This window comes from Lactuca saligna, chromosome 6, assembly GCF_052625555.1.
Source record: "Lactuca saligna cultivar CGN05327 chromosome 6, ASM5262555v1, whole genome shotgun sequence".
NCBI lineage: Eukaryota > Viridiplantae > Streptophyta > Magnoliopsida > Asterales > Asteraceae > Lactuca > Lactuca saligna.
In genome coordinates, this window is record NC_136422.1 from 128672711 (window position 1) to 128734963 (window position 62253).

At 40.4% G+C, this 62253-nt stretch overlaps 2 protein-coding genes across 3 annotated transcripts; one reads left to right on the forward strand and one right to left on the reverse strand.

Moving 5' to 3' along the window:
• Nucleotides 1-39618: 39618 nt before the first annotated feature.
• LOC144999666 (short-chain dehydrogenase reductase 3b-like) lies at nucleotides 39619-41024 on the forward strand. Of its 2 annotated transcripts, none has more exons than XM_078958793.1 (2): nucleotides 39619-39798; nucleotides 39866-41024. In XM_078958793.1, the coding sequence occupies exon 2, from the start codon at nucleotides 40023-40025 to the stop codon at nucleotides 40653-40655; it is 633 nt and encodes a 210-aa protein (XP_078814919.1). In that variant the 5' UTR covers nucleotides 39619-39798; nucleotides 39866-40022; the 3' UTR covers nucleotides 40656-41024. The 2 variants fall into 2 exon arrangements, with proteins under 2 accessions (XP_078814919.1, XP_078814918.1); XM_078958792.1 differs by having other exon boundaries at nucleotides 39881-41024.
• Nucleotides 41025-41951: 927 nt separating this feature from the next.
• Nucleotides 41952-42707, reverse strand: LOC145002888 (uncharacterized). Its single transcript, XM_078962072.1, has one exon. The coding sequence runs from the start codon at nucleotides 42705-42707 to the stop codon at nucleotides 41952-41954; it is 756 nt and encodes a 251-aa protein (XP_078818198.1).
• Between the last annotated feature and the right edge of the window lie 19546 nt (nucleotides 42708-62253).

Sequence of the window (62253 nt, forward strand, 5' to 3'; positions counted from 1 at the left end):
ATACAGTCGTTGTATATTGTGGTTTAATCATTAATATATTGATCATATGTTATATAGGGGGATGTCGAAAATATTTAATTAAATATTTTAAATATGTTTTTTTTTTTTTTTTTTTTTTTTTTTTTTTTTTTTTTGGTAGTTGTACCGTTTCAAAAAGATAATTAATTAAAACTCATACATATATTATACTTTCCATCTCTTTTTTTTTCTCTCTCTCTCTCTCTCTATATATATATATATATATATATATATATATATATATATATATATATATATATATATATATATATATATATATATATATATATATAATAGAGGTCAAAACACTTCAACTAAAATTCATTTAAAACTTAATATGTCAAATGTTTTTTTACTAATGATTGTAAAAATTTCAATATGTTTTACTTAATTGATTGATTAATAAAATATTAATGTTTTGAAACTCCTAACTCTTAAACTTATATTATTTAATTTTGTTAGTTAACTAAAACATTTTTCCTACATAAAGATAAGATTTTTATGTTTGGTCACTCATATTTGTTTATGTAATTAGAAAACAAGGTGTACATAAAATGACTACTTCAATTTCACATAGGAATCGATACCACTAGAGAGGTATGTTATCTTTAACCGGTGGTAGGAGATCCACATATCCTTTTTAATTATTTATATTAATGCTTAGTAATATCTATTTTATATTCCTATTCACCTTAATTTTTTAGGTACAAATTAAGGAAGAGGATTCTCCGCGCACCAACATAAAGTCAAACGTACGCCTTACAAAATATGTAATTAAAATTAAATATCATATTTACTAATCGACTTATTTTAAATATCTTGATGACATTTATGTATAATGATATATTTTGTATGACTTCATTTTTAATTTCAGTGTTTAATATTTGAATGTTCATATATGAAACCTTTGATGTTTTGGTGTAATATAAATAGTGTAATACAAAGTTTATTTGTTCAATATTGTTTATTAATAGCTCATTCAACACAACTTATTTCTTATTTTATTCAAAAAAATATTATCGAACATAAGAAAAGTGTATTATATTAATGTTATACAAAAACTTATAATATATATTGGATATTATAAAAGTAAAAGTAAAGTTTAGAAGATATGGTCTATATTAGATAGTATCAAAATATAAGTTGATGTATTTATATGTTATTTGATAATTCGGTTAATGCCCAAAACATGACTAAAGATGTAAATTTCAACATATTTCTATTTTTTCCTATAATTATTTTAACCACTTAGATGCATTCTTGCGCAACTCGTGAGGTTACGCCCAGTATACTTATAAAAGATGTTTTTTTTACTTGCACCACATTTATTTGAAACCTCCATGACTTTTCAATTTTTTCGAAAATTATTATAAATTGGTTAATAATGTTAAACTAATAACTAAAACTAAATTTTAATCATAAATTAACTAAACTACAATACTAAAATATAATATTTTACATTTATTTATTAAATTATGAATTTAAAATTTTAAAGTGTTATGGTTAACTTATTAATTTTGATATGTTGTCATATGCAAAAAAAAAAAGACATTTTAAAGTCCGAACTTTTGTATAATTATGATTTTATGCAAAATACTTAAACTATTAATTTCGATATCATGTTAACATTTAACTTAAATCAAAATTTCAGTTAAACTTGAAAAAATTGAGAAACTAATTTATAAACAATTACAAGTTATAAATTATAGTGTTAAACCTTAATTGTAATCCTAAATTAACAAAAAACACCATGAAACTATTTTTTATATCATTAAGAATTTTCAAATAAGTAGCTTAAAAATAACTTACAATAAGCAAGTTAAAAGTAATATTATATAAAAAATTATAATGTTATTTTTAAAAACAAAATCAATGTTTGTTGTTTTAAATAATTACAATCAAAGAAACTATCAATATTCATCAATTAAATTTTAAAAAAGTTAATTTTCTGAATCAAATTAAAATAATTAAGAGTTTTTAAATATATTATTTTAAATAACTAATTAGAACAACAATAGTAAAAAGTAACATTATCTACAAAAATTATATTGTTACATTTAAAAACAAAAACAACGTTTGTTGTTTTAAATAATTACAATGATAGAAATTAAAATCTTAAACAAATAAACTTTTAAAAATTAATTAATCATAACAACAACAACTATAAGTATAATTAAACCATATAATTTATTTAATTTTATTCATAATGTTCAATCCAAGGAAAAAGTTAATTGCACCCATGAAGCTCATCTCAAATTTTGTTTCCATTAACTTTCAGAATTTAGCTGTTAAGCTTGGATTAGTTGAGCCGAAGATAATATCATCAACGTAGATTCGGAAAATCATTAAGTGGTCACCCTCTTTCTTATGAAAGAAGGTTGGGGCAACCGAACCTTTTTTAAATTTAGACATTTTTAAGAATCGAGTGAGAGTTTCGAACCATGCTTTTGGAGCTTGCTTCAAGCTATAAACTGCTTTATCCAGGATGTAACAATGATTATGATACTTCTCATTTAGGACACCAGGTGGTTGCTCCACATACACTGTCTCTTCAAGTTATCCGTTCAAGAATTCACATTTTACTTCAATTTGAAATACTTTGAAGTTCTTGTGCACTACATATACCAAGAAGATACGAACGGATTCCAACCTTGCAACTAGTGTGAAGGTTTCTTCGTATTCGATGCCTTCTTCTTGATAATATCCCTTGACAATAAGTCTCGCTTTTTTTTTCTGATCACATTGCCTTCTTTATCCAACTTATTGCGAAACACTCATTTTAAACCTTCAACAGATGCATCCGGTGGAGTGAGAATCAACCTCTAAACCTTGTTTTGTTCGAACTCATTGAGATCGTCTTGCATTGGTTGCACCCAATCAAAATGATCGAGAAAAACATTAACGATTTTCGGTTCAATCTTGGATACAAAGAAATTAAACATGCAAAATTCCACTTTAGAGAATAATGCAGTTTTTTCGCTTTTTCCTGGGATCTTGTAAGAACTCCTGTAGATGATTCTCCAATGACTTGGGTTTTCGGATGATCTCTGGTCCATTTGGTCAGTCGAGGGTAATTTAGATAATAGGATGGGTCTGATTTAACATTTACCTCCTTGAATTATGATTGTAATCCGAATCATCATTTGTATATTTATTCTCCCCCTCGAATGATGATAGATCCTCCATTTCAGGAATTGAATTCTCCCCCTCGAATGGACTTTCATTGGTTATTCTAGGAGAACAATTTTCCCTTTGGATAGGTGAGTCAGGTGTTGAAGTTGATAATGAACCCCCCCCCCCCCTACAATGGAGTATTTGCTGCTTGTGGTGCTTTCGGACTCTGGGGTTCACTCTCTAGATCTTTTGTAGCTTCATCAATTATTTTCTTTAATTTACCCTCTTTATTGTCTGCTGCTTTGGATTCTGATGAAATGGACTTCATTGGCTCGTTGAATAAAAGAATGAATTTTTCGTAGAGATTAGCTAGTGGAGTAGTTGCTTGATTCGCTTGTGAGAAAATCTCCTTTGATTGATTCGCAGTCAGCTGATACCTTTTCAGATAATTATCATTGAATGTGATATAATAGGTTTCTTCTATCTTTTTGGACTTCTTATTAAGAACCCTATAGGTCAGCAAATATCCCAAGAAAATACCTTCATCAACCTTCACATCGGAAAACTTGAAAATGAAGCAACGAGACCCAAAAACATGGAAAAACTTAAAGTTGGATCTGCGTTTATTCAAGATTTCATAAGGTGTAACTGAAAATTGCTTGTTGAAAATTGAGCATTTTGGGTGAAACAAGTTGTCCCAATTGCATCAGCCCAAAAGTAGAGTGACAGATTCGCAAATGAGAGCATCGTTCTCACAGCCTCACACAAAGATCTGTTTCGCCTTTTAATGACCCCATTATGTTGTGGAGTATAAGCAGCTAAAAAGTTGTGCGAAAATCCTTTCGTACTTAGAAATTCTTCAAATGCTTGGTTTCTGAATTCCAACTCATTGTCACTACGAACGTTGTGATCCAGCATTCACAGTTGAAGCTCTATCTAGTTTATAAAATCTTTGAGCTTGGGAGTGGCTTTAAAATTTTTTTCTTAAGAAAATAAACCCAAGTGAATCTAGAAAATCATCTACAATAACAAGAATGTATTTATTTCCACCAACGCTTTCGATTGTAGAAGGACCACACAGTTCAATATGAAAAAGTTATAGTGGTTCAATAACTTTCGTATTTACAATGGTTAGATGACTCTTCGTACTCTGCTTCCCCATTTCATAGGCCGCACAAAGATGTTCCTTATCGTACTTCAAGAGTGGTAGTCCTCGCACATGATCACCAAGAACTAACTTGTTGATGTCTTTGAAGTTTAGGTGTGAAAGTCTACGATGCCATAACCAACTATCGTCAGATAAAGCTTTCGCAAGTAGAAAGATAGCTGGCTTCCAGTTGATTGGTTTCATATTGAGAGGTAACATTTCTCCTTTTCATTTGGACTTTAGGAGGACATTCTTTGTTTTCTTTTCGATGATTTTAGAGCCATCATCTTCAAACAAAACTTTCAGTCCTATGCCAACCACTAGCTGCGAAAAACTGATTAGATTGTTTTGCAAGCCTTCCACATAAGCCACTTTGCGAATAAAGAATTCGCCTTTTGTGATCATCCTATAGCGTTTAACTTCTCTAAGTGAGTTATTGCCAAACTTCACTCTTCCACCATCTTTTAGCCCCATGTACTCTCGCAGCTCTTCCTTCCTTCCTGTCATGTGATGTGAGCAGTCACTATCGATATACCATTCGGAGTGAAACTGCGCATCATGTATTACCTGCAAAAGTTAAGCAGATTTAGGAACCCAAAGTTGTTTGAGCCCTCATGAGTTTTTAACGAGAAAAGAAATAGAAGGATCAACCAGATATGTTAATTTTATTAAATTTGTTTTGTCTTTCTTAGTGATTTTAAAAACAGTAATCCTGTTATTTTTTAAGCTAGTATCCTTGGTGGATGATTTCTTTTGATTATTATGGATTTGCTATTTAACAGCCTTTTTCGCAGCTTGCTTAAGGTCTGCTTCAGATCTTTTCAGGGGAACTTCAGACTGCGAAACCATCTTTCCTTTGCCTTTCATGTCTTGCGAAACCTTAGATGCATGATTTTGAAAAGATGATTTTTGAGAAGCTTTATGATGCAAAACCATAGGTTTTGTAGATGATGAGACTTTCACATTTGGTTGGACTTTTTCCTTATGAATGAAGTTTGGATTCCTTGACTGCCAGAACTGCTTTCTTTCCTTAAGATTCTTGTTATATCTAGCATTACTTTGTCGCTTTTGAGCTGCGAACTGCTATGAGGATTTGTGAACATTAACCCTAGGTTTTGACTTTCTGGTAGGGGTTTCTGTCCGAATTGATGATGTATCACTTAGAACACTCTTAGTTCCACTTGGACTTCCCTTTTCGTAGATTGAATTGACTTTGTTTAGGGGCTCTGCTACGTACCTAATCTTTGTTCTCATGAGGTCATTTTAGATAGACCTTTGGTTTCGTTTGCATTGTCAATTAGAGCATACTAGAAGTTCTCATCACATCCGTCTTTATTGTCATCATTGACCATGGGCATTAATTCAGTTGTTTGGTTTTTGTCTAGTCCTTTTGTTGCAAAAATTTGGTTAGTAACAGTTTAGATTTTAGGAAAAACAGTCGCTTTCGCTTTTAAAACTTAAGGTTTATCTTTTGAAATACGTGCAGACTTAATTGAATCCTCCGAAATCAAGACTTTCGCAGGGACATATTCATTTTTAATAAATTTAGAACAATCAACCTCATCCTCCACATATATTTCACTCATATCACTCTCATCATCAAATTCAGAAATGTTTTCTACATTAAGCTTGTTTTTTGAATTTAACATGGTGCTTAAAGAGTCAAATTTCTGCACGGTTTCAAATTTAATTTGCTCTTTGTCTTTTTCATCCAAAAGTTGTTTGAGCATGTCTTTGTGATCTTTGGACTTAATGAATGATTCGATATTGTCTAGTCTAATACGGTATGCATATGAAGTTTCGTCAGATGAGACAATGGATTCACATCTGTAACAGTCAACATCAATTTCGTCTTCTTTGAATTCGAGGAAAGGTAAAACCGTTTTGTGAATTTTCTCATCAATCCCACAATTAAGATGCAACTAAGTGATATTGAAATATAGCCTTTTGGCAATCAAACAAAAAATATCATGCGGTTTTAAAAGACTCAAATTATCCCTTTGTAAATAAATTGATTCATCCCTAGATTTAGATAAATCAGACTCAATCTTCTCTATCCATATGCGTCTCTCCTCACTCGTCGACGAAACCCTGCTGATTTGATCAGTTAGGTTAGAGTTTGTTAAATGATTTCTTTTTAAACTGTCACTAAAACTAGAAAAAGTTTATCTTAAGTCATTTAGTTCAAGTTCATATCTAGACAAAGGTATATTAAGAGACTCAAGAATAGAATTTACCTTGTTGATCATTTGTTTGCATTCGTTGATTTGCTAAAGAACTGGCCTCGCAACGAAGCAACTATCATCCTCACGTCCTGACACATCATTTGTCACCATCAAGCATCTTCCTACAGAATATGAATTGTCATCCTTCACAACAAAACTTCTTCCATGAGTAGGCATGCGAACCTCCTCGTCTTCGGAATCTGTGGACCATACTTCTACCCTGCCAAATTCATCATCAACTTCATTTTCATGCACAATCAAAGTAAGCATAGAGTTTTCAGTATTCTTTTTCTTCTTTATTTCTTCAAGCTTTCACATATAGTATGTATCATGGTCTTCTCCTTCCTTATTCTCATTTAGCCTCGCAACATGCACTCCTTGGCTAAGTAGTTTTTGTTGTGGTAATAGTTGCAATCATAGCCGGAGTCACCCATGAGCTTCTTCTCCTTTTTGTTTTCTTCTTTCTGAGAACCGTTTGCATTTTCTTCTTTTGTCTTTTCAAAGCTATGACTGCCCTGCCGGTTTTGGTTCTTGTTCCTGTTGAAGTTCTTATTTGTGAACCTCTTTGAATTGGATACCATCATTGCAAACTCTTCTTTAGAAAGTTCACAGTCAGAAAGCTCAAGCTCTAAATCATCATCGTCAGTAACCTTCTTACCCTTTGTAATAAGGGCCAACGATCCCATCCCAGATACTACCTTTGCTTCTTTCATCACTTCATCTTCATGTGACTTCAAGATGCCAAGAAGCTTAGCGAAGTTCTGGATCTTGAATTGCTCATGTGTCTTAACTGTAGACACCACTGCCTTCTATTCTGATCTAATCCCATTCATGAACGTGACCTTTTGTACAATAACTTCACGTTTAATATTGTGTTTCATCATCCCGCTGAGAAGATGATTGTAATGATTGAAAGTTTGAATTAAGCTCTCTTCAAGATTTTATGCAAAGGCTCCAAATTATGAAAGTGGGAGTGTTTGAGTAGAGTGCTCAAGGTCTGCATCTATAGACTAAAGTTCCTTGAGCCTATCCCAGATAGCTTTTGCAATGTCATAAGAACTAACCAGACGAAAGGTATCAGCAGGAAAAGCATATCGAATGATTCTCATTGCCTTAACATTGCTGATCAGCTTGTCCTTCTCATCTTAAGGAACATCCTTTACTTCAAGAAGAAGTTTGTTATAGTTTGTTTGAGTTTTGATAACTCTTCTGGTTCCAGTGTGAACAAATGCCCCTAGAGTGATGGCTTCCCATATCAGATACCATTGTCTTCAAGACCAAGAATGTAATCTTTGAAGTGAAGCGCCAATACTTCATATTCATTAGGAAAAAGAATTGGGATCCTAGTCATCGTTCCAATGCTGCTAGAAAGGTTTATGGAGTTAATGTGAGAATCATCGTGCTACATGATGATATACTTTTAGAAACCTGTTTAAGAATTAGAAGTGTAAACTGAAGCAGTTTTAGGGTAATATCAAGATCACTAAATAACTTAAAGAAAATTATGATGAAGGCTAAACCAGATCCAATATTAACGGAAACCCTAATGAGTCTATTAATAGAAGAGATGCGTATGGAGTACACAGTCTCCTGCTCTGATACCAATTTCTAGGATATAAATCCTTGAAAGATCGATTAGATTCAAAACAGATTGAATACAAGAACACAATAATGGATCAAAATATGTTGAATGATTATAAGTCACAGCCTCAGAAGAACTCTATAAAGATATACTACTATAGAGGCCATGGCTGAAATATCTTCTAAACTAGCATTGGAAGAAGCCATGGCTCAAAATAAGTAATAATAAACAAAAACAAGTTTTAATTAAATTATAGTTTTTTAACTTACTTCTTCAACAAAACGAGCATTGGAAGAAGCCATGGATGAAATATCTTCTAAACTTCCATTAGCACTTTCTGTGACAACCCGAAATTTCTGTCTTGTTAAGTTATACAAATCAATCAAGTTCAGACTTGTGTTTACTATCTTCTATCATTGTTTAGAGTCAATTAGAGTGTTATAAGCCTTGTACCTTCAAAGTCAGGGCTTAGAAATGAGTTCCACAAGTTCACCACTTCACAAAATGGCCAAGCACTCCAACTTGAGGAGTGTACGGTCGTACACCCCCTTCTAGCCGTACACTCTCATGTATAAATGAGAGTCTTAGCCTTCATTCAACTCTTTTCACACTCCTAAGCCAAGAAATCGACTCTCAAGTATCATCCGATCTTCCTTCTAGATCTTCAAGTTGTAAGTGTTTCTTCTTTTGATTTGATGATTCTTTACCCTATATACTAAGGATCTATCATTCATCCATGAAATTACTCCTTTTGTTTAGATCTTCAAGGGTTCACCAAGAACACCACAAACACTTATTAAGTTTTTGAACCTCAAACACCCATAAAGGCTTCTATATTGTATGTACCACTCCTCATACTTGTTACTTACTAGATTTACTCTATAGAAAACGTCCAAACCATGATAATTAAGGAGTGTACGGCCGTACACACCCCATGTGGCCGTACACCCCTATATTTACTGCCTAATGGCCTCAAAACTCATGTTTTATGCTAGCACTTGATCAAGAACACTTAGGCGATGCAATATAGAGCTTTGGAATACACTTTTGACCATTTTTACATGATCATCAAGGGTGTACGGCCGTACACTCCTTATGTGGCTGTACACACCCTTTTTAAGGCCAAATTGGCATTAAACTCCCATTAAGGTAAAGTATTCGTCAAGACACCCCTCCTAGATGCATAATAGGACTTTAAATCACTCAATGGCATGTTTCACCATGAGTGTGCAGTTGTACACCCACTAGGGCCGTACACTCTGGCGGTACACACACATGAAACATACCATTTTGGCCGTATACTCACTAGTGTGGCCATACACCCATTATATGCAACCCTTGGTACTTCTAGCACTTGAATCTAAGTGTTTTCTATGTGCTAGGGTGTCTTTCCTTGTATAATTAGTTGTTTAAACACTAATTATATACATATATGTGTCATTATATGCTTATTAGGATCCATTGTGCTCAAGTCTTCACTTGGCACTTAGCATCCTACAAACCGATCTTTCATTCGTATCACTCACTACAGGTGAGTTCATACCCCTTAACTTATCTTTTAAATGCTTTTATGGCGGGGGGGGGGGGGGGGGGAACAAGTTGAAAAATTATAGTTATATCAATCACATGTGATTAATAACTATCAAACAGATGGATTAACTATACTTTTAACTGTTTTATCAAACAAACTACTTCAAATCGTTTTACAAGCTCTTTTATATGAAAAACTCCTTACTTAAACTCTTTCAAACTATTATATTGTCAAAATCATATATATATATTAATATATTTATATAATTAGGATTGAAAGGACTTAGGACTGATAACTCGCCTTACTTCCTGTTCCTTGTTTGGTTGTGGACTTAGGGTATTCAGTTGTTTGTCCGACGGTCGTTTGAACCTTAGTTATATATTATGTATATGAATATGGATATTAAAGTTCTACATTCAGTTCAATACCTTTGGGTAGAAAAGGTGTACAAACATCTTCATTTATACAAACAACTCTACTAGTAAACTATAATAGGTATAGTTTAGGAAGTCAATACTCACTCTTTCTAGTACAATGAAACATACATGAGTCAGTTCATTCAAGAGTCAATACAAACTTACTATGATGTGAAACTAAGAGAATATACTATTATTAGAAACAGAAGGAACATACTATGATGAGAAACTAAGAGAACATATAATACACTACACTATACAAGAGAACATACTATGATGAGAAAATAAGAGAACATACACTACACTAGTACAAAGAGAACATACAAAACACTAGAACATAATATACAAACACTAGAACACTATAAAATTAATGTGAGCCACTACTTCATGACATGGCAAGCAATTGTTGCGTCACGTTTTGCAACCAGAGTCTCATGGAGGGAGAGCGTGAGTTGGTGTATAAATCTATACGGGATTGACTATCCTACACCTTGCTGCTAGCTACAGTGGGACGTGCAGGTCTACGGGTGACTAATGTCATACCATTTCGATGCCTTAGAGCGTTGTGTTTTACCTAGTCGATCAAGCATGGTTACAACTATATCAAATTTTGCCTTAATTAAAACAATGGTTTTAAGGTAGTTTGTACAACAGTAGTAGCTATATACTAATACTACAAGTACATCATTATCATTTTCCCATTACATTCATATTGTGAGCTTATCACAAAAACGGTAATGTAAACTTTATTTCTGGTAAATGATAGTCTATCTTTGGGGAAAATTACACACTTTTACAAACAAACAACATACAAAACATTCAGGCCTTGGTAGAAGGCTCCTTTTAGTAGAAAATATAGGATTTTCTAGGAGATACAAACATTTACAAATAGTTACAAACATTTACATACAAACACATTCATACAAACAATGACACTAAAATACTTATGAACTCACCAGCTTTAGTGTTGATCTATGCTTTCAAAATAACTTGTATTCTCAGGTCATCTGTAGACAGGTATTGATGCCAAGTTTTTGAGAGGATGGAGCATGTTCAAGACTCATCTCTTATTTTGATTCATATTTTTGGTGTCTTATAAACTATACAGAACACACTTGTATTAAAATTAAATTCTTAATGCAATGGATGATGTATTTGCTTGTTTACTATTCTACATTGTTGTGATACTGTACATAACGTCCTCCACCCCGAAACGTTTCTATCATTCAGGTTTTGGGGTGTGACACTTTCCTTATGTAACCTTACAATGTTTTTCAACAGTTCAATATGAGATATATACAAATTCTTTTATGTAAAAACTCTTTTCTATATCTCAGCCATGGCCTAAATCATAGAATCATACAAACAATCAAAAAGATAAACAAAACAAAAAACAAGTAACTTAATTTGATGAAAGTAGAACCTGATCATTAATGTTGATGAAAGTGTGACAAAATTTTCAATGCATTGAAGTTGTTCATTTTATTGAGATACAGAAGTAGCCACCATGTTGGAAAGAGAACCAACATCTTGTGCCAGCTCAGACTCGAATTTATTTACAACTTATCTATTACCCACATTTAGTTTATCCTCTCTTGATGCAAAAATTTGAGTAGATAGTTATAAATTGAAATAAATAGTTTATATATTTTATAAAAGAATGCATACCAATTTTCATAAAGAATGAAACATTGTCTTGAAGAGATTTCTCTAAGTCAAACTGGAGTACACAAGCATGATGAGTCAGTGCATTTTCTAGATGCAATATTCAAAAAATTAATAAAAGATACAAATAAAAATTAGATAAAAAATATTGACATATTTATAAAATAAGCACATCTGCTTTTTTCTGTTCTTCTATGATAAAATCTCACTGCTTGAGAGCATATGGACATTCCTTGAGTGTTTCTTCGGTGTACGCTAACACATTATTGGTTTAGTTTAGCTTGTTCTGCGTTAAAAAAATAAGAAAAAAGAAAAGACATTTATTAGTAATGGTTTAAGAGAATCCTTTTAAAAAAGAAGTGAATCAAAAGCTATGAATTATAATATACATGTGTTGACTCAAGTTTTTTGCTCAAGTTGGAACACTCTTCTACTCAGGCATTAAATTGAGTTTTCAATTCCTCAAAATCCTTTTGTTATGTTTCTATTTTAATTCCTAATTGTTCAATTTGATCCACCATTGACTAAACAAATAAAAAGTTTCATAAGAACATGTATATTTGGTTTCAAACATTATATATCCAATAGACAATGTAAGTATGTAGTCCTCACCTTGGATCTTGTGGTTTGATTAGCATTAAGCATCACAAGCATCAATTCCTATTCTACTTGTGGTTCCTTGGAAACATCTTCCTTCCACCCGATGCATCAAAATTCAAGACAGAATTGAAAAACTCAGACAAGACTTTTAATTCAGGTTGATTGTAAAACAAAGCCAGTTACGGGAAAATGATGCAACCTCCTTTAAGACATTCTCTACAACTTGTTTCAAAACCTTCTCAGTTCCAGAGATAACTATTATGGTCAACAAAGATTTGTCCTTTATCCTAATTAAGACAGTTAAGACAAAAATTAAGCTAACTGAAAAGAGAAAACATGTCCAATTGATCTAATAGAAGCACGTGTACCTGATGATGGGTCAAACGATTAAAAAAAGAAAAAAGAAACAAAAATTACCTCCTATTCTTGTTGACTTGTTTAATGGATCCTCATTAGCTCTAATTTGCTTGATCAGACTTGTTTTCAACACCTCTGGAACTCATGGGATAAAAATAGCCTTTGCCTCACCTATCAGTTTCTTCGTGTAAACTCATCCATCGTATATACTACAGAAGAATGGCCTAGAAAAGCAATCAAGAAGATAAAGATTCCTCTTTATGAACCTTTTTTCTTGTCCAAAACCCCGAATTATGCCTGGTGCAACAATCAATTCTCCAAAAGATTAATAATTAGAGATTTATGTATGCTAACAATCCCCACTAACTCCCTAGAAGAATCCTTGTAATACTTCTACCCAACAACCGTCAAAAGATTACAAATCTTCTAAAAGAGAAACCGAAGATTGAGAATTCTAAATCTCAATCTAAGATCAAAATCATATGGAAGAAATCTGAAATCATAAAATCAGATGGGATGAAATCTGTGAAAAGGAAATTTGAAGAAAGAGAAACCGAATATAAACATTACCAAAATCAAAAGAGAAACCGGAGGAATCGACAAATTCTCTCAATCCCTCCTCCGATTTCTTAATCCCCTGCTTCACTGTTATGCCACCGGGGATAGAGACATGGAGGATGGATGATGTAAAAGAGGTGTTGTTGTCTACCTACCAATTTATTCCAAATTATAAGTACCCTGGACCGACCATGAATGCGATGTTGCAGTGGTCTGTTAGACATAGATAGAAATGAGGGACATGCATGGCGGAAAAGGGTGGCCTGGTGGTTCTAGGGTTTTTATACAAATGGTGGTGTTAGTAACCAACAATGGTTGTGTGAAAGACGGGTGGTGATCTTGTGGTATGTTGTGCCAGTGGTATAATGGGGCTTTATTGGTGGCGGTGGTGAACTAGAGAGAGGATGAAGGGTGGTACGTGGTTGAAAATCAGAAGAAGTGGAAAGCTTAAAATAAAATAAAACCCTAGTTCATCCTAGAGACAAGGAAGATGGTGATGGGTTAGGGTTTGTATAGAGAATGGAGGGAGATCAAGAGGATAGAGTGCATAAGCGGGCACTTAAAATTTTTAGAATTTTAGAGATTTCATTTTCCCCCTACAAACGCGCGTCTAATTAAAAAATTATAAAGCGAGATTTCTAGATGACACACATTTAACATAAGCGCTCTCTGTGTTTGTAATATTTTTTTTGGACATTAATTTTAGGGCACGCACAAATATTTGTCCTTTATCCTTTAAATTTTGGAAAGCCGACAATATGTGACATCCCCATTTCCACGGCCAAAAAATACCGATTTTGTTTATGCTTTATAAAAAGCAGAGTACCTCTTTTAACAAAAAATATTGCGGAATTTGTTCCCAGTAAAACATGATAAATACGTTATCAAGGCATTTTCGAAGAAAAGTATTTTTATTCATTTTAAAACATTTGGGATGTCATCGTCAATACAGAAACATAAGCATAAACAGAACTTACGTTCATTGTCACTAGTGATTTATATCTCGTTAATCTCTCAGTGTAATGTGACTTCATATCAATACCTGTGATATAAATAAACTGAGTGGGTCAGGTTGGGAAACTTGGTGAGTACATAGGGTTTTCAACCCACAATAATATAATTATTATGTTTAATCTTCAAATAATTAATCAACCTAATTACCTATCCCCATTATCGTCTTTACTCTTAAGGATCCACCCTAAAAATCAGCTATTCCTCGTTCATTTATTCCTAAGGATTATCCTTAGGAATTGGCACGAAGTCCATCGTCACTGAGTTTAGGCACTAAGTCTGCATAGTCGCCAGGGTTTATACAACAAGCACTAAGTCTACATAGTCGTCAGGGTTTAGGTACCAAGTCTTCATACTCACCAGGGTTTAGGCATCAAGTCTGCATGATCGCCAAGGTTTAGGCACTAAGTCTGCATAGTCGCCAAGGTTTAGAGTACACCGGGTGAACATATCATTCACATCACCTACAGGTTGCGAACCTGCTAGTGTTCGATTGGATTGTCTAGAATAGTCCGTGGCTGTCATCCATACTCTGCTAGATGACGGGTCCATCATTTGGGTAAAAGGCTTCTCTTATTGTTCACCTCTCACCCTTATCTCATGGTCTATATCACCTCTCATCTCATCATCCGACTCATATTTCATCTACCCATGTTTTACCCAACATATTTTGTAGATATAAAATACATATACAGTTTAATTCATTTCAAGCATGTATAAAATCGTTCATCCAGCATAGACAACAAGTATTCAGATAATACACACACATAGCACGTAATTTATATAAAATATTTCATATCTATGTGTAAGATGAAAGTAATTATGCACTCACCCAATAAGGCGGTGACGCGGTTCTCAGACAACATTTCGTTTACTTTAAAACAATTTCCTTCGACAAAACCTAGTACCATTACCACTAGAGTTTAGTCTAACGTTTTATCGAGACTAATTAATAGTCTTGCTATTATTACTATTTGTAACATCCAGATTTCCAGGTATTATTTTTGATCATTTATTCTTTTGAGTAAAAGAGAGGGACTCGACGAGTTGAGGCGTAGACTCGTTGAGTAGGATCGCGTGTGCTGACTGGATTAATGAACAAACTCGACAAGTCGGAAAGGGTGGAATCGATGAGTCCACGCTGTGGACTCGCCGAGTCGCCCATGTGTACTCGACGAGTTGGATCAAAGTTTGACCATTGACTTTCGTTGACCTTAGGGTTCTGGTCAAGACTGATTCAAGAGAGTTCAGGAAGGGGTAGAATGGCCTTCTACCCAATCTTTAGAGATGAGACTATGAGAGAATATTGACCGGGAATGTTATTTGAATGATAGGAGAAGGCTAGGTCGGGACTTTGAGCACGAGAGTTTATCCGACTTCATTGAGGTGAGTCTTCTCACTATACTGTACCTGGAAGGATACCTATGTGTGACCGGAAGGTCTTGTATGCTATGAGATGTATGTGCTATATGTTGTTATGTGATATGTATGTTATGTATGATAAGGACCGGAGGTCAAGATGGTATGGATCGGAAGGCCAAGATGACATGGACCGGAAGATCAGGAGGTTACAAACCGGAAGGTCGATGCGGGTAGGACCGGAAGGTCTACCGGGATTCGGGATGGAAGTCCCCTGAGACACTTGGATTAAAAGATCCTACATAGTTATGGCCTGGAAAGGCTTATGTGTTGTATGTGGTATATTGAGGAACTCACTAAGAATCTATGCTTACAGTTCTTGTGTTATGTGTTTCAGGTACTAGCGAGGATCGCAGGAAGGCACCGGCATGATCCATACACACTCATAGAGATTATGTTTTGAGATTATGGGATTTGATTGTTATGATGACATTGGTATTAGAGCCTTGGTTTGAGGGATTCGGGTGCATCTTCGGGTGTATCTGAACTCAAACTGAGGATTTGAGAAAGTTTTTCATAAAATAAACAATTTTTCTAAGAGAATAAAAGATTTTAAGAAAGACAGAACGGAGCAGTGTGTACGATCGGCCAGCGCCCGAACGGTGATTTCCCAAAATACCCTTACATTATGTGTTATGAGATATTATGTGATATGTTATGCAGATCTATTTGATGCTTGAGAGTGAGTAGGAAGCAGTGAGGAGCAATGAGAGGTTTATCGAGGGGTAGCCTATGCTAGCAAGATTTAGAGCACTTACGATCTGGGATCCAAGGAGGAGGACTTAGGGTGAATACTGATGCGGTGTGGATGGTAGTATATGGCCCGTACTACTGAAGACACTGGAGCATTGCGCACTCTATGTAAGAATCCTTAGGGTGCTAGGGAACAAGTAGGGTTGAGTTATCGAGTGCGAGTATACTTGAGCGAGTCTCTGATATTATTATGTTGTATTTCAGAGACATCAGGGTTGGGACATGCTACAGACCTGAGACGAGCGGTGTGAGTGACGAGGAGCTTCATCAGATGATCCACGATGAGGTGGCAGCGGCGATTCGCGCCGAGATTCTAGAGATGTTTGGGTCTATCAAGACCACATTGATTGACACTTTTGATGAGCAGTACGCAACGGTGACTGAGGCTGTAGCTACTGCAGTTGTGGCTGCAGCTACTGCAGCTGTGGCTGCTGCCAGGCCTTAGGGAGGTGACTCGTTGTTGTTTCGAGAGTTCAGCAACACGAAGCCACCAGAGTTTGATGGGATGCAGGATCTGATCGCTGCGATGAGATGGATTTCTGATATTGAGGGATGCTTCTACACATGGTCATGTCCGAAGCATCTGAGGGTACAGTTCGCGCTGAACTAGCTTCGCTTGGGAGCGAATGACTGGTGGAAGTTCGTGACAACGAGCTTCACTCTTGCAGAGATTTTAGAGGTGACCTGGGAGAGGTTCACCACAATGTTCAGAGATGTGTATGTTCCCCCAGTGGAGAGGGAACGACTGGATCAAGAGTTCTTGTCCCTCAAGCAGGGCACTGATCCTATTACTGTGGTTACCAGGAAGTTTCATGAGAGGGCGATGTTCTGCCCTGAGCAGGTGTCTACCGAGAAGGCACGCATGAGCCGGTATTTGGGCATTTTGAGGAGGGATATTCGGGATTTCGTGTTGAACTCGACTTACTGAACATTTGCTGAGCTCCAGGAAAATGCCCGGAAGAGGGAGATTAATTTGGAGACTCAGGCCAAGGAAGAGGCCGAGTCTCAGGGGATGGATCGGCGGCCAACACAGTCTCAGCCGGCAGACAAGTGGGCAAAGCCCACCGATTCGAGATCTGGAGGTCAGAAGAGCTGCACTTGTGGGAAGTGCGGCAAGGGACATGATGGGGCTTGTCGATCAGGTGCTTGCTACAAATGTGGCAAGGAGGGGAATATAGCCAAGGATTGCCCCAAGGGGTTCATGGTTTGCTTTCATTGCAACCAGATGGGTCATCGGAAGGCCGAGTATCTGTAGCTGCGGGGGACAGCACAGGGAGCACCTCAGGGATCTGCCCCTGCCACCGTGCGAGCTACTTAGGTTCGGCTGGTGAAGGCCAAGGCACCAAAGGCTCGGGGGAGAGCCTTCCAATTGACAGCGGAGGAGGTCTGTGCAGCTCCTGATGTTGTGGCTGGTATGTATTCTTTCACTTATTTATGATGAGTTTGAGGTTTTGTGCTTATATTATGATATGCGTAGGTACTTTTCTTGTGAATTATGTACCTGCTTTGGTGTTATTTGACTCGGGTGCGAGTTGGTCATTTGTTTCCTTAGCATTTAGTTAGCACGTCAGTATCCGACGAGAGGCGTTGAGTCGACCTCTGCGAGTTTCTATAGCTGATGAGCGAGCGGTGTATGCTACGGATGTGATTCGAGGATATGTACTCGAGCTCGTCGGTGTTGAGTTCCCATAGATTTGGTCCCAATTGCAATGGGGGACGTGTGTGTCATAGTGGGCATGGATTGGTTGAGCCGATTTGGGGCTGTTATAGACTGCGAGCGACAGTTGGTGATGATATGAGACCCTAGTGGGGGAGTACTTACGGTGTACGGTGAGGGTACCTGATGTGGGTCAGCGTTTTGTTCGGCTTCCAGAGCGAGACAGAGTTTACAGCAGGCCTGCAACGGATTTGTAGCCTATGTGATGGACACACGAGTGGCCGCTGGGAGGCCAAGTTCAATTGATGATGTTCCGATAGTGCGCGAGTTCCCGGATGTTTTTCCCAAGGAGTTGCCGGGTGTGCCTCGCGAGAGGTAGGTAGAGTTCCACATCAATTTGGTTCTAGGGGCAGCGCCTATTGCCAAGGCGCCTTATCGCCTTGCGCCGCCAGAGATGCAGGAGTTATCCTTGTAGCTTCAGGAGCTGTTGGGGAAGGGGTTTATTAGACTGAGTAGTTCTCTTTGTGGAGCACTGATCCTTTTTGTCAAGAAAAAGTAAGGTTCACACCGGATGTGCATTGATTACTGGGAGTTGAACAAGTTGACGGTCAAGAACCGTTATCCATTACCGAGGATCGACGATTTGTTCGATCAGTTGCAGGGAGTGTCTTGGTTCTCCAAGATAGACTTGAGGTCTGGGTATCATCAGAAGAGAGTGCGAGATGAAGATATCCAGAAGGCGACATTCAGAACTCGTTATGGGCATTACGAGTTCGTGGTAATGCCTTTCGGGCTCACCAATGCACCGACGGTGTTCATGGATCTCATGAACAGGGTGTGCAGGATGATGTTGGATCGTTCGGTGATCGTGTTCATTGATGATCTTGTGGTGTATTCGAGATGTAGAGAGCAGCATGAGGAGCATTTGAGAGAGATTCTCAGGGTATTGAGGTCGGAGAGGATTTATGCGAAATTCTCCAAGTGCGATTTCTGGTTACGTGAGGTCCAGTTCTTGGGGCATCTCATCAACTAGAATGGGATTTTGGTCGATACAGACAAGATTGAGGCGGTTATGAGGTCGGAGATGCCGAGATCAAGAGTTTTATAGGATTGGTCGGCTACTATCAGAGATTTATCAAGGATTTCCCCAAGATCGCTGTGCCTCTCACCAGGTTGACCCGAAAGGGTGTTACTTTTTTATGGGGTTCGGAGTAGTAGTTCTCATTTGAAACACTTCGCCAGAGACTATGCGAGGCTCCGATGTTAGCCCTCCCTGAAGGGATGGAGGATTTTGTGGTGTATTGTGACGCATCGATATCAGGGTTGGGTGCAGCACTTATGCAGAGGGGGCATGTGATAGCGTATGCATCGAGGAAGCTGAAGCCTCATGAGACGAGGTATCCCACCCACGATCTAGAGTTGGGGATAGTAGCATTCGCCCTCAAGATCTAGCATCACTACTTGTATGGGGTTCGGTGTACCATATACACGGACCACAAGAGCTTGAAGTATTTGATGGATCAGCCCAACCTGAATATGCGCCAAAGGAGATGGTTGGACGTGGTAAAGAATTATGATTATGAGATCCTGTACCACCCGGGCAGGGCTAATGTTGTACCTGATGCTCTGAGCCGTAAGGTGGAGAGTGCCCCGATTCGAGACATTTGTATGCGGTTGACAGTGATGTCTCTGGTGTTGGACACCATTCTGGAGGCCCATGCAGAGGCTGTGAGACCAGAGAACCGCAAGAGAGAGCGGGTGTTGGTCAGGTACCTGAGTTTGTTACCGATAGTCGCGGGCTTATGACCTTTCAGGGTCGGATTTGGGTGTCGTATGCAGGTGGGGCACGTACCACTTTGATGGAGGAGGCCCACCGATCGAGGTTCTCGATCCATCCCGGGGCTACTAAGATGTATTTGGATTCGAAAAAAGATTATTGGTGGCCTTGTATGAAGAGGGATGTTGCATGGTTGGTTGAGAGGTGCTTGAGCTGTTGCAGGGTTAAGGTTGAGCACCAGCGTCCACACGGCAAGTTGCAGCCACTTGAGGTTCCCCAGTGGAAGTGGGAACAAATTTCCATGGATTTTATCACCAAATTACCAAGGACCATGAAGGGTGTCGATGCAATTTGGGTGATAGTTGACTGGCTGACGAAGAGCGCTCATTTCCTTGCTATCAGTGAGAGCTCTTCTGCTGAGAGGCTAGCAGAGTTGTATGTGAGAGAGGTGGGATCGCGACATGGAGTACCAATCTCGATCGTCTTGGATCGAGATGTGCATTTCACTTCCAAGTTCTGGAAGAAATTCCAAGAAGAGTAAGGAATGAGGCTGCATTTCAGTACCGCATACCACCCACAGACGGACAGACATAGTGAACGGACGATTCAGACGCTCGAGGACCTGCTTAGGGCATGTGTGTTGGACTTCGGAGGAAGTTGGGAAACGTATTTGTAACGACCCAATTTTCACGCCCGAAAATTTCGTTTTAAAATATTACTTTAGAAAACATTAATAAATAAAAACATTGTTTGATCACACCATAACACATCGTAAACCATATTTTAAAAAGTCAAACCATATATCCCATCAAAATATCAGAGTACAATCCCAGTGAATCTCGTAAATGCGGAAACCAGTGTGTGTGTGTATGATGTGCCGCTACCGCGCCGGCTCCTTCCCCTTCGGTGAAGAGGTACCTGAAAACAAAACTGTAAACGTAAGCACAAAGCTTAGTGAGTTCCCCCAACGTACCACATACCATACAAACACATAACATACGTACTGCCAGGCTATTCTGGGGTGCCTGACTACCCGGTACGGCCATTCTGGGGTGCCGACCTACCCATACGGCCATTCTGGGGTGCCGTCCTACCCGTGTCAAGCCATTCTGGGGTGCTGACTACCCATGTCAAGCCATTCTGGGGTGCTGACTACCCATCGGTCCTAACAACCGATCCTCGGGGACTGGTCCCCTCCCGCTACCTTTATCGCATAACATAACAGGCCAACATACAAACATATCATCACATACTGTCAGACGTTTCTGGGGTGTCTGACTACCCTGCGATCCTAACAACCGAACTCTACTACTATCGCATATAACGTATCATGATAGCATATAACATATCAGGTAATAGCAAACCTAGATGATATCACAAAGACAATCATCTATCATACGTCTCCTACTGGTGGGCCGACATTGTGGCCTTAGACCCACCACTACTGGAAGGTAGCTCACCTCAAAGTAGCTGCTGAACTGATCGGGAACTAACTGACTGCTGCTGCTCCAGAAATCCACCGGCTGAAATTCCCACAACATACTCAATCAAACACTGCTAACTGTCCTTTGGGTAAAATGACCATTTTACCCCTGGTCTAGCTCTAAGTCAAAGTCAGAGTCAACTTTTCAGTTGACCCGACTCGCCGAGTTGGCTCTCCAACTCGTCGAGTCCCTATCAGACGATTGTCCTGAGTCCCTGTTTCTACTCATCGAGTTAGGCTATGACTCGACGAGTTCATCTTCTAGACTGACGTTCAACCTCTTCATCCTACTCGCCGAGTTGTATGAACAACTCGTCGAGTTCATCTTCATCCGAAGAACGCTTATGCTAAGACTCGCCGAGTTGTATGAACAACTCGCCGAGTCTGTTCTTGATCTATGAAGATTGCCTTGGACTCGCCGAGTCAGGGCATTAACTCGCCGAGTCCTATCATGGGTGAGTTCAGCTTCCAACTCACCGAGTCACCCCCTGTGACTCACGGCTCAACTCGATACATCATAAAGGGACCAATTCAGTGACTCGCGACCAGACTCGTCGAGTCACATATACGACTCGCCGAGTCGCAGCCATGCATCCATCAAATACACCGATTTGCTCGATTCCAGTCCATGCCATTCACAGATCTGGGCTTCTAGGACACAAATCACACGTAAAGTTTCCAACTTTACGTGTAGATATTCACCAATATGGATTTTAGGGCTCAAAGTGCACCAAAAGAGATAGATCTAGGGCTTTTATGCAATATGACCCCAAAAAGGCATTAGATCCAAGCTCCAGGGACTAAATCATGCCTAGATCTAAAAGCTAACAACTTATTACAACCCACAAAGCACAAACAAGCTTGGGGAAAAGCTCAAGAAGGACTTCTATGAAGCTAAAAGAGATTACAAGCTTGAAAACAGAGGGGAAACGAGCTATACCTCAAGGAAAACGTTGAGATGACACAAAGATGCCTGGTCTCCTTCTCCTCTTCTTGATCTACTCTTCTTTCTCCTCAAAATCTTCAAGAACACACCAAAACACTTCAATCTCTCAAGGAAATAAGGGTATAAACGATGTTGGGAGCTCTGGGGGTGAATGAGGACGAGTTTGGGGCGGAATGAGGGTTTAAATAAGGTGCAAACCCTTGAAATTTAGGGTTTCATCCAGCAGCGGTGACTCGCCAAGTCCGGGATATGGACTCGCCGAGTCGCCAACTTAAACGTGTCTTGAGTCTCATCCCTACTCGGCGAGTCGGACCTATGACTCGCCGAGTCCAAGGCTAAAATAGGGAAATACTCAAATAAAATTCACATACCGGAAACCAGGAGCTACAAATCTCCCCCACTTATTTTAGACTTCGTCCTCGAAGTCTGCTGCTCGATCCTGAAACAGCTCGGGGTAATACTCCATCATCTCGTCCATCGGCTCCCAAGTCCACTCCGAACCCTTGCGGTGCTGCCATTGCACCTTCACTAGTTCTACCCTCTTGTTCCTCAAAGCCTTCGACTTCCTGTCGAGTATTGCGACTGGGCGCTCAATGTAATTCAAGCTGTCATCAACCTGAATATCCTCCAACGGTACCACCGCTGAATCGTCCACTAGGCACTTCCGCAGCTGCGAAACATGGAAAGTGTTGTGGATCTGACTAAGCTCGGCTGGCAGATCCAGCCTATACGCCACCTTGCCCACCCGGGCTACAACCCTGAACGGCCCGATGAATCTTGGGCCCAACTTGCCCCGCTTCCTGAATCGAATGACGCCTTTCCAAGGCGACACTTTCAGGAGAACCATATCCCCGACTTGGAACTCCAAGTCGGATTGACGCTTATCAGCGTAACTTTTCTGCCGACTCTGAGCAGTCTGAAGTCTGCTCCGAACCTGCTGGATCCTCTTGGTCGTCTCTAGCACCACCTCGGTGCTTCCCATGACTCTCTGACCAACTTCACCCCAACATATCGGGGTTCTGCACCTCCGCCCGTACAACATCTCGAATGGTGGTCGGTCAATACTCGCGTGGTAGCTGTTGTTGTAGGAGAACTCAGCCAAGGGAAGATAGGTATCCCAGCCACCACCAAAATCCAACACACACGCCCGCAACATGTCCTCCAAAGTCTGGATGGTCCGCTCACTCTGACCATCCATCTGCGGGTGAAAGGCGGTGCTAAAATGCAATCGAGTGCCCAACTCGTCATGAAACTTCTTCCAAAATCTGGAAGTGAAATGTACATCCCTATCCGAGATCACTGATACCGGCACCCCGTGCCGCGCCACAATTTCCCTGATATAGATATCGGCCAACTTCTCGGCCGATATGCTCTCCTAAATCAGAATAAAGTAAGCACTCTTGGTCAGTCGGTCCACGATGACCCAAATCGAATCCACTCCACGCGCGGTCCTGGGAAGCTTTGTAATAAAATCCATGGTGATATCTTCCCATTTCCACAGTGGAATGTCCAATGGCTGCATCTTACCATGCGGTCTCTGATGTTCGGCCTTGACCTTCCTGCAGGTCAACCATCGCTCTACGTACCATGCCACATCCCGCTTCATGCAGGGCCACCAATAGTTCAGACGGAGATCCCTATACATCTTCGTCGCCCCGGGATGAATAGAGAATCTGGACTTGTGCGCCTCATCCATCAAAATCTGGCGGACGCCCCCGTGATACGGCACCCACACCCTATGGTGTAGTGTCAATAGACCCTGGCTATCATAATCAAAGGAGGATACCTGGCCCACCACGCGCTCGCTCTTCCGATGCTCCTCCTTGATAGCCTCCTGTTGAGCCTCCCGAATTCGCTCCAATAGGGGAGTCACTACGGTCATCCTCATGCATACGTCCCTGATCGGCGCCGTCTTGCGGCTAAGTGCATCGGCCACCACGTTGGCCTTCCCCGGGTGGTAAAGGATCTCGCAATCATAATCCTTCACCACATCCAACCACCGACGCTGCCTCATGTTCAGATTCGGCTGGTCCATGAGATACCTCAGACTCTTGTGGTCCGTGTAGATGGTACAACGAACCCCGTAGAGGTAATGTCGCCAAATCTTGAGGGCAAAGACCACGGCCCCCAACGCCAAATCGTGCGTCGGGTAGTTCGCCTCGTGGGGCTTGAGCTGCCTCGAAGCGTAGGCAATGACATGCCCCCTCTGCATCAGAACTGCGCCCAACCCTGAAATGGACGCATCACAATAAACCACAAAATCCTCTACGGCCTCAGGCAGGGCTAGGATCGGCGCCTCACACAATTTCTGTTTCAGCATCTCAAATGCAGCCTGCTGCTCGGGTCCCCACCGAAAGACCACGGCTTTCTTTTTCAGTCGTGTCAGGGGTACGGCTATCTTGGAGAAATCTTGGATAAATCTCCGATAGTAGCCCGCTAATCCCAAGAAACTCCGAATCTCTGATGGAGACTTCAGAACCTCCCATCTCATCACGGCCTCAACCTTGGCTGGATCGACCAGAATCCCGTTTTGGTTGACGAGGTGCCCAAGAAACTGCACCTCGCGTAGCCAGAACTCGCACTTGGAGAACTTGGCATACAAGCTCTCCCTCCTCAGGGTCTCCAACACCTCCCTCAGATGCTTCTCATGCTCCTCCTGGGTCTTGGAATAAACCAAGATGTCATCGATAAAGAATATCACAGACCGATCCAACATCGGTCTGCAAACGCGGTTCATGAGATCCATGAACGCGGCAGGAGCATTGGTGAGCCCAAACGGCATCACCACAAACTCATAGTGGCCATAACGTATCCGAAACGCGGTCTTCTGCGTATCCTCCTCCCTGACCCTCATCTGATGATAACCCGAACGCAAGTCAATCTTGGAGAACCAAGATGCTCCCTGAAGCTGGTCAAAGAGGTCGTCAATCCTCGGGAGTGGGTAACGGTTCTTCACCGTCACCTTATTCAACTCCCGGTAATCTATACACATCTGATGCGACCTATCCTTCTTCTTCACAAATAGAATCGGGGCTCCCCAAGGCGAACTGCTCGGATGAATAAATCCCTTGTCCAGCAGCTCCTGCAGCTGCGTAGACAACTCCTGCATCTCGGGAGGAGCCAACCGATACGGTGCTTTGGCTATCGGAGCCGCACCGGGAATAAGGTCAATCCGGAACTCCACCTGTCGCTCCGGAGGTATCCCAGGTAGTTCCTCCGGGAAAACATCTGCAAAATCTCAAACTACCGGGACCTCGCTTACGGTCGCCATACCCGCCTCCCGGGTATCCATCACATACGCGACATATCCCGCGCATTCCTGCTGAAGATAATGCCTAGCCCTCGCTGCTGAACATACAGTGGGTCCACACTGTGGCCGTTCTCCATGAATCACTAACTCTCCCCCGCTTGGGGTCCTGACTCGCACTAGTTCATGCACGCAATCTATCACCGCCCCATTAGGGCTCAACCAATCCATGCCAATAATCACCTTGTTCCCACGCAATGGAATGGGAACCAAGTCTACCAGGTAACGCTCCTCAAACAGTCGCAGAACGCAATCTCGAAACACCATCGATGCTTGCACCGATCGATCGTCAGCAATCTCTACCTCTAACGGGCAATCTAACTCGCCTGAAGTCTCATTAAACCTCTTGCTAAGCGCAAGAGAAACGAATGATCAGGATGCACCCGAGTCAAACAATACCTGAACTGGGATGCCGTTCACATGGAACGATCCTAATACATATATATACACACAGAGCACATATCAATATCATAACATCATAAAACAAAAGATAGAAGGAAAGAATCATACCCATCACCACATCGGGCGCGGCGCGTGCCTCCTCTGTAGTCAGCTGGAATGCTCGGCTCCTCACCACCGGAGCCTCTGCCTTGCCCTGACGGCCATCCGTGATCCGCAGGGTTGCTGGAGCTGGCGCCTTCACTGGCACTGAAACTGTCAACATGGGGCAATTGGCCTTCTTGTGGCCCCTCTGGTTGCAGTGGAAACACAGAAACTCCGATGTCTGAATAATTGTCGCAGGAGCAGTGCAATCCCTGCTGATGTGCCCAAACTTGCCGCACTTGTAGCAGCCTGACGATCCCAACCTGCACGCCCCCTCGTGCGGCCTGCCGCACTTCCTGCAGCGGCTCGGTCCTGACTGGCCTTTCGGCCTCCCATCTGATCCCTTGGGCTTCTTCCCTGAAGCCCCTCTTGCCTGTCCCTCCTTAGATTTCCGTTTCCGGATGTGCTCCAAATCTATCTCCCTCTCCCTTGCCCTGGCAATCATAGAGTCCAAGGTAGGGCAAGCCGAAAAGCTAACATGCTCTCGGATGTCAGCTCGAAGCATATCGTGATAACGAGTCCTCCTCATATCCTCGTCACCAGCATACTGGGGCACCAACAAAGCCCTCTCCCGGAACTTGGCGGTGATCTCCGCCATAGTCTCCGTCGTCTGTCTCATATCCAGAAACTCCCTGGCCAGCTGCTGAAGCTCGACAGCCGGCGTAAACTCTGCCCTGAACCTGGTCACAAAGTCCGACCAGGTCATAGCCTCGATAGCTGAGGCTCCCAACGAGTCACCCACTGACTCCCACCAATCCCGGGCTCGGTCCCGTAAACACCCCGCTGCATATCTCACCTTCGACCCCTCGGGGTAGAAGCTAGTCAGCTGTGCAGACTCGATGTCTGCAATCCATCGCCTGGAAGCAATGGGGTCCTTTACCCCATGGAAATCCGGCGCACCACTGCCCCTGAAGTCCTTGAAGGACAGTGTACGTGACCCCGACTGGCCAGATGCCAAATCGCTCCTGAATGCCCGCAGGCGATCCTCCATCAACTCCATGATCCATTCCTTGATCGACCCGAAGATAATGGGAGTCGACTCAAGGATGCCCCTGGTGATATCTGACGCGATGAACTCGCGTAGTCCCTCATCTATCGGCTCGGAACCTGATCCCGAACCTGACCCCTCTCCAGAACCGCCGTCCATCGGCCTCGATCGAAGTACCACCATTCTGCAATACATCACAACAATCATTAGATATACGGGTGCTCCCTGAGGAATCATAGCTACTTACAAGTTCCCTGGTCTTGTCTTGGCCTCCCTTGGTTCGGGTATGGAGCCTCTGCTTTCAGTAGTGCGGGCCTATACTACCTTCCACATCTATCCGTACCTTCTTCAAGGACTGCCTCGACTCCACCAGATCCGTTACACTAAGGCTAGTTACTACTATACTCATCCCAGGCTCGCCCTAGGGAAATCTCCGGCTCTACTCGATTCAATCCTCAGCTGCTGCAGGCCTCCTTGTAATGCCAATTAGCCATCACCCGAACACCATCACATGCGACGAGACTCAGATAATCCTTCGAGTACCCGACTCGTCCCTACAACGGTTGGACTCAGACAAGAGTTGCGTAGTAGGATCAAATCCGGTACTCTAAGATTATTCAACTCTGATCACATGTGGTGTGACGTATTCGCATAATGGCTAATTCCCATTATTCGGAGTCCCACGTAGCACGAAGCAAGCAGCATTCGGACAAGGGAAACGACTTCCAACAATTCCGCTCTCATAGAGAGGAACCGAACTAGCATACCGTGTTAGCTTATACTACCAGGAAAACCCTAACAGGCTACCCTACCGCTGTCTACACTATACAAGCATGTAATTCACATATAGGGAGAACACATAAGGCATGCACATAAGGCATCATTTCTAGATCCTTAGCCCTATTCTAGCATGCTGTTCTACAAAAGCTGATAAACATAACATAAACTGGTATGGGTACTTTGGGGAGTACTTACTTGAGCTCGGCCGGTCGCGCACATCACACACACTTTTGTTCTTTCTTAAACTCTTTTCTCATTGTTCGGAATCATTTCCAAAAAAAATTCTTTAAATCCCTAGATTTGAGTTCAGACACCCCCAAAGGTGTGTCCGAATCCCTCAAACCACGGTTCTGATACCAACTTGTAACGACCCAATTTTCACGCCCGAAAATTTCGTTTTAAAATATTACTGTAGAAAACATTAATAAATAAAAACATTGTTTGATCACACCATAACACATCATAAACCATATTTTAAAAAGTCAAACCATATATCCCATCAAAATATCAGAGTACAATCCCAGTGAATCTCGTAAATGCGGAAACCAGTGTGTTTGTATGATGTGCTGCTACCGCGCCGGCTCCTTCCCCTTCGGTGAAGAGGTACCTGAAAATAAAACTGTAAACGTAAGCACAAAGCTTAGTGAGTTCCCCCAACGTACCACATACCATACAAACACATAACATACGTACTGCCAGGCTATTCTGGGGTGCCTGACTACCCGGTACGGCCATTCTGGGGTGCCGACCTACCCATACGGCCATTCTGGGGTGCCGTCCTACCCATGTCAAGCCATTCTGGGGTGCTGACTACCCATGTCAAGCCATTCTGTGGTGCTGACTACCCATCGGTCCTAACAACCGATCCTCGGGGACTGGTCCGCTCCCACTACCTCTATCGCATAACATAACACGCCAACATACAAACATATCATCACATACTGTCAGATGTTTCTGGGGTGTTTGACTACCCTGCGTTCCTAACAACCGAACTCTACTACTATCGCATATAACGTATCATGATAGCATATAACATATCAGGTAATAGCAAACCTAGATGATATCACAAAGACAATCATCTATCATACGTCTCTTACTGGTGGGCCGACATTGTGGCCTTAGACCCACCACTACTGGAAGGTAACTCACCTCAAAGTAGCTGCTGAACTGATCGGGAACTAACTGACTGCTGCTGCTCTGGAAATCCTCCGGCTGAAATTCCCACAACATACTCAATCAAACACTGCTAACTGTCCTTTGGGTAAAATGACCATTTTACCCCTGGTCTAGCTCTAAGTCAAAGTCAGAGTCAACTTTTCAGTTGACCCGACTCGCCGAGTTGGCTCTCCAACTCGTCGAGTCCCTATCAGACGATTGTCCTGAGTCCCTGTTTCTACTCATCGAGTTAGGCTATGACTCGACGAGTTCATCTTCTAGACTGACGTTCAACCTCTTCATCCTACTCGCCGAGTTGTATGAACAACTCGTCGAGTTCATCTTCATCCGAAGAACACTTATGCTAAGGCTCGCCGAGTTGTATGAACAACTCGCCGAGTCTGTTCTTGATCTATGAAGATTGCCTTGGACTCGCCGAGTCAGGGCATTGACTCGCCGAGTCCTATCATGGGTGAGTTCAGCTTCCAACTAACCGAGTCACCCACTGTGACTCACGGCTCAACTCGATACATCATAAAGGGACCAATTCAGTGACTCGCGAGCAGACTCGTCGTGTCACATATACGACTCGCCGAGTCGCAGCCATGCATCCATCAAATACACCGATTTGCTCGATTCCAATCCATGCCATTCACAGATCTGGGCTTCTAGGACACAAATCACACGTAAAGTTTCCAACTTTACGTGTAGATATTCACCAATATGGATTTTAGGGCTCAAAGTGCACCAAAAGAGATAGATCTAGGGCTTTCATGCAATATGACCCCAAAAAGGCATTAGATCCAAGCTCCAGGGACTAAATCATGCCTAGATCTAAAAGCTAACAACTTATTACAACCCACAAAGCACAAACAAGCTTGGGGAAAAGCTCAAGAAGGACTTCTATGAAGCTAAAAGAGATTACAAGCTTGAAAACAGAGGGGAAACGAGCTATACCTCAAGGAAAACGTTGAGATGACACAAAGATGCCTGGTCTCCTTCTCCTCTTCTTGATCTACTCTTCTTTCTCCTCAAAATCTTCAAGAACACACCAAAACACTTCAATCTCTCAAGGAAATAAGGGTATAAACGATGTTGGGAGCTCTGGGGGTGAATGGGGACGAGTTTGGGGCGGAATGAGGGTTTAAATAGCGTGCAAACCCTTGAAATTTAGGGTTTCATCCAGCAGCGGTGACTCGCCGAGTCTGGGATATGGACTCGCCGAGTCGCCAACTTAAACGTGTCCTGAGTCTCGTCCCTACTCGGCGAGTCGGACCTATGACTCGCTGAGTCCAAGGCTAAAATAGGGAAATACTCAAATAAAATTCACATACCGGAAACCAGGTGCTACAGTATTTGTCGTTGGCTGAGTTTTCTTATAACAACAGTCACCATTCGAGTATCGGTATGCCCCCCCCCCCCCCTTTGATTTGTTATATGGGAGGAGGTGTAGGACTCCCATCTACTGGGGAGAATTTGGGAAGCGAGTGTTGGGTAGCACAGAGTTAGTGCTTCAGACGACAGATCAAATCCAGCAAGTCAGGTAGAGGTTGTTGATAGCTCAGAGTCGCCAGAAGAGTTATGTGGATAGGCAACGATCCGAGCTTGAGTTCAAGGTGGGAGACTTCGTATTCCTGAAGGTATCTCCTTGGAAGGGAGTGATTCGATTCAGGAAGAGGGGTTAGCTGGGGCCCCGGTACATTGGGCTGTTCAGGGTGACCGCGAGGGTGGGTATGGTAACATATCGATTGGAGCTACCTGCGGAGTTGAGCCATATTCATGATACCTTCCATGTGTCTCAGTTGAGGAAGTGTATAGCCGACGAGTCGGCAGTGGTGCCACTGGAGGATATTCAGGTGGATGCGAGCCTTAATTATGCTGAGAGACCAATCGCGATCCAGGATCGGAAGATCAAGCTTCTGAGGAACTAGGAGGTGTCCCTGGTTCAGGTCTAGTGGCAACATCGGAGAGGGTCCGAGCTGACTTCAGAGCCGAAGTTGGAGATGCGGGAGCAGCATCCAAAGTTGTTTGCAGAGCCAGACTTCGAGGGCAAGGTCTGATTCTAGTGCTGGAGAATTGTAACATCCAGATTTCCAGGTATGACGTTTGATCATTTATTCTTTTGAGTAAAAGAGAGGGACTCGATGAGTTGAGGCGTAGACTCGTCGAGTAGGATCACATGTGCTGACTGCGACGAGTCCATGCTGTGGACTTGTTGAGTCGCCCATGTGCACTCAACGAGTCGGGTCAAAGTTTGACCATTGACTTTCATTGACCTTAGGGTTCTGGTCAATATTGATTCAAGAGAATTCAAGAAGGGGTAGAATGTCCTTCTACCCAATCTTTAGAGATGAGGCTATGAGAGAATATTGTCCGGGAATGTTATTTTAATGATAGGAGGAGGCTAGGTCGGGATACTGAGCACGAGAGTTTATCCGACTTTATTGAGGTAAGTCTTCTCACTATACTGTACCTGTAAGGGTACCTATGTGTGACCGGAAGGTCTTGTATGCTATGAGATGTATGTGCTATATGTTGTTATGTGATATGTATGTGTTATGTATGTTATGTATGATAAGGACCGGAAGGTCAAGATGGTATGGACCGGAAGGTCAAGATGACATGGATTGGAAGGTCAGGAGGTTACTGAACCGAAGGTCGATATGGGTAGGACCGGAAGGTCTACTGGGATTCGAGACGGAAGTCCCCTGAGACACTTAGATCGGAAGATCCTACAGAGTTATGGTCTGGAAAGGCGTATGTGTTGTATATGGTATTTTGGGGAACTCACTAAGCATTTATGCTTACAGTTGTTGTGTTATCTGTTTCAAGTACTAGCGAGGATCGCGGGAAGGCGCCGACATGATCCGTACACACACATAGTGATTATGCTTTGAGATTCTGGGATTTGATTGTTATGATGACATTGGATACAGTTTGTTTGATATTGTTTTTGATGATGGAAAATATGATTTAAAAATGAAAAATTGTTTTGAAAATTCACATCGTTACACTATTATATAAGCGTTAAACAAACCTCTTCACCTACTATGTACAGACAGGGGCCAGACACGAAACACCGGAGGGCAGGATCATTTTGGCATACAGCACTTCTGAATCCAGCAACCCAAGCGGCCCTCCAAAGCAGATTCCCTGTACCGCGAGTGGTTAAAAATATATTACGCCAACACTTAGATAACCCATAATAATATCCCAAACAATTACCATAAGGTCCTAATAACTTAATATAATGAATTAAAAGCTATATTAAAAATAACGTAGGCGTAACTCACTTATAGTGGTTTTCTCGAAAACCGGGCTACACTTGGAGCAACGTTTCCAAAACGAAATACCCATTTTTTGGGACTCTGGGAGCCTCGTGGCTTCCTTCGGGTGCTAGGGGTTTACCTAGGCTTAGGGGGGGTTAGGAAGCTTAGAGAGAGAAAGTAAAGAGAGAAAGAGAGGGTGAAAGGTGTGAGAAATATGAAGGATTCACCCTTTATTTATTGGGCTTTTATCGTAGAGTAGTCTCTAAGTTTCGTCCGTATCTTCTGCATACGAGCTCCGTTTTCTATGTTCCTTATATCTACGTGTTGGTATTTACAAGTACTACAACTTTCATTTAGACCCCGTTAGCTAATTCTCACTGTAGCTCAGATTTACGAATTCGCCGCGCTTGAAGAGTAGAGACTAATTTTCGTCCATATATTTTTCATACGAGCTCTATTCTCGACGTTCTTTATATCCACGCATTGGTATTTATGATTACAAAAACTTTCATTTAGACCTCGTCGGCTAATTCTTATTCTATCTCAGATTTACAAATCTACTTCGAATTCGCCGTGCTTGAAGAGTAGAGACTAAGTTTCATCCATATCTTTCGCATACGAGCTCCGTTTTCGACTCTCTTTTTATCGTTTAGCTCCTATTAACGATATATACCTTTCTTGTTTAGATTATTTTGATTAAAAATCGACCGATCTAAAATTCAAATTTCTAGGTTGTTTATTGTTATGCTAAATCTTAGAAAAATCATAACTTCCTCATACGAAGTTGGATTTGGACGTTCTTTTTATGCACACTCTCAGTTTAAGATATACTACGACTTTCATTTATATCGCTAAGGCTAGAAAGTATTTTATCTAAAATTCTCTTGTTACGATTCCCGGTGTCGTGTCGGTTTTGCCGTAAAACTTTGACGGGTCATATCTTCTTCGTTATAACTCGAAAATCGGCGTTGTTTATTTGTACGGAACCCTTAAGACATATTCTACAAATTGGTAAAGATTATTTATTCTAAAAAATCTTTTGTTTAAAACTCATTTTCGACACTTATTGCCTCTAAATTGACTAGCCCGGATCTACGGGCGTTATAGTTATCTCCCCCTTAGGATGATTACGTCCCAAAATCATCAACGAAATAGGGCTCACATGATGACTCCATATGTTATCTCTTTATCCTAAGTAATAACCGTAACTTTGATGTTTCTTCTAACGAGTATCTAACTCTAAGAATTTCTGACTACAGGCGGTGCCCGATCTTGGACCCGCTCTCTATCTCATGTTAGACTTCCAATCATGATCTTCATGTCACGATCTCGATCTTTATTGGACACTCCTTTAGCAAACTTGAGATAAGTTTCTTCCATCGATTATCATAATAGACTGATGAGTCATGTTCTAATGACCTCTCATCGTATGATGCATTGCTTGGACTCAGGTCTTTTAGAGTCAAATTCCAGAAAAAAAAATATACCTTCCTTCATGTTCTAATGACATCTTAAAAGGTAGCATTTCTAGCTACAAGAAACTATAGTGATACCTCTACCGATCACTTTGATTATCTTTTATTTCAATCTTCTGGCTTAAGTCAGATGCTACATCAAAATTGGTTCTCTGAACCACGTAGCATACTCATCGTAGTCATAATTAATTCGGTATGCTCACTAGGGTCGGAATAACTATCATCTTCTTAGTCATTACCGAAACGATGGTAACGACATATTTGAATGAAACGGTATCAATTACAAGCTTCTTGGTAACCTTGTGACTTTCCCTTATCCAAGCGTGAGTCCTGTGCTTCCAATAGTATTGGCCTTTACTACCATTCACACCTACTCATACTCATCCCAAGTATTGTCTCGCAGTTTTCCAAGTCACCATACAAGAAAATCACATAACAACTTAACACACCATATAACAAGACAACGGTTTTATATTATTCCTTGAAATGATTACATAGGTGTTCAAGTTCACCCTATAGTATGCCTATAATAGGCTACATCGCAGGATACTATAACTTGATCTTCGGATATGAAGTCCTCATCTTTGATTCCTTGCGTTGTTATCTGTTTTGTTGCGGATCATGTGGATGCCCTTGACTTCGGTGGTGCATTTAGCCTTGCTGCTTCGTCTTTCTTTGGGTAATCTCTAGAAATATTCCCTTCTTTGTTACATCCGAAACATACCTTCTTGTTGAATGTGCACTTGTTAGCGTAATGCCCATACTTTTCACACTTGAAACATATCACCTCTTCGCCACATTTTCCCGAGTGTTTCTTCTTGTAATTGTCGCACCATCTTACTTCACCTCCTCTTCCTTCTAACTTTTTCGAGAATTTTCTCTTCTCATTGGACTTTAAAGATCCTTCAAACTTTCTCTTCTTGCCAACTTCGACCTTGTTGGCAGCTCTACTCTTGATCATCTCTTCAACAGACTTAGCAGCCCAGATAACTGCCTCAAGTGTAGGTGCTTGGCGTACTGGCACCGCGTACTCCCATGGAAGCCCCTTTGCGTACTTGTCAATTTTCGTCAGCTTATCCGGAACAAGATGCTAAGCGAACTCCATCTTCTCTGTGAATTTATTGGTGTATTCATCAATTGACATGCTTCTTTTCTTCAAGGTTAGGAATTAGTTCTCTAGCTCGAGCAGGTTTTGGGCTGAGCAGTACTTGCGTTTGAACTGCACCAAAAACTCTGTCCATGTCAGTTGTAGGGGCTCATTGGGGCTCAGAGTCTTCCCTAGGTTATTCCACCAGCACACAACACCTCCTTGGAATTGACGTATTGCAAAGGTGGTCTGTAACTTGCCTCTGCAACCACACATCATGAAAACTAACTCCATCTCCAAGATCCAATCCATGACTCCGATCGGATCTTCCTTTCAAGTGAAAGTCGATGGCTTGCAAGTCAGAAAATCCTTGTACTTTCATCCATTCCTCTAGACTCCGTCATCCTGGTTGTTTCGTCCAACTATTGGTGGGTTGGCTTGACCAACGGTCCCACTGTAGCTCCCTCCTTCTGACTGCCCATCGTTCAATTCGGGCTGTTCAACTAGAATTGTAGGTTCTTCCTTATTTTTGTGCAACATCTGTCTCATTTTCTCCCTTTGTTCTGCTAACATAGCCCGAACCATGGCTTGTACTCTAGCCATGGTGATTGGCTCAGGTGTGGCTGCAACTTCTGGGGCACGCTCAATCACTTGTGGCTCAAGCTGCGGGTTACCGCTTCGAGTTCTCACCATGACGATCTATACATCGATTTAAACGTTCAGTGTCTAGTTTCGAGAATTTAGATAGGAAAGATTTTATTTACGATTGACGTGTAAATCTCCTTATTACTCTGAAAAGTTACATGTCATTTCTAATACCGTAATTAAACGTTTATAAATCTGAACACATAAAGTTTCCAAATCCGATTAGCAATATACCATAGATCCGATCATACATTTAGCATCATAAAGCATCATAAATCACTTAGCACATAAAATCATGTTAGGCATTTTCCCTAAATAAGCTAGTGCTTGTGTCTATTCAAATGTATTACCTAAGACACACTCCTCACAATCATTGCTTAGCATTCTAAGTTTAAGTATAGAAATAAATCTTTATTCCTAGTTCGCTTAAACTAATGCTCTGATACCAACTGTGACACCCCCATTTTCACGGCCAGAAAAGATCGATTTTGTTTATTCTTTATAAAAATCAGAGTACCTATTTTAATAAAAATGTTGCAGAATTTGTTCCCAGTAAAACATGGTAAATACGTTATCAAGGCATTTCAGAAGAAAAGTATTTTTATTCATTCTAAAACATTTGGGATGTCATCGCCAATACAGAAACATAAGCATAAATAGAACTTACATTCATTACCACTAGTGATTTATATCTCCTTAATCTCTCAGTGTAATGTGACTTCATATCAACACCTGTGATATAAATAAACTGAGCGGGTCAGGTTGGGAAACGTGGTGAGTACATAGGGTTTTCAACCCACAATAATATAATTATTATGTTTAATCTTCAAATAATTAATCAACCCAATTACCTATCCCCATTATCTTCTTTACTCTTAAGGATCTACCCTAAAAATCAACTATTCCTCATTCATTTATTCCTAAGGATTATCCTAAGGAATTGGCACGAAGTCCATCGTCACCGAGTTTAGGCAGTAAGTCTGCATAGTCACCAGGGTTTATACAACAAGCACTAAGTCTACATAGTCGTCAGGGTTTAGGTACCAAGTCTACATAGTCACCAGGGTTTAGGCATCAAGCCTGCATGATCGCCAAGGTTTAGGCACTAAGTCTGCATAGTCTCCAAGGTTTAGAGTACAATGGGTGAACGCATTGTTCACAACACCTATAGGTTGTGAGCCTGCTAGTGTTCCACTGGACTGTCTAGAATAGTCTGTGGTTGTCATCCATACTATGCTAGATGACGAGTCCATCATTTGGGTAAAAGGCTTCTCTCATTGTTCACCTCTCACCCTTATCTCACGGTCTATATCACCTCTCATCTTATCATCCGACTCATATTTCATCTATCTATGTTTTACCGAACATATTTTGTAGATATAAAATATATATACAGTTTAATTCATTTGAAGCATGTATAAAATTGTTCATCCAGCATAAACAACAAATATTCAGATAATATGCACACACGACATGTAAATTATATAAAATATTTCATATCTATGTGTAAGCTGAAAATAACTATTCACTCACCTGATAAGGTGGTGCGGTTCTCGGACAGCACTTCGTTTACTTTAAAACAATTTCCTTCGACAAAACCAAGTACCATTACTGCTAGAGTTTAGTGTAACGTTTTATCGAGACTAATTAATAGTCTAGCTATTATTACTATTATATAAGCGTTAAACAATACCCTTCACCCACTATGTACAAACAGGGGCCATGCATGAAACACCGAAGGGCAGGATCATTTTGGCATATAGCACTTCTGAATCCAGCAACCCAAGCGGCCCTCCAAACCAAATTCCCCGTACCGCGAGTGGTTAAAAGGATATTACAACAAGACTTATATAACCCATAATAATAGCCCAAAAAATTACCATAAGGTCCTAATAACTTTACTATAATAAATTAAAAGCTATATTAAAAATAGCGTAGGCGTAGCTCACTTACAACGGGTTTTCTCGAAAACCGGGTTTCGCTTGGACCAACGTTTCCGAACCGAAAGACCCTTTTTCTCTGGACTATGGGAGCCTTGTGGCTTCCTTCGGGTGCTAGGGGTTTACCTAGGCTTAGGGAGGGGGGGGGGGTTAAGGGGCTTATAGAGTGAAAGTAGAGAGAGAAAGAGAGGGTGAAAGGTGTGAGAAATATAAAGGATTCACCCTTTATTTATTGGGGTTTTATCGTAGAGTAGTCTCTAAGCTATGTCCGTATCTTCCGCGTACGAGCTTTGTTTTCTATATTCTTTATATCCATGCATTGGTATTTATAAGTACTACAACTTTCATTTAGCCCCCGTCGGCTAATTCTCATTGTAGCCTAAATTTAAAAAACTGTATCGAATTCATTGCGCTTGAAGAGTAGGGACTAAGTTTTGTCCATATCTTTCTCATACGAGCTCTATTCTCGACGTTCTTTATATCCATGTGTTGGTATTTATGAGTACTACAACTTTCATTTATATCTCGTCGGCCAATTCTTATTTTATCTCAGATTTACAAATTTGCTTCGAATTCGCCGTGCTTAAAGAGTAGAGACTAAGTTTCGTCCATATCTTTCGCATACGAGCTCCGTTTTCGACTGTCTTTTTATTAATCTTCATTTGTCGTTTAGATTATTTTGGCTAATAATCGACCGATCTAAAATTCGAATTTCCAGGCTGTTTACAGTTATATGATAAATCTTAGAAAAATCATAACTTCCTCATACGAAGTTGGATTTGGACATTCTTTTTATGCACACTCTCAGTTTAAGATACGCTACGACTTTCGTTTATATCGCTAAGGCTAGAAAGTATTTTATCATAAATTCACTTTTTACGATTCTTGGTGTCGTGTCAGTTTTGTCGTAAAACGTCGACGGGTCATATCTTCTTCGTTATAACTCGGATTTCGGCGTTGTTTATATGTACGGAACCCTTGAGACATATTCTACAAGTTCGTTAAGATTCTTTATTCTAAAAAATCTTTTGTCGAAAAGTCATTTTCGACACTTATCGTCTCTAAATTGACTAGCTTAGATCTGCGGGTGTTGCACAATATTTTTAGGACACACAAAAATGCGTATCGTAAATCGGTGCGTGTTATTGTTTGCATGTCATTAAAGGGTTATTTTCTAGTAGTGAAAAATGAGAGAGTAAATAATATTAGTGGCAGGTTGGTGCCTAGCGGAGCGACAACGGTGGGCCGGTGACGATGGTCAGACGGCGAACGACATAGGGCGGATGCAAGATTTCACAGCAAGGGTTGCACGAGAAAGTTATAGGTTACACGATAGTAAAAAATATAAAAATTTTAAAAAATTAAATTTTAAATGGATTAAATCATTGAGTTATTTTAAGTGGATTGAAATATAAATTATAGGCTTTATATATATTTTTATCAATTTTTCTCTGTCAAAGTTTATAATTGACAAAGTTTATAAAGTACCTTATGGAAAAATTATAAGGTCATTCCTTATATTTTTTTCATCCATAACTTATACTATGATTTTAAAAAATAGGTGGATTTTAGGACCCACCTTCACTATACATAAATGCACATTGTAAAAAGTATATGATTAAGGTCATCTTCAATGGAAGTTCAATGGGGTTTAATAGGAAGTTTAATCTCATTAAATTCAAAATTCTTATTGTAGGAAAATGACTAGGATTCACTGGAATGGGAAGTTTAAATTTTTAATTAATGTTAATTTTAATTATAGTTTTTAATTTTTAATTTCATGCTAACTAATTTTTTTAAAAATAACAATAAATAAAAAAAAATGATAAATGATGTGACAATTCATTAAATTGTATAGAGTTTAATGAGTAAAATTGTATAATGAATTAAATGTATATGTGTCAATCCATTCAACTCATATGAGTTCAATGCATTAGAGATGATCTAATCAACACACCAAACGATCCCCATCAGTTAGATGTATAAATCAACATTTTTATTTTGTTGTATTTTTTTTAGGTTTAACAAATATTAAATTAATTTTAAAAATAATTTAATTATATTCGATTAATGTGGAATCTACCATCTACCATTTACAATACACATCGTATCATTCTTGTTCATGTTACATGCTCTATATATTATATGTACAGAAATGAGAAATCATTTAAAGGTCCATGTGCACTTCATCTTCCTAGGTACTATAAATATATTCACGTCTTAATTAGCCTTTAGTTAATACCACACGACGCATAGTATATCAATATTGGAAGTAGTGAGATCCATCCAGATCCTTCTTTTAACAGCATTCTCATTCATCCCACCGGAAAACTATGATCAACAAGACCAGGTAAAACTAATATAGTGAACTTATTCGATTCATCTCCCTATCTTTTAGAATAATGATTATTATACAGTGTATGTATTTGAAGATTGGAGGGTAAAGTAGCCCTGATCACCGGCGGTGCTAGCGGCATCGGAGAACAGGCTGCGAGGTTATTCCTGGAGAACGGAGCTCACGTCGTCATTGCCGATGTTCAAGACGACTTGGGCCAACAAGTGGTTGCGTCATGCATGGATTCCAAGATCTGCTACCGTCACTGTGACGTCAGTGATGAAAAACAGGTGGAGGAAACCGTGAGCTTCACCGTCGCCAAATACGGAAGCCTCGACGTACTTTTCAGCAATGCAGGGATCATGGGACCAATGACGAGCCTCCTAGACATGGACCTCGATGCATTTGATAACACCATGGCCATTAACGTTCGTGGGGTGGCTGCAACCATCAAACACGCTGCTCGTGCTATGCTTGCCGGAAAGATACGGGGTTCCATCATTTGCACCGCCAGTGTTGCAGCTTCCATCGGAGGAGCCGGCCCCCATGCTTACACCATTTCCAAACACGCCATGGTGGGATTGATGAAAACGGCATGCAATGAGCTCGGAGCTCATGGGATTAGAGTGAACTGTGTTTCACCCTTCGGTGTGGCCACTCCTCTTAGCTGCACAGCCTATAATCTGGAGGCAAGCCAGGTGGAGGAAAATTGCTGTGCGACGGGGAATTTAAAGGGAATAGTGCTGAAAGCGAGGCATGTTGCTGAGGCAGCTTTGTTTCTAGCTTCGGATGAATCGGCATATGTGAGTGGGCAGAACTTGGGGGTCGATGGTGGTTTCACGGTGGTTAGCCATAGCTATTCGGCTAATTAGTTATTTAATATCGGCAGCTGAACATGCTAATTTAAGAAGATGAAGGTGAGGAAGCATGGAATAGTTACGAGTTTGAGAGTCTGGGTTGTGGAATTTTATATCCAACATGATGCACAACTTCTGCCATAAATCATGGCATATTGTTTTGTGTAAAATTAGATGGGTGCAGGTTCACGTTGTCTGGTACTGCTGGTTTTATAATTTATAAAACAAGTTGAAAGACAATATGTACTGCTGATTTTTATAATTTATAAAACAAGTTGAAAGAGAATATGTACGGCTGATTTTTATAATTTATAAAACAAGTTGAAGACAATATATGTATCAACGAATTATTAGCAACACCGGGTTGTACAATTCTTATAAGAACTTCCACAATGCATGTCATTTTTGTACAATTCTTATAATTTTAGTATTATTTTTTTTTCATATAGTTAACTCTACAAAAGTAATAAAATATTATAAAAGATAACTTATAGTATATATATTTAAAAATTAAAAACTTTCTATTTTCAATTTAAGAGTTTAATGGTTATCGAATTCTATAACGCCAACATTACTGTTAAAGTTTTATCTATTGATAACACCTAATATATCATTTAACTTTCTTATTAAACTTATCATTATGGATGTGTAAGGATCGATCAATAGAATAAGAGTTTTTTTTTTTTTTCAAAATGGTGGCAATTTTGATAAAATGGAGCTCGTTTAGTTATGTATGTAGAAATGGGGTTCCCCACCCACAAACTCAATATGTAAATGAAAGGAAAGGAGCCTCACAAACTTACAACATTGATCCTTTGTTCAAATTTTATCCTTTTATATCTTTCTTCTATATTCACCTAATTTATATAATATCAACACTTATAATCCCTTATAACTTACGGTATTTGTCCATTGTCTTATAAAAACATGTTATAATTATAATCTTTTGTAAAAATATGTTACTACTACATCTTATTAAATTTACGTAAAACTTTAAATTTCCAAAATAGTTCATAAAAATATTCAATATTGACCCTTATTTTATGAAATATGTTACTACTAAATCCTACTATATTTTTTATTTGTACTTTGTACATTTACTTAATTTTAATAATATTTAGAATAAATATATTATTTAATTTATAACTGACACTTATTAGTTTTCAATGCCATATATATATATATATATATATCCATTAATACTAATATTTAATATTATAATAATAAAAAATAAGAAAACACATAATTAATATTACATTAATTAAATTAAGAAATCATAGTACAAAATCACACAAGAAAATACAAGATCATCTACTCATTGAATCTTGGTTGAGAATTTGAACAATTTCTTCTATTATGACCTAGTTGGTGGCATAGTGTACATCTACGAGGTTCATCAGGATGACGAATGTCCATCTCATTACGAATTCGGTTTGCACGCCTTCGTCCTCGATGAACGGAAAGTTTTGAGTAATCTGCTTCAATCGTCCAGTTTGAATCAAACCAATACTCATCATGAGGAAGTGGTACAAACCCAAAATTATATTGTTGTTTGTACGTCATAGTAGTGTAGACATTGTTCACAATAGAAAGAGGGTTGCCCCCTCTATTCCGACAAACTGCAAGTGCATGTGAACATGGAAATCTCTCTATTTGCCACTTACCACAAGTACACATATGTTCAAAATAATTAACAGTTTGTGTATTTCCTCCAGTTCCATTTATTTGTGACCTTGTGAGAATTCTGTAAACACCTTCATTGTAGTGAAACTCAGATAAATCATGACTTTGTGCACGAGTGTCACGTTTAAGAAATAGACGCCACAAACATTTTAGTAGAAGTGTAATACAGTTCATTGCAATAGCACTTTGCTTTCTGAAAAGTTGCACAGTTCTATTGAATGTAAGGTCAATACACGCCCTAATTGGTAATTGTCTCACTCCTCGTAATGCATTTATCATACTCTCAAAGATATTGGTCGTTAAGAAACTCCATCGATGATTTTCATTGTATAAAAGACACCATTGACTTATTTTAATTTCCCTCAAATACTGCCAAGCTTCCATGTTGATTGCTTTTATTTCCCTTATATACTTAGCGAACTTCCTTTTTTATGTGGTGCTATCCATAGACCAACAATTTTTTTTAAGGCTCACATTCTTGTACCTTTTCATGAGATTACTTTTGATATGCCTCAGACAAAAACGATGATATGCTAATGGCTCTTTCCACTCCTCTAGATTTTCCATTGCATGAATGATTCCTTTGTGCCTATCAGAAAGAACACATAACTGTCTAGTTGGAGCAACACAATTTCTAAAATGATCCAAAAACCAACATCAACTATGAACTGTCTCCTCATCAAAAAACGCATAGGCAATTGGTAATATATTATTATTAGCATCTTTTGAAACAGCAACAAGCAATTTTCCTTTGTAAGAACCCTTCAAATGAGCACCATCGATAGAAATTACAGGACGACACAAATGAAATGCTTTAATAGCTGGTCCAAAAGCCCAAAAAATATATTTGAATTTTGCCAATTGTGATGAGCTATTTTGGTTATGAAACCACTTGACAAGTGTATCAGGGTTTTAAGCCTGCAAAGCTGCAACATACTTGGGCAACTCGATAAAGTTACTCTCTCAAGTTCCATAAATAGTCTATATTGCTTTTCTTCTTCCATGCCATGCCTTCCAATAAGTAACGTCAACATGAAAATGATCTTTTATATCTTCTTGTACATGTTTCACCGGATAAGTAACATCTTTTTGAATGGAATGGAGAATATATGAGGCAATAACTCTAGAGTTTAAATTTCTATTATTATTTTCAATACAAGATCCAAAACAATTATGTGCATCCATCCAACGTGTAATCTGCCACATATGATTATTTTTCTTCTTAATTGCATGGATATACCATTCACAATATTTTGTATGGTGCATAGAATTAGAGCTTTCTCCTTCACCCACATCTTGTTATGTTTACTTTCATACACTTTAAACTCTCTATTTGACTGATAGACCAAAGTATTACTACATTTTTTACATGCTGCTTACTTTCAAATTGCATTTCCAACCTGATTTTGTTTTTTGTTTCCTTCCAAACATCTATATGAATGTTTTCCTCTAAATTTTCTATGACATCATCTCCTATATTTCCAACATCATTCATAAAGTCTACAAATGGATTATCACTCACATCATCAAAGTCTTCCTTAATATGGCTTAACAACTCACTGTTGGATTTTAAGTTAGGATCATCAAATCCAAACTCATTATTTGGCTCAAATCTATCATCGCTCGGCAAAGGAAATGGTACTTCAAAATTACGAAGGAGATCTACTAAACTAGTATTTGCAGGTGGCACTATTTTATTAAATTCAACTCAAACTTGACCCCAATAATTTTCATCAGTCTCTGCCAAATAATACAACATGTCTAAGGTTGAATCATTCATAAGTGGTGCAATATTAGATCTCCCAGCATAGTGGTAACATAATGACATATTCAACTTATATGAAGATTTTTCAACTCCAACAAGTGCAAAAACCAAATCTTGAAATTGTTCGTACCGTATTTTTTGCCTAATAATGTCTGAAGCAGACACAGTTGATTCGTCTCCCTTGATGATTCCATTATCATATTCAACATTACCACCCCAATAGAAACTAATCATAAATAGACGATTTAGAGCCATAAATGTAACTGCAAGACAAATCGTATGATAACATATCCAAATTAGTATCATATATATATATATATATATATATATATATATATATATATATATATATATATATAGAGAGAGAGAGAGAGAGAGAGAGAGAAAGAAAGAAAGAAAGAAAGAGAGAGTGAGAGAGAGAGAGAGAGATTCACACAAAATGGATGGAAAATATTTAGAAACTATGCATACCTTATATTAAATATATGAAAGAACTAATTATATGAATAATATGGAAGCATGAAAGAAATGAGAAATGTGTAATTGAGTGGAAACAATTTTAAAAGAATGATGAAGAACCTTAGCTCGTAAGATCAAATTTATAATATCAAAAAGTAAAATGAATTCAACTAAAAAAATGTAGATATGACAATTCAAGTAGTTTTATTTGAAGAGTTTTCAATAAACACTGATATTTTTGTTTTAGATAGAGTGTTAGCTTTTACAGGTTCAACTATTTGATTGTACAATTTATATATAAATATTCATATTTATTTATTTGTTATTTATATGATTCTAAAAATATCTATATGTTAATTGTATTTGTATAAATAAAATAATATTTAATATTACAAAATTTTGGAATATAATTGAGATCGTATGTTTCGTATAAACAATTAAATGTTATCTATAAAATTTAATAACATATTTAAGCGAGCTAATATTATATATATTAGGTAAATGTAGAAAAAAAATATAGATAGATAAAATTTTAACATATTTTAAAAGACAAGGGACTAATGTTGTAAGTTTGTGAAGGCTCCTTTCATTTACGTATTGAGTTTGTGGGCCAGGAACCCCATTTCTACAAACACAATTAAAAGAACTCAATTTCTACAAGATTTTTTGAAAATTGCCATCTGTTTGCAAAAAAAAAAAACTCTTAATAGAAGTATCCTTACCATAATTCTTTTGAGAAGTGATGATAATTTTTAATTGTTAAAATTCAAATTTATTTAAAATTAGTAAATTGTAAATTTGTTTGTATCTTAAAAAATGCACTTTAAGTCAAATTTCATGCAGTTTTTGTCCCTAAAGAATTTAAATGCACTTCAAAAGATTGATTTGTCCTTTAACACATACAAACTTCATCTATCTTTTACACTGTCTCACTGAAAATCACCGACACAATCGGAAACCACCGACACAACCGCCATTCTTGCTGGGCACCATCACCACTGCCAGATTCGTTCTTCGTTTTTCAACGATTAGCTTTTCAGTCGCCGCTACAACTGGTCAACGCCGTCACCACCACCCTAGTGTCGTCTAGACATTGGATCGAGAAGAAGGCTACCACTACCACCACCACTTAAAACCTAAACCTTCGCCCGACTCTAATCTCTGAAAACACTAAACCTAAACCTCTACCTAGCATCGAATCTGTTAAAGAAGAAATAGAAAGCAAAACCCTAATTGACCACCTCGTGCTGTCCATTTCGATGCCGCCATCACCAGATCTTAAAATAGGTAGCATAAACCTATTCGTCTAACCAAGGCTTCGACAACGCTAAAGTTTGGACACCACATCACCAGTGGTCCAGGGTAACCGTTCCAGTGAAAGCCTTTAGCGATGTAGGTCCGAGGACATCATAGGTATGGTAACGAAGTATGTACGGTGATAATGTAGGTCCAGTGACAACATAGGTCCCGTGATATCATAGGTCGAGTGACAATGTAGGCCTGGTACGATGAATATGGGGTTACGACGTTGATATTGTAACGGTGCATGTCTAGCGAGGACGAAGTTCTGGTGATGATGGAAGTGAGAAAGCTTTTTCAACTGAGCAGCTTCTTGACGTAGTTCTAGATTTAGGGTTTCCAAAAGGTAGTGTCTTTACGATACCATTCATTGGTATTACACTGATGGTCCCTATGGTTTCGAAATCCAACACACAAACTCCTTTTGTGAGATGGCATGAATATTTTGCTGTTAGGTCCAATAAAATAACAAGAATACCCTTGGTTTTGTCTCTTTAGTTATTTGATCAATTATTTAATTATATGGACCAAATATTTAAATTATAAGAAAACTAAATAAAGACCATAATTCCTTATTATTCTCTTAGTTTCACATATGCACCCTCCCACCATCCAATCTGCCTTTATGACAACCTTCATCTTCTTAGGCGTTGCAACAATGACCATTGCTGTTTTCCACGAACTTTACATCGATGAGCACCTCTGTCTTCCAAAGAAGCTACCTTTCCCCTACACCCTCTCCAGGCTTCCTATTACCACGTTGTCGTGCGCGTATTAAGTAAATCAAATATCACTGCTGGTTGCACTAAAAATATTACACAGGGAAGCAAGGTCAAATCCTCACGGACATAGCTGAAAAATGAATGTCTTTTTGCATCAGACACATCCTAGTCAAAATAGAAATTATTAAAGAGGGGGATTTAAATTAAACTAAAAATAAAAAACACAGTGATATTAAAATAAACGAAAATCAATGATAAAAGTGGTTTCAGTTCTATTGCGACTTTCCTAATCATGCAACTAGTTCAGATCTGGTTATTTAGAATGTGTTCTATCTAAGCCGGTACTGAGAGAAACTAATAAACTCTAGTATAATCTCTTTTACCTAAATTAGTTAATCAAAACAAGCTCTTTGAGTTAACCCTAACTTTTTATTGTTCAATTAAACAAGCTCTTAATTAAATCAGAAAAGCAGTTTTATGGTCTGAGTAAAATTCCCAGCAATATCCAATACTTCTCACAAGCTCAGAAGCGTAAATATATGATTTTTACAGTTTATACCAGTGTTAAATCCCAAAATGGGACCAATTTGATACTTGTTACTTTTACTAGTTGACAAGAATAATTACGAATTCTATTAACTAATTAACTGGAATGATAAAACCCTAGCTAGATGATAGACTATCAAGAATTAAAATCAAACATTCGTTAAGCTCAAAACTGAAAAATCTAGATAGAAACACAAAACGAAAATCAGATCTGAAAACTAATCACATGAGAAGTACTAGTCGATGTAGAATTAAAAACTAAAGTTTAGCCATACATGGCCAAAAACGAAATCAAACTAGATAAAAGAAACATTTATTGATAAATCTTCTAAACAAAACGAATGAGATGATTCGCAGTCTTCAGATCTTCAAAAGTCATTGAAAGAATTCAAAAATTGCCTTTTGAAGTGGTTTTCTTTGTCTTGAATCGTCCAACCCTTACAACTGATTATGAGGGTTGTATTTATACTCAAGGTGGAAGCTTTCAGAAAAAGAGACTGATAACATGAGATCGCATATTTTGAGGCTGCGGTTGCAGGTTTTGAAGATAACGTATCTCAAGCATTTTTAATGAAGCAGGAACGGTATTTCGACATTTTTTGGCAAAGTTGTGATCACATGTTTTGAGTTTTTACTCCTAGATGAATATTTGGCATGAAAAAACCTCAAAGACAAGTTGCAAGCAAAGTTTTAATTGCATAAAAGCTCTTTGTGATCACATGGACAAGATTTGCGATCACATGTTTTTCCTAGGATGACCAAAATTTCATCTAATTTTCAGTACATTTTAAATATCATCAATCGGAGTTACAGTTCATGAGATATGATTAAAATACTCATATGGAGTCAATGCTGCCAACAACATCTTTTAGCTTCAGATTGCAAATTCTATCTTTGTGTGATCAATTCGATCGAATGTTTCTTGACCAAAACATCTTCCAAATATTCCTCAAAATCCTTCAGAAGTTTCAAGCTCCATTTTAAGCTCCAAATGCGCATCTAACTGCTCCCAAAGCACTACTCCACTCGAACTATCTGAAATTGACATAAAAACATGAGCAGTACGGGAATTCTAACGAAATACATGAGCTAAACATTATTTAAATAGATGACATGTAAATTTACAAAATATGATCCTAAATGTAATAAAAACTACCCTATAAGATGCATAAAATGGCATCTAACACTTCCCATTACCATGACCCAGCTTCGAGCCCCAACCCCACGATCTCTTTCTTCTCCATATAACTGCCCCTTTCCCCTACCACTAAATGTTTTTTGACGACACAAACCACCACTAACACAAACACCCAAGGCCAAGTTTTGATGAACTTTGTATCTAAATGGAGATTTCTCACACTCCGAGATGAATATTCTTATCAAATTATCTTTGGAGGGAGATTGCCATAATAAGAGTTATTGTAGAGCATGAGCTATTCTAATAACCTTAGGTATCTACAATATTAAGAATTCAAGATTCAAAGGGCAAGGGTGATATTAGGTTGGTTTTTCTTGAAGGCCGGATTTGTTTCTTTTTGGTTCTTTGGTCTACATCAATGCCATCTAAGTTGTTGTGGACTTTATGTTATTCTTTTGTTCTTTTGAGTGGCTCCAAAACATTAAGATTTTATACTTCAAAGGTAAAATTCTCATTTTTTTGAGGTTCACATGCCAAAGGTGTTTTAAGGTTGAAAAGTCAATGATGTTGGTATCTTAGCGATGATTGTCTGCTAGGTCTACATTAATGTCATACTTTTATTATAATACTAATTGTAGGAAAAGAAATAGCTAGTCCCATTGGTGACCATAATGTTTGTCAAGATAATACCATATATTATGCTTTACTATCTATAGTTGTATACAAAGAAGATATTTATACTTGGTTATAGTACTAGTCCCTTTAATCTAATGGATGTTTATATTTTAAACTTACTTAAGGGCCTACAACTTTGAGGTAATTTTGTTGTGGTATTTTGCATCACTTTTTGTAATAGAATTGCTAATATGTAGAAGAATTATGAGTACTTTGGTAATACATGTTAATTGTCCCTAAAATATGGTATAAGTTGGTGAATAAATGACCTAAAGAAGCTAGGTTAATGTGCACAAAAATTAAATGAGAAAGTTATGCATTTGAGCTGTGTGCAGGGTGCACACAAGGTGTGTGCCTTCCATGGAAAAATTCACATGAGCCATGTAACCCGTTGGAAAATCTCATATATTAGTTTTTCCTCTTAACCTTTTAGTTTGAGGTCAGATTTGCCATTTGTAACCTTGATTAGTTCTTATATGATTAATATAAGTTAGAAAATGGATTTTTTTACATAGTAAAGTATGTAACAATATAGGTTTATTTTGGTCGTTTAGTAACCTATGTTGAATTCAATAATTGGCGATTACAGACCTTCAAAGCTTAATAGAAGGAATGATGTTTAGCTAATATCTTTAGATGAGTTTATGGGTGCACAGGTACCTTGTAAGCACTTAATTTAATGATTGACTTTTGTTTTGATTTCATATACAATGGTTTTGATTGTTTTCATGTCCTATGATTTGGTGTGCTATTTGTGTACCAAAGCTACATGTATCTATTCATGAAATACTTTTGAGATGCATATACGTTGTTTTAATAAAATTTATTACTGGAAAAGATTTTTGGAGCATCCTTATGTCCACAGATGTAGTATGGGAGGTTGTGCGTGTAACTCATAATACTCGAAAGGGTTTTTACAAATTAGGTTTCATTAATTTGTTATGTGAGTAGTTTCTAGATAATCCTCACATTTCACGTGTAGGTCTGGCTACGTTTTGTGAAATTCTTCACTACTTCATAGTCTATAAATGAGTAAAAGGGAGAAAATTATCTCATAAGCTCGATGATTAAGCATCTACTTTGGTAAGTTGGACTTTATGAGATGGATAATGGTTTGAATAGATTCATGTATTATGTTTTTATCGCAAATTGAATCCTTAACTATGTTTTTTAGACATTTGAGATAAATTGGTAAGATTTACTAACCAATATTTTACCATTGATTTCATTTGGAGACATGGGTAATATATCCCCCCCCCCCTTTAGTTGTTTTGATCATTAAAACCCTAAGTTGTGTAATGACCCAATTTTCACGCCCAAAAATTTCATTTAAAATAAGCGGTTTGTAAAATATTTGAAGTAAAGCATCATCCGATCATATCATTTCATAGAACATATTTCGTGTCTGAAAAATCCAAAACATGAAAGTAATAATAATGTCAGAGTACAATCCCAGAACATCTAATAATGCGGAAATCCAATGTATGTGTGTATGATGTGCCACTACCGTGCCAACTCCTTCCCCTTCGCTGAAGAGCTACCTGAAACCAAAACTGAAAACTGTAAGCACGAAGCTTAGTGAGTTCCCCCACCATACCACATACCAAATAACCACACAACGTGCATATATTGTCAGGCATTTCTAGGTGCCCGACCTACCCCTTCGGTCCTCTCGACCGGATACTGACTAGCATATCTGGGTGCTTGTCTCCCCTTCAGTCCTCTCGACCGGATGCTGTAACACCCAGAGTCTGGAAGGCTAAGAAAGGAAGAAAACCCTAATTTTAAGGGGCGACTCGGCGAGTCCAAGGAGGAACTCGGCGAGTTCGAGCGGGATCTGGGTCGAGGAGTAAGTGACCGACTCGGCGAGTCGGCCAAGGGGACTCGGCGAGTCTAGTCTGTGTGAGGAAAACTCTAAAATCGGGACTTGGAGCCTATTTAAACGTCTCATTCTCTCCCCTAGGGTTACTGTACTGCCTCTTTCACCCAGAACATCGAACCCTTTGCCCCATTGTTGCTCATTCAAGCTTCCAAGCCATTTTTGGGTGATTTGAAGGAAGAAGAGGAAGGGGAATCATTGAAGCTTCAAGGAGTGGCCTTAGAGCTAAAGATTGGGAAAACTTTCTGAGTTATGGAAGGTATTAAGTCGTTCTCTCCGTTAGATCTAGTATGGTTGTGAGTTTTTGGGGTTTTCTAACCATGATTAGCTACCCCTTTTGAGTTAGAAGCCAGATCTGAATTTGCTACTTCGGATCTAAGCATATTATGGTCTTGAGAAGCATAAAGTATCAGCCCTTGAGTTGATTATGGAGCCTCTTTGCCTTAAACCCTAGTTTATGGTGTATTTTGCCTAGATCTCCTTCTCTACACGTAAAGTTTGCAAATTTACGTGAGAAATAGGCTTGGGAAGGGTAGATCTACAGTTTGGAGTCCATGCATGACTCAAAAGTCCTATGCATGTAAGGAGATCTGAATGGACTCGGCAAGTCCTTTGAGTGGACTCGACGAGTAGCACGAAGAGTAGGAGCAACTCGACGAGTGGGATGAACAGTTCATCGAGTCAGATGAAGATTGCCTTATACTCGGCGAGTCTGTTCTTGGACTCGGCGAGTCAGGTCGCGTAACCCCAAACCCTTCGAGTTGAGACTCGAATCAGTGAGTCAAGTGGAGACTCAGTGAGTTCGACAGGTCAGGGCTCAGAAATCGGTAGATTCGGCGAGTCATTGACTGACTCGGCGAGTCGAGACGCGAAAGGAAGGACTTTGATAATATATTAACTCGTCGAGTCAGTAGGTTGACTCAGTGAGTAGGGTTGACCTGGGAGGTTGACCTTGACCAGTACTTTGACTTTGACCAGAGTTGACTTGGTTGTCTCTCGGGGGTCAGTTAGACTCAGTGTTGCTTTGATATTGGTAGTTCGGGGAGCAAGGGGAGTAGGAGTTCACAGAGTTGCCGGGCAACAGCTAGTGAGATCATCAGCAAGTTCAGCCAGTGCAGGTGAGTTTCCCTTTGTGTGAATGGGTCTAAGGCCACAATGCCGGGCCATGTAGTTATGATAGAAGGCCCGGGGGTTATCCCTAGGCACAGTATGCTAGTATGATATTCAGGACGAGGTCCATTAATAGCGGGCGGGTGCCCAATGATTTGTTTATATGATAGTTTATACTTGTTGTCTGTGTGATACATGTATGTGCCTGGTAGGGAGGTGAGTGTGGGCGAGGTCCCGTATCTCACCAATAGCAGAGTGTGGATGGGGTTCCACGTCTCATTAATAGCAGAACAAGGGCGAGGCCCAAGTTAGGGAAGGAGTGAGAGTGGGTTGGGCCTGTATCTCACTACCAGTAGGAGCGTGGACGGGGTTCCATGACTCATCAGTAGCAGGACAAGGGCGAGGCCCAGGATAGGCGAGGCCTTAGGACAGGATCAGTTGTATGAGTTTAGCTTATGTGTTGTGATATGTTTATGTGTTATTATTTGTCGGCGGGCGAGGCCCTATGATATGTTTATGTGTTATTATTTGTTGGCGGGCGAGGCCCTGTGACAGGAGAGGCCTAAGTGAAACAGATCTGTATCCGAGCGGGGCTCGAAGTTAGGCGGGGCCTGGAGCGGCGGGGCCGTTATAGCGGGTGAGGCCCAGTATGTGCAATATGTGGTTATGCATGGTATGTGGTAGGGTGGGGAACTCACTAAGCTTCGTGCTTACGGTTTTCAGTTTTGGTTTCAGGTACTTTCGGTAGCGGAGGGAAGCGCTCGGGGTGATCGCATGGCACACACCATAGATTAGACAGCATGGGAATGTTTACTCTGATAACGAACATGTGTTTTGAAAATTAATACTCTGATTGTGTTGGAATGATGAATTTTCTTAAAGTAACGTTTTATTAAAAGAGATTTTTTGGTCTTGAATTTAGGGTCGTTACAAGTTGGTATTAAAGCCTTGGTTTGAGGGATTCGGACATGCTCTCGGGTGTGTCTGAACTCAAACTGAGGAATTGGTATATAAGTTTTCAAAATGAAAAGACAGTTTTGAGAAAGAAAATAGTTTTAGAAAAGCAAAAAAAAATTCAGAAAGAAAAGAACTTTGAAAAGAGAAAAGAGGTGTGGTGCATGCAATCAACCGAGCTCAAGTAAGTACCCCAAAATACCCATACAAGTCTATGTTTTGATTATCAGTTAATAGAACAACATGCTAGATTAGGACTAAGGATCTAGGGAGGATGCCTTATGTGCCTGTTATATGTGCTTTAAGTTGCATAATAATGCTGACTAGATAGTAGTAGGGTAGCCTGTTTAGGTTATGCCTGAGTTTATGAGTTTTTGTTGCATGCTAGTTCAGATTCTTGGTATGATATTATGATTGCTTGAGTATGTTATGGTTAGATTTTCCCTTTGTCCGAATGCTTCTTGCTTTGTGCATTGTGGGATTCTGAGTGATGGGAGTTAGCCATTAGGTGGATATGACACGTCACATGTGATCAGGGTTGGATAATCTTAGAGTGTTGGATTTGGTCCTATTGCGCAGGGCTTGTTTGAGTCCAACCGTTGTAAGGACGAGTCTTTTGCTTGAAGGATTATATGAGCCTCGTCACATGTGATAGTATCTAGGAGATGGCTAATTGGCATCACAAGGAGACCTTCAGCAGCTGAGGACTGGTTTTGGTTTGAGTCAGAGGTTTTCCTAGGGCAAGCCTAGGATGAGATAGTATTGGGAGTAGTAGTAGTAGAAAAGGGACCTGGTGGAGTCGAAGCAGTTCTTGAGGAAAGTACGGATAGATGTGGAAGGTAGTATGGGCCCGTACTACTGAAAGCAGAGGATCCGTACTCGATTCGGGAAAGGCCGAGACAAGACTGGGGACCTGGTGGTGCGTATGTTTGGTCTCGCAGCAGTGAGGAGTATTCTGATAGTGGTTATGTTATATGTTTCAGCATGGTGACGTTACGAGAGAGACCAGTGGGCGGATTAGGCGCCGAAGAGGGATCAGGCTCGGGTTCAGGGGCCGAGCAGCTCGAGGAGTCGATGAGGGAGTTGATATCAGCTGAGGTTACGCGCAGTATTCTAGATCAGACTCCAGTGATCTTTGGCACGGTCAAGGAGGGTATATTGGAGATTTTAGATGAGAGGTTGGGAGCCTTCCATACTGATATGATGGCATTTATGAGAGCGCAAACCTTGACATTTCGGGAGTTCAGGGCTTGCGGGGCACCAGATTATCATGGGGATAAGGACCCTAGCGCTAGCAGCAGATGGTTGGCTGATGTTGCCAACGCATTCCGTACGAGCCGGTGTCCTGAGGAGGACAAGGTCAGACTCGCTTCCTGTCTTCTGAAGGACATAGCGAGGGATTGGTGGGAACAGCTTGGTCATGCTTTAGGTGATGATGCCACGTTGGACGCGATGACTTGGGGTGATTTTTCAGCCAGGTTCAGAGCGGAGTTTTCGCTAATTATTGAGGTGCAACAGTTGGCACGGGAGTTTCAGGATTTGATGCAGACCACTGAGACTGTGGCGGAGATCACCGCTAAGTTCAGGGAGAGGGCTCTTCTTGTACCGTAGTATGTCGCAGATGAGGAGATGAAGAAGGCCCGATATCACCAGATGTTGAGGGCTGACATCAGGGAGTTCGTGAGCAGGTCCGGCTGTAAGACGCTGGAAGATATGATTTCTCAGGCCAGGGAGAGGGAAATTGATTTAGAGCAGATCCGGAAGAGGAAGCCGGATGAGGTTCAGGTAGACACAGGCTCAGGCAAAAGGCCCAAGGGATCGAATTCGAGATCAAGGGATTATCAGGACCGCATCCAGTACGGGAAGTGTGGCCGGGCGTACGGGGGCACGTGCAGGAGTGGTAGCAGTGGTGAGTCTGGCTGTTTCAAGTGCGGTTAGACTGGTCATTTTAGCATGGATTGTACTGTTACCACCACTTAGGGATCCAACTTGATATGTTTTCACTGCAATCAGTGGGGCTACAAGAAGGCCCAATGCCCCAGTTTGTTTTCAACAGGACGGGTGATGACACCTGCCCCTGCAACTTTGAGGATCACAGACGGCCGTCAGGGCCGTGCAGAGGCGCCTGCGGTAGGAGGTAGGGCTTTTCAGATGGCTACCTTGGAGACGCGAGCAGCACCGGCCGTTGCAGGTATGTGACTTCCATTTTCAGTTCTTTTTTTTTGTGCATGATTATATTGTTATGGTTCTGCAACATTATCGGTATGAGTATTTTATTTTTGAGCGGTTTGATTGTGATGGAGTTATATGCCATCTGCATATCTTGGATATTTGGATAGTAGTTAAGGGATGGGTTCTATCGAAGAAGGTTACTTAGGATGCAGTAACTGTAGCATGCTTTGGAGGGACTCGGTATGTCTCGCTAGTTCGGAGCCGTATAAGTTTTAGAAATGGAGTGGTTAGATCCCTAGCTATGGTAAGCTTGGGATTCCTCAGCAGATTGATTATGGAATGGTGGCAAGGATTGGGATTTCTATTCATTGAGCAGCGAGGTGTAAGCAGGCTCGAAGTGGGGGAGAATCCTTTGAGTGTACAAGGGTAAGAGCATGCAAATCCAAAACGAGTACGCGATTTCTGAGAAGGAAAAGAGGTAGTTCAGCGTTGGATGGAGTGAGTAGTTCAGGGTTGGGAGTTTGAGAAACTCCCCATCAGTTCGTGCGTGTAATGGGGTGGTGAGTATGTGGTTCAGAATTCAGGTTGAAGGATCGCCTGTAGGACTCGTGTGAGTCGAAATGAAGATCTTGAGGTCAGATAGCATGGGATGCTTTCGTGTAAGTAGACAGTGGCAGAGACAGCATGTAGAGCATGGAAGAGCGGAGGGAGAGCCTCAGCCTTCGTCAGCAACGATCAGTGGTGGAAAGTGTTGTAAGACTACAGGGCAGCCATAACATACACTATCAGTTAGTGGTGGAAGTGTTGTAAGACTACGGGGCAGCCGTAGCATACTCTAGCAGTTAGTGGTGGAAAGTGTTGTAAGACTACGGGGCAGCCGTAGCATACACTAGCAGTTAATGGTGGAAAGTGTTGTAAGACTACAAAGCAGCCATAGCATTCACTAGCAGTTAGTGGTGGAAAGTGTTGTAAGACTACAGGGCATCCGTATCATTCACTAGCGATCAGTGGTGGAAAGTGTTGTATGACTAGGGGCATTCGTAGCATTCACTAGCAGTCAGTGGTGGGAAGTGTTGCAGACTACGGGGCAGCCGTAGCATTCACTAGCAGACAACGATAGAAGGTGATGTAAGACTGCGGGTAAGTCGTAGCATTCCATAGTAGCTTTGTTGGCGGAGTTGGGGCAAGGCCCTTATCTCCTAGCATTCAGATAGGGATCAGGAATGGGCAATGGATGAGAATGGTAAGGAGTTTGCATGTATAGCCCTTGAGAGGTGAGACCTTGGGAGAGGCCGCTCTAGGATATAGTTGGGTGAGATCCGCGGGCGAGGCCTGTATGAGAGTAGCAGTGTAGGTGAGACTTGAGAGCAAGGTTGCTCAGTAGTATGGTTGGGTGAGACCCGTGGGCGAGGCCCGTGCGAGAGTAGTTAGGCAAGTGAGACTAGAAGGATAAGGGAGGGTGAGACCCATGGCCGAGGCCCTTGAGTTTTAGCAACACAGGTGGGACCTGGTAGGGACCTTAGTGTCAAGATAGGGGATCGAGGATCCCAGGAAATTGTAGTGTCTGCATGGCAGGATAGATTGAGCAGTTTTAGGTGGTTGAAGTTTCTTCAAAGTCGCTGGGAGCGACTAGTAGTTGTGCTGGGTCAGCGATCGGTAGGAGCCGGTAATCCAGGTATTGATAGCTTGGTAGGGACCAGGGTGGTCTCAGTTCATTCGGAAGTCAGATGAGGAATAACAGAATTTCCAGTCAGTGGCAGTGCGAGTATGCAGCGTATGGTGGAATTTAGCTAGTTGATCGTGGGGTGCTCGACACCAAATGATAGTAGAAGGAATGCCTAGTGGATACTGGCGATAATGACCCGTACTGGAAGTAGCGGGAGTAATAGATTTGGTGAAGACAGGGTCTTCACAGTGGCAGAGGAAATAGATGGTTATGGAGCATTTCCTTGGGAAGGCAAGGAAATCGCACACAGGAAGAAGGGGTGGACCCCTATGGGTTCAGTTGCAGTACTCGGAGAGTGCAAGAAGGATTGTCGGTTGAGTAATTTGGGTTTCCAGAATGTTCAGTGTCAGGGTTGACACGAGATTATTATCCACAAGGATTGACATTAGTCTGAATGACTGAGCGGAAGGCCAGCGAAGGTAGGCAGCTGGTGTTAGAATAATTGGTGGGGTATTGGAGGCAGATCGCAAGCGGTGGATCATAGCAAACTTCGAGGATGAAGTTTAGTTTAAGTGGGGGAGAGTTGTAACACCCAAAGTCTGGAAGGACAAGAAACGAAGAAAACCCTAATTTTAAGGGGCAACTCGGCGAATCCAAGGAGGAACTCGGCGAGTACGAGCGGGATCCAGGTCGAGGAGTAAGTGACCGACTAGGCGAGTCGGCCAAGGGGACTCGGCGAGTCTGGTCTGTGCGAGGAAAACCCTAAAATCGGGACTTGGAGCCTATTTAAACGTCTCATTCTCTGCCCTAGGGTTCCTTTACTGCCTCTTTCACCCAGAACATCAAACCCTAAGCCCCATTGTTGCTCATTCAAGTTTCCAAGCCATTTTGGGGTGATTTGAAAGAAGGAGAGGAGGGGGAATCATTGAAGCTTCAAGGAGTGCCCTTAGAGCTAAAGATTGGGGAAACTTTCTTAGTTATTGAAGGTATTAAGTCGTTCTCTCCTTTAGATCTAGTATGGTTGTGAGTTTTGGGGGTTTTCTAACCATGATTAGCTACCCCTTTTGAGTTAGAAGCCGGATATGAAGTTGCTACTTCAGATCTAAGCATATTATGGTCTTGAGAAGCATAAAGTATCAGTCCTTGAGTTGATTATGGAGCCTCTTTGCCTTAAACCCTAGTTTATGGTGTATTTTGCCTAGAAATCCTTCTCTACACGTAAAGTTTGCAAATTTACGTGAGGAATGGGCTTTGGAAGGGTAGATCTACAGTTTGGAGTCCATGCATGACTCAAAAGTCCTCTGCATGTAAGGAGATCTAAATGGACTCGGCGAGTCCTTTGAGTGGACTCGGCGAGTAACACGAAGAGTAGGAGCAACTCGATGAGTGGGATGAACAGTTCATCGAGTCAGATGAAGATTGCCTTGTACTCGGCAAGTCTGTTCTTGGACTCGGCGAGTCAGGTCGCGTAACCCCAAACCCTTCGAGTTGAGACTCGAATCAGTGAGTCGAGTGGAGACTCGGTGAGTTGGACAGGTCAGGGCTCAGAAATCGGTAGATTCGGCGAGTCATGGACTGACTCGGCGAGTCGAGACGCGAAAGGAAGGACTCTGAATATATTAACTCATCGAGTCAGTAGGTTGACTCGGCGAGTAGGGTTGGCCTGGGAGGTTGACCTTGACCAGTACTTTGACTTTGACCAGAGTTGACTTGGTTGTCTCTCGGGGGTCAGTTAGATTCAGTGTTGCTTTGATATTGGTAGTTAGGGGAGCAAGGGGAGTAGGAGTTCAGAGAGTTGCCGGGGAGCAGCTAGTGAGATCATCAGCAAGTTCAGCTAGTGTAGGTAAGTTTCCCTCTTTGTAAGTAGGTCTAAGGCCACAATGCCAGCCCATGTAGTTATGAGTTGAAGACCCGAGGGTTAGCCCTAGGCACAGTATGCTAGTATGATATTCAGGACGAGGTCCATTAATAGCGGGCGGGTCCCCAAGGATTTGTTTATATGATAGTTTATACTTGTTGTCTGTGTGATACATGTATGTGCCTGGTAGGGAGGTGAGTGTGGGCGAGGTCCCGTATCTCACCAATAGCAGAGTGTGGATGGGGTTCCACGTCTCATTAATAGCAGAACAAGGGCGAGGCCCAAGTTAGGGAAGGAGTGAGAGTCGGTTGGGCCTGTATCTCACTACCAGTAGGAGCGTGGACGGGGTTCCATGACTCATCAGTAGCAGGACAAGGGCGAGGCCCAGGATAGGTGAGGCCTTAGGACAGGATCAGTCGTATGACTTTAGCTTATGTGTTGTGATATGTTTATGTGTTATTATTTGTCGGCGGGCGAGGCCCTGTGATATGTTTATGTGTTATTATTTGTTGGCGGGTGAGGCCCTGTGACAGGCGAGGCCTAAGTGAAACAGATCCGTATCCGAGCGGGGCTCGAAGCCAGGCGGGGCCTGGAGCGGCAGGGCCGTTATAGCGGGCGAGGCCCGAGGCAGGGGGCGAGGCCCAAGATAGCCGGGCATGGCCCAGTATGTGCAGTATGTGGTTATGCATGGTATGTGGTAGGGTAGGGAACTCACTAAGCTTCGTGCTTACAGTTTTCAGTTTTGGTTTCAGGTACTTCCGGTAGCAGAGGGAAGAGCTCGGGGTGATGGCATGGCACACACCATAGATTAGACAGCCTGGGAATGTTTACTCTGATAACAAACATGTGTTTTGAAAATTAATACTCTGATTGTGTTGGAATGATGACTTTGCTTAAAGTAATGTTTTATTAAAAGAAATTTTTTGGTCTTGAATTTTGGGTCGTTACAGATGCTGACTAGCATACCTGGGAGCTGGTCTCCCCTTCGGTCCTCTCGACTGGAAGTTGGGGACTATTTCACCCCTACCACTACCACATAACACGTATCACATAATCTATCTAGCATGGCTAGGCATGACTGCCCCTTCGGTCCTATCAACCGGTAATCCGGGGACTATCTCCCCTACTGTCACTAGCACATAGCATCATATCATACTAGCACATAAACATAACACATGTAGTGGTAACCCTAGGTGAATATCACGGAGACAATCATCTAATCATACAACTCTTACTAGCTGTCCGACATTGTGGCCTTAGACCCACTGCTACTAGAAGGTAGCTCACCTCGAAAAGTAGCTACTGAAAGTCTGCTTGCTAAGCGCCTGACTGCTGAATCGGTAATCCTCCGGCTATAAATCATAAACATAGATTAGCCACTCATAAACACCCTTAGGTTAGATGACTGGCCCACCCCTGGTCCAAGGTCAACACCTTGATCAAAGTCAACTTCCAGTTGACTGGACTTGCCGAGTCATGGCACCGACTCGTCGAGTCCTTCTCCCACTAACCCGGTCCTACTCTACAAGTCCCTCTTCTCACTCACTGAGTCACCCTTAACTCACTACTTGGGATGATAGAACCGGCTCGCGATCCGACTCGCCGAGTCCATGAACAACTCGCCGAGTCCATACAAGCAAATCTCTTACTCGCTTGCAAATGCTCACCAGAGCATCCTTTATGAGGATTTGGGTTTCTGGGGCTATTGATACACGTTAGATTGCTAATTCTGCGTGCAGATACGAAGGGTTGGACCTTCAACACCTAAACCCCTCTTACTCCGTAACTTTTCATATGACTCGCCAAGTTTGAAGAACAACTCATCGAGTACCAGGCAATCTTCATAGGACTCGTCGAGTTGTTCATCCAACTCGCCAAGTCTAAGGCCATCTTCAAAGAACTCGCTGAGTCCCTTGACCCATTTTCCATATAGACCAAATCTGAGACATGCAACGCTTCAAAACCATAAATCTATGTTCCCAGGTCATGCTTATCACGTAAAGTTGCAAACTTTACGTGCATGCATGGCCTTACAAGCTCAAAAAGGCAAATTCAAGCTCTTTATGAGGTCATACACTCAATGGGGACCTCAATCATTTCAGCCACAGAAACTTTATGCTTCTAATACGTCCACAAGGTCTAGATCTGAAGTCCATTCAGATCATTAAGCACAAACACATGGAGTTTTGTGTTTTAGGGCTTCAAAACCACCAATTATGGGCAAAAATGGTATCTAATGAACTAGTGATCAAGGTAGGAACTTTTCTACCTGAATGGAAGCTTCTCACAGTATAGATTTCGGATCTACTCCCCTCCTTACACTCTCCAACCTCCTCCTTCTTCTTCTAAGCTCCAACTTCCTTCACCAAGCAAAAATCACGCACAAGAACAATATGGGGCTAGGGTTTCGCTCTACAGCTCTTCTGGAAGTGTTAGGGACAAAGGAGGCCGAGTTAAAGTGCTTAAATAGGGTGCAAAGACCCGGGTTAGGGTTTTTGCCCAAACAGGGTCTACTCACCGAGTCGGGGAACCAACTCGCCGAGTCCGAGGCTCAGACCCCGCATCTCATCCCGCTCCTACTCGGCGAGTTGGTCCTTCAACTCGTCGAGTCCAAGGCAAAATGCATGAATTAAGTATTAATAATTACTAGAAATAAGTACCAGGAACCAAGTGCTACAAGTTGATTTATGATTTTTTTCTTGTTTTTCAAAGGGTTTATTCGAGTAAGTTAGATAGATGTATTCTTACTCAAAATGATTAAACCTTAGATATTCTCACTAAACAATTTTATTGCCTAATTTATTTTGACTTGTGCTCGGATTTTTGAACTTAGAGACAACATAAGAAATAGCATGGTTTTTTTAGAAGGCCACGTCATGTAAGGTTATTAACCATGTGATGATATTGTATTGCTACAACCTAACTATTTTGGATTTTAAGCCTCTTTTGATTTTAGGACGATTTCCAGAAACTTAAACTTCAAAATTTTGAGATTTCAAAACAAAGGTTTTTAAAATGTTATTTTAAATTACCTTAATGATAATATGTTTCATTTATATGATATAAATACTTATTTAGTCATTCATGAAATTGTCACCTATTTTAAGGGGTGTTTAGGATTGTTTTTTAACTTAAAAAGTGCTTTAGGGATAAAGTGCTTATTGACTTATGGTGATGATAAAATGAGTTTTTTAAAATGTGTTAGGATTAAATTTTGTTGTGGTGAAAGTTAATAAGTCAATAAGTTAATAGTGTTTGACTTAAAATCTCCTTTTTGAAGCTATTATAGGTAAAAGCTAAAATCAGTTTCGAAAAGCCCAATTTTACTTGTTTTTCAAATATTCTTTTTGAAGACTTTTTAAAAGTAATGAAAAGTCATTTTGAAAAAGTTCTTTTGAGATTGTCAAATATTTTTTTTAACTTACTGGCTTTTGAAAATAGCCAATAAGCCAATAAGTTGTTATGAAAAGTAATCTCAAACATCCCCTAATAAAGTTTCTCTTCCTTATACTTAAACATCTTATAGATAGAAAATGTTCAAAAGATGGTAGACGGTTGATTAACATCAGTTGTATCCAATACATGAAACAAAAATAATATAAAATATAAGATAAATAAATTCGAACTTAATAACTAATAAACCTTAGAGTAATTGCACAAATGGTCCTTATGGTTTGGATCAATCTG

Coding starts and splice junctions, on each gene's coding strand:
- LOC145002888 (XM_078962072.1), bottom strand. CDS start 42,707: ATGGAAGCTTGGCAGTATTTGAGGGAAATTAAAATAAGTCAATGGTGT.